Below are 72,089 nucleotides of genomic sequence, written 5' to 3'. Positions count from 1 at the left end.
CATCCTTTAAATCCAGGGAACATAGCCAATCGCTTTTCTGAATCATTGGCAGAAGGGTGCCCAAGGAAAGCATCCTGAACTTTTCTTTGACCAGGAATTTGTTCAGGGCCTCTCAGGTTTAGGATGGGGCGCATCCCCCCTGTTTTCTTTTCCACAAGGAAGTACCTGGAATAGAATCCCTGCCCTTCCTGCCCGGGTGGCACGGGCTCGACCACATTGGCGCTGAGAAGGGCGGAGAGTTCCTGTGCAAATACTCGCTTGTGCTGGGAGCTGAAGGACTGAGCTCCCGGAGGACAATTTGGTGGAGGGGAGACCAAATTCAGGGCGTATCCGCACCGCACTATTTGGAGAACCCACTGGTCGGAGGTTATAAGAGGCCACCTTTGGTGAAAAAGTTTTAACCTCCCTCCGACTGGCAGATCGTCCGGCACGGACACTTTGATGGCGGCTATGTTCCCATGGATCCAGTCAAAAGCCCGTCCCTGGCTTTTGCTGTGGAGGCGCAGGGGGCTGCTTAGGCGCACGCTGTTGACGGGAACGAGCGCGCTGGGACTGTCCCTGTGCCTGATGAGGCCTTCGGGCCGGCTGGGTGTACCTACGCTTGTTATAGGCGTAGGGCGCAGCCTGCCTGGCCCGAGAAAAACGTCCACCTGCTGAGGTGGATGCTGAAGGCGCCCGGTGGGAGAGCTTGTCGAGGACGGTTTCCCGCTGATGTAGTTGGTCCACCAACTGCTCGACCTTCTCACCAAAAATATTATTCCCCCGGCAAGGGACGTCGGCCAGTCTCTGCTGGGTGCGGTTGTCCAGGTCAGAGGCACGCAGCCATGAGAGCCTGCGCATCACTATACCTTGGGCCGCAGCACGAGATGCCACGTCACAGGTGTCATATATACCCCTGGACAGGAACTTTCTGCACGCCTTCAGCTGCCTGACCACCTCCTGAAAGGGCCTGGACTGCTCCGGGGGGAGCTTGTCGACCAGGTCCGCCAGTTGCTTCACATTATTCTGCATGTGGATGCTCGTGTAGAGCTGGTAAGACTGGATGTGGGTCACGAGCATGGAAGATTGGTAGGCCTTCCTCCCAAACGAGTCCAGAGTGCGAGACTCCCGCCCCGGGGGCGCCGAGGCGGTATCCCTCGAACTCCGTGCCCTCTTGAGAGCAGAGTCCACGACCGCCGAGTCATGAGGCAATTGGGGCCGCATTAACTCTGGGTCCGAGTGGATCCTGTATTGGGACTCTGCTTTCTTGGGGATGGTGGGGTTAGATAACGGTCTCAACCAGTTCCGAAGCAGTGTCTCCTTGAGGACATTGTGCAACGGCACCGTGGAGGACTCTCTAGGTGGTGATGGATAGTCGAGGACCTCGAGCATCTCAGCCCTCGGCTCATCCACAGAGACCACGGGGAAGGGAATGCAAATAGACATATCCCTGACGAAGGAGGCAAAGGAGAGGCTCTCAGGTGGCGAGAGCTTTCTCTCAGGTGAAGGAGTGGGGTCGGAGGGAAGGCCCACAGACTCCTCTGAGGAGAAATATCTGGGGTCCTCCTCCTCCCCCCACGAGGCCTCTTCCTCGGTGTCGGACATGAGCTCCTGCAGCTCAGTCCTCAACCGGGCCCAGCTTGACGTCGAGGCACCGAGACCTCGGTGGCGTCGTCGAGCGGTGGACTCCCGCGCCGGCAGGGATGAAGCTCCCTCCATCGACGTCGACGGGGATTCCACCTGCGTGGCGGTCGAGACCGGCGCTGCAAGCGGCGTCGGCGTCAAAGGCCTCGGCACCGGGCTAGAGCCCGCCGGCGCCTCCATCAACGGCGCCGAGGGTGCAAGCACCCCCGGCGCCGGCACGGTCTGGCGCATCAGCCCTTCCAGGATCCCCGGAAGGATGGCTCGGAGGCACTCGTCCAGGCCCGCTGTCGGGAAAGACGAAGGGGCCGGTAGAGGTGTCGGTGCCGGAAGCTGCTCGGGTCCAGGAGACTGCACCGAAGTGCTGGCACCCTGACGTGCGGATACCTCTACGACAGAGGGGGACCTCTCCTCTCCACGCTGCCGCTTCCTCGGCGTCAACTCATCCCTGGCGCCGGGAGCTGGATGCTTCGTGGGCGACCGATGACGGTGCTTCTTCGCCTTTTTACGGTGCCCGTCATCGGCGCTCGGTGGGACAGAGGAGGAAGAGGTGGATCCCCCTCGGCCTCGAGGAATCGGGTCCGACAGGGTTCGGTCCCGAGGGCCCTGAGTAGAGGGAGTGACCGGGGCTGATTGCCCACGCGGCCTCTCACCCCTGCCGTCGCCGGTGAGCCGACGGGACCTGTGCTCCTGGGGTCGATGCCGTCGGTGCCGATTTCATGGACATCGATACCGGTACCGAAGATGCGGCCGTCGATACCGATGCCGTCGAAGTCGACGTTGAGGGGCCGGCGCAAGTTCCAAAAAGACGGTCCCGAAGAACTTGCCTCGCTACTTGTGTCCGTTTCCGGAGACCGAGACACAAAGTGCACATCTTGGTATCGTGCTCCGGCCCGAGGCACTGGAGGCACCAAGCGTGAGTGTCAGTCTGCGAGATATGCCGGCCGCACCGACCACACTTTTTAAATCCACTCGGGACCTTCGAGGACATCGACGGAAAAATCGCGTCGGCAAAGTCAAAGTTGTCGATGGTGGCAGTAAAATCACACCTCGAAAATAAATCGACCGCGCGGCCACAAGGCCGCAACGAGACGCCCCCGCTAAAAGACGAGGGAAAAACAAAGTTCAGCGTTTTTGTTTTGTTTTTTACAGAAATGAAAAGAGAAAAACGGAGAACACGAAGCAAAAAAGTTCGCGGCGAAAGCGCGATCCGGTTTCCAGGGCTGACAGAGAGAGAGATGAACGCGGCTCTCTCCAGCGCGGAAAAGAAAAAACTGAGCGGGAACGGTCGCGCACGGGCGGGAAGGCAGCCGCGCATGCGCGGTGGGCGTGCCCTGCGTGCGGGACCGCCCGTGAAGTTTTCTTCCAGTTGGTGGGGGCTGCCGTGGACGTCAACCCAGTCGTGAGAACAAGCAGCCTGCTTGTCCTCGGAGAAAAAGAGTTAAGCTCCTTTACTCACTAAAGTTTATTCTTACCGCGATAAACATGTGCATCTTGCTATCTCACTTGATCTGTCCACTGCCTTTGGATCTGGTCAATCACTCTCTTTTACTATCCTGTCTTGGTTCTTTGGGTGTGTCCGGTACTATTCTTACATGGTTCACTTCCTTCTTAACTAACTGTTCTTTTCAGGTCAAAACCCCATCTCCTTCTTTACATTTCCTAGGCTGTGGGGGTCCTGCAAGTGTTGATTCTCACCTTCTCTTCAATCTTTTCCTGAGTCTTCTGGCAACTCTAATTCAATCTACAGGGGTCGCTTTTCACTTCTATGTTGATAGCCTCTTAATTTACCCCACTAGCCCAGTTACACCATCCATTCGGCCTCTACAAGATTGTCTCACCCTCATCTCAGGCTGGCTTACCACGCATAGATTAGTTCTTAATAGGGACAAAACAGTAGCATGTTGGTTTACTGGTGGTCTCTCTCCTCCTCATCTCAGGCTGGTTTACCATGCATAGATTAGTTCTTAATAGGAACAAAACAGTGGCATGTTGGTTTACTGGTGGTCTCTCATCTCAGGCTGGCTTACCTCACATAGATTAGTTCTTAATAGGGACAAAACAGTAGCATGTTGGTTTACTGGTGGTCTCTCTCCTCCTCATCTCAGGCTGGTTTACCATGCATAGATTAGTTCTTAATAGGGATGAAACAGTAGCATGTTGGTTTACTGCTGGTCTCTCACCTCCCTCTCTACCCTTGACTCTCTCTGGACATAAATCTCCCCTGTTGATTCTTTCCGCTATCTAGGTATTAAATTTGGTTCACAACTCACTTTCTCTCAAATAAATCGCAGGATTATATAAAACTGTTTTTTTTTTTAAATACTCTGTGTCAACTCCACTCGGTTCTAAGGTTTTTTGAACACGATACCTTTCATTCTCTGATACTTTTTCTACTTGTAACTAGGATTGACTACTGCAATATCACTTACCTTGGTTGTTCTCACTCTAACCTAGGGAGTCTCCAGACTTTACAAACCAATTATGTCTCTCCCCTCTTGGTCAAAACTCATTGTCTCCCAGTTGACAAGCAGATTATTTTAAAGGTCCTCACACTTACTTTCAAAGCATCCAGATTAGGCCATCCTTCATACTTCCCCAATGCATCTTCTCCGCTCACTCAATGACAACAGTCTGGTCTTCCCAGTCCCCATTTTGCCCAAATGGAATTCACCAAGCATCAATGCCTTCTTTTTTGCAGCCCCTTCTCTCTGGAACTCTCTACCACTCCCAATTCGTGCTGAACTGTCTTTCAAGTTTAAAGCAGCATTAAAAACTTGGCAGTTTCAAGATTTGACACCACGTGAGACTTCATCTTTTCATCATTGTTTCTACAAAACCTTTTTTCTTCACTACACCTCTTCCTTCATCCCCTCCAAGTCCTTAGTCCTGTTACCCACCTCTATTCTACTATAGCTGCATGACTGGATATTTTCTATGAATATTGTAGTTTTCTTCTGCCTTTACTTTGTTTTTAGAATTGTACACCCTGTGATCTGAAATTTTGTTAACGGCAGTATAACAAGCTTGAATAAACAACTATAACTATTCTTGTGTTTTGTTTTTTTAAATTAGAAGACCCACAACCTTATCTTCAGGAACACTGTCCCTGGCAGAACCACATATAAGGGGCATCCCCAGGGATCAAGAGGGTCAGGTGCTACCATCAGATCCAGAGCTGTCATCGTCTCGTGTGCTACTCAGCTTGTGGGCTCCACCAAGCTCCTCTATTCATCTCTGCACCATTGACACCCTTCAGAGCTCACCTGCCAGTATGATCACCTGTTGACCTGCACCTCCAGCGAAGGAAGAAGCAGCCTGCTTCATTATTAGGTTGCAGGGAGACAAGCTCTGTAGTGCTATTAGGCGAAAAGCAAGCGGTTGAATTTGGACCTAGTACAGTTTGAGTTTCCTATGAACCATTTCTCATAAGTGTTCACACAAAAACATTTAATGATCATTTGTTAAAGCGAATGCTACATACCTGTAGAAGGTATTCTCAGAGGACAGCAGGCTGATTGTTCTCACTGATGGGTGACGTCCACGGAACCCCCTCCAATCAGAATCTTCACTAGCAAAGACATTTGCTAGCCCTCGCGCACCGCGCCTGCGTGACCGTCTTCCCACCCGAACCGGCTCGTGTTCGTCAGTCCCGTATGTAGCAAGACAAAGACAAGGGAAGACATAACTCCAAAGGGGAGGCGGGCGGGTTTGTGAGAACAATCAGCCTGCTGTCCTCGGAGAATACCTTCTACAGGTATGTAGCATTCGCTTTCTCCGAGGACAAGCAGGCTGCTTGTTCTCACTGATGGAGTATCCCTAGCCCCCAGGCTCACTCAAAACAACAAACATGGTCAATTGGGCCTCGCAACGGCGAGGACATAACTGAGATTGCCCTAACAACTTATCCAACTAACTGAGAGTGTAGCCTGGAACAGAACAAAAAATGGGCCTAGGGGGGTGGAGTTGGATTCTAAACCCCAAACAGATTCTGAAGCACCGACTGCACGAACCGACTGTCGCGTCGGATAACCTGCTGCAGGCAGTAATGAGATGTGAATGTGTGGACAGATGACCACGTCGCAGCCTTGCAAATCTCTTCAATAGTGGCTGACTTCAAGTGGGCCACTGACGCTGCCATGGCTCTAACATTGTGAGCCGTGACATGACCCTCAAGAGCCAGCCCAGCCTGGGCATAAGTGAAGGAAATGCAGTCTGCTAGCCAATTTGATAAGGTGCGTTTCCCCACAGCCACTCCCCTCCTGTTGGGATCAAAAGAAACAAACATTTGGGCAGACTGTCTGTTGGGCTGTGTCCGCTCCAGATAGAAGGCCAATGCTCCTTTGCAGTCCAATGTGTGCAGCTGACATTCAGCAGGGCAGGAATACGGACGGGGAAAGAATGTTGGCAAGACAATTGACTGGTTCAGATGGAACTCCGACACCACCTTCGGCAAGAACTTAGGGTGAGTGCGGAGGACTACTCTATTATGATGAAATTTGGTGTAAGGAGCATGGGCTACCAGGGACTGAAGCTCACTGACTCTACGAGCTGAAGTTACTGCCACCAAGAAAATGACCTTCCAGGTCAAGTACTTCAGATGGCAGGAATTCAGTGGCTCAAAAGGAGCTTTCATCAGCTGGGTGAGAACGACGTTGAGATCCCATGACACTGCAGGAGGTTTGATGGGGGGCTTTGACAAAAGCAAACCTCTCATAAAGCGAACTAAAGGCTGTCCCAAGATCGGCTTACCTTCCACACGGTAATGGTATGCACTGATTGCGCTAAGGTGAACCCTTACAGAGTTGGTCTGGAGCCCAGACTCAGATAAGTGCAGAAGGTAGTCAAGCAGGGTCTGTGTAGGACTAGAGCGAGGATCTAAGGCCTTGCTGTCACACCAGACGGCAAACCTCCTCCATAAAAAGAAGTAACTCCTCTTAGTGGAATCCTTCCTGGAAGCAAGACACGGGAGACACCCTCCGACAGACCCAAAGAGGCAAAGTCTACGCTCTCAACATCCAGGCCGTGAGAGCCAGAGACTGGAGGCTGGGATGCAGAAGCGCCCCTTCGTTCTGGGTGATGAGGGTCGGAAAACACTCCAATCTCCACGGTTCTTCGGAGGACAACTCCAGAAGGAACCAGATCTGACGCGGCCAAAAAGGAGCAATCAGAATCATGGTGCCTCGGTCCTGCTTGAGTTTCAGCAAAGTCTTCCCCACCAGAGGTATGGGAGGATAAGCATACAGCAGGCCTTCCCCCCAATCCAGGAGGAAGGCATCTGATGCCAGGCGGCCGTGGGCCTGAAGTCTGGAACAGAACTGAGGGACCTTGTGGTTGGCTTGAGATGCGAAGAGCTCTACCAAGGGGGTGCCCCACACTTGGAAGATTCGGCGCACTATTCTGGAGTTGAGCGACCACTCGTGAGGTTGCATAATCCTGCTCAACCTGTCGGCCAGACTGTTGTTTACGCCTGCCAGATATGTGGCTTGGAGAAACATACCGTGACGACGAGCCCAGAGCCACATGGTGACGGCTTCCTGACACATGGGGCGAGATCCGGTGCCCCCCTGCTTGTTGATGTAATACATGGCAACCTGGTTGTCTGTCTAATTTGAATAATTTGATGGGACAGCCGATCTCTGAAAGCCTTCAGAGCGTTCCAGACCGCTCGCAACTCCAGGAGATTGATCTGTAGACCTTGTTCCTGGAGGGACCAGCTTCCCTGGGTGAGAAGCCCATCGACATGAGCTCCCCACCCCAGGAGAGACGCATCCGTAGTCAGCACTTTTTGCGGCTGAGGAATTTGGAAAGGGTGTCCCAGAGTCAAATTGGACCAAATCGTCCACCAGTGCAGGGATTTGAGAAAACTCGTGGACAGGTGGATCACATCCTCTAGATCCCCAGCAGCCTGAAACCACTGGGAAGCTAGGGTCCATTGAGCAGATCGCATGCGAAGACGAGCCATGGGAGTCACATGAACTGTGGAGGCCATGTGGCCCAGCAATCTCAACATCTGCCAAGCTGTGATCTGCTGGGACGCTCGCACCCAGGAGACGAGGGACAACAGATTGTTGGCCCTTGTCTCCGGAAGATAGGCACGAGCCGTCCAAGAATCCAGCAGAGCTCCTATGAATTTGAGTCTCTGTACTGGGAGAAGATGGGACTTTGGATAATTTATCACAAACCCCAGTAGTTCCAGGAGTCGAATAGTCATCTGCATGGACTGTAGAGCTCCTGCCTCGAATGTGTTCTTCACCAGCCAATCGTCGAGATAAGGGAACACGTGCACTCCAAGTCTGCGGAGCTCTGCTGCTACCACAGTCAGGCACTTCGTGAACACCCTGGGCGCGGAGGCGAGCCCAAAGGGTAGCACACAGTACTGGAAGTGACGTGTTCCCAGACGGAATCGAAGATACTGTCTGTGAGCTGGCAGTATCGGAATATGCGTGTAAGCATCCTTTAAGTCCAGAGAGCATAGCCAATCTTTTTCCTGAATCATGGGAAGAAGGGTGCCCAGGGAAAGCATCCTGAACTTTTCCTTGACCAGATATTTGTTCAGGGCCCTTAGGTCTAGGATGGGACGCATCCCCCCTGTTTTCTTTTCCACAAGGAAGTACCTGGAATAGAATCCCAGCCCCTCTTGCCCCGGTGGCACGGGCTCGACTGCATTGGCGCTGAGAAGGGCGGAGAGTTCCTCTGCAAGTACCTGCTTGTGCTGGAAGCTGAAAGACTGAGCTCCCGGTGGGCAATTTGGAGGCATGGAGGCCAAATTGAGGGCGTATCCTTGCCGGACTATTTGAAGAACCCAACGGTCGGAGGTTATAAGAGGCCACCTTTGGTGAAAAACTTTCAACCTCTCCCCGACCGGCAGGTCGTCAGGCTCGGACACTTTGATCTCGGCTATGCTCTGCTGGAGCCAGTCAAAAGCTCGCCCCCTGCTTTTGCTGGGGAGCTGTGGGGCCTTGCTGAGGCGCACGCTGCTGACGAGAGCGAGCGCGCTGGGGCTTAGCCTGGGCCGCAGGCTGTCGAGAAGGAGGATTGTACCTACGCTTACCAGAAGAGTAGGGAACAGCCCTCCTTCCCCCATAAAAACGTCTACCTGATGAGGTAGATGCTGAAGGCTGCCGGCGGGAGAATTTGTCGAAAGCGTTATCCTGCTGGTGGAGCTGTTCTACTACCTGTTCGACTTTTCCCCCAAAAATGTTATCTGCTCGGCAAGGGGAGTCCGCAATCCGCTGCTGGATCCTATTCTCCAGGTCGGAGGCACGCAGTCATGAGAGTCTGCGCATCACCACACCTTGAGCAGCGGCCCTGGACGCAACATCAAAGGTATCAAATACCCCTCTGGCCAGGAATTTCCTACATGCCTTCAGCTGCCTGATCACCTCCTGAAACGGCTTGGCTTGCTCAGAAGGGAGCTGATTCACCAAGTCCGCCAGCTTCCGCACATTGTTCTGCATATGGATGCTCGTGTAGAGCTGGTAAGATTGAATCTTGGCCACGAGCATGGAAGAATGATAGGCCTTCCTCCCAAAGGAGTCCAAGGTTCTGGGGTCTTTGCCCGGGGGCGCCAAAGCATGCTCCCTAGAACTCTTAGCCTTCTTCAGGGCCAGATCCACCACACCAGAGTCGTGAGGCAACTGAGTGCGCATCAGCTCTGGGTCCCCATGGATCCGATACTGGGATTCTATCTTTTTGGGAATGTGGGGATTAGTTAGTGGCTTGGTCCAGTTCGCCAGCAATGTCTTTTTCAGGACATGATGCATGGGTACTGTGGACGCTTCCTTAGGTGGAGAAGGATAGTCCAAGAGCTCGAACATCTCGGCCCTTGGCTCATCCTCCACAACCACCGGGAAGGGGATGGCCGTAGACATCTCCCGGACAGAGGCGGAGAAAGACAGACTCTCGGGAGGAGAAAGCTGCCTTTCAGGGGAGGGAGTGGGGTCAGAAGGAAGGCCATCAGACTCCTCGTCAGAGAAATATCTGATGTCCTCCTCTGCCTCCCATGAGGCCTCATCCTCGGTATCAGACACAAGTTCACGGACCTGTGTCTGAAGCCGTGCCCGTCCCGACTCCTTGGAACCACGGCGGGAGCGTCGAGAGGTGGACTCCGTGGCCGGCAGCGGCAAAGCTCCCTCCCCTGTCGTCGGGGAGTCCACCTGGGAAGCAGCCGAAACCGGGGGACCTCACCCCGAGCAAAGGGCCAGCTGTCGCTTCACTCGACGGCACGGGTGGCGCAGGCACCCCCGGTACCGGAGAAGGGCGCAACAGCTCTTCCAGGATGCCAGGAAGAATGGCCCGGAGACTCTCGTGCAGAGCGGCTGTGGAGAAAGACTGAGAAGCTGGTGCGGCCGTGGAGGTCAGAATCTGTTCCGGGCACGGAGGCGGTACCGGGCTGTCCGGGGTAGAGCGCACTGACACCTCCTGGATGGAAGGGTGAGTGGTCCTCCCGGTGCCGATGCCTGCTGGGTGCTGACTCCCTAGGCAACCCAGAGCTCCCGGTACCAAGACGGGAAAGGTGACTGGTGACGATGCTTCTTCGACTTCTTCGAGCGATGCATGTCACCGGAGCTCCCCGGTACCGATGAGGAGGACGTTGAATCCAGACGTCGCTTCCTCGGGGCTGGGGCCGAAGATGGTCGATCCCGGGGGGGCTGTTCCGCAGGAGCCCTCAGGGCAGGAGGAGACCTACCCGAAGGCTCACCGCCACCAGCAGGGGAATGGACAGCCCTCACTTGTACTCCAGACGAAGCACCACCGTCCGACGACATCAGCACCAGCGGTGGTCCCGGTACCGCTGACGCACTTTCGAAGCCTCGGTACCGACGACGCAGGAGGAAGATGCCTCGATGCCGTCGACGCGATCTCCGATGACTTCGGTGCTGCCGACGCCGATGCACCCGACGAATCTCGAGATGCTGTTGCTGTCGAAGCGCCGGAGAACAGAACGTTCCACTGGGCTAATCTCGCTACCCGAGTCCTCTTTTGCAAAAGTGCACACAGACTACAGGCCTGCGGGCGGTGCCCAGCCCCCAGACACTGAAGACACGAAGCGTGCCTATCAGTGAGTGAGATTATCTGGGCGCACTGGGTGCACTTCTTGAAGCCGCTGGAAGGCTTCGATGACATGGGCGGAAAAATCGCGCCGGAGAAATCAAAATTCGTGATGACAATAGGCACCGAGAAAAAAAAGGGAGAAAAACCCGTACGGGAAAGTGAAAGGATACTTACGTTGGGAAAAAGCTAGAAATACGGGAAAAAAGGGAACCTACTCTCTTTTTAAAAAAATTTTTTTGAACAAGCAGCCTGCTTGTCCTCGGAGAATTGATTCTCTGAGATACCTAGCATTTGTACATAATTCCTACATTCTAATAAACTCCACTTTATTTTTGGTTGTTTCAGTTGTTTGTACATACACCTTTTAGTTAACCAACAAGAATCATCTTCAACACAGTGCTAAACCAAGAACATTGACAGATCATTTTATTAGCCACGACTAGGAAAAAGTGCCATGAAATGGTGTCATGAATGGAAAAGGGTAATACTATTAGATTTAAAGATGTATAAAGACATACTACCCTTCTATAACATTAATGCAGTTCCAGTGCCAAATGGTGATTGTTCCCAAATATATACAGAAGTCATTCTTTCCAAAATAGTCTCTAGATATGCCCGGACAAAATAAAAAGGTGAAAAAGTATATAATAATGCAGATGTTTAAGAACTGAAGCTTGGTTTTTTTTTTCTTCTTTTAAACCACCTGATCCTTTTCTATATACAAATGCCAACTGAGTCAGTATCATGTTGACCATAATAGACCACCTTGGATTTAGGCTTCTCAAAACAATACAAGTAGTTCTGTGAAACTTCTAGTTTCTCAGAGCACTGCAAGTTGAAGCCCTCTGATACTCCCTTTTCAACTAACATAAAGGACAGGTAGCAGATCCTGTTGCCAGGGTACATGGTTTTCTAACTACAGCATCTCCTACAACTCATAGTGGCAGAAACAGATTCGTACTGATGCTGGTGCCGAGACTGCAGGCCAAAGTGCATAGCCAAGTTGTGCTCAAGCCCCATATCGATAAGTGGGAAGTCATAGTTCATCCACATTGGGCAAAGTGGCACATATAGAGAAGGAATTGGGCCCATACTGAGAGGACAGTTGTGGTACGGGGGATGCACAAAGGGATAAAGGGGCACTTGAGGCTGGTGTAAATTCTGAGGGACAGGTCATCAGATGACCAACTGTTGCAGCTTCCTAGCCTCTCTCTTCAATTGGAGGACCAATTTTCTTGAAACCCATTTTTCCTGTCTTTCCCCCCCCCCCCCCCCGGGCTAAAGTCTAAATGTGATTGGCCGATTTTGAACCTTATATTATTTTCCATTAACATCACATTGTTACCTAAAGAGGCATATTTTCAAAGCACTTAGCCTTCCAAAGTTCCATAGGTTTCTATGGAAGTTAAGTCTACCCAAATAGCACAAGATGGCGACTTGTATGAATGCAAATTGAATTTGTATAAATACAGAACAGTTGCAACAAAATGATGTATAACTAGCATATATTTCTTCAAACTATAGACATAAATGATAAATTACACCAAAGAGTGGTAATTTACACAGGCGATGCAGCACTTATGCACACCACACGGTATGTGCTTGGCATCTAAGAAAGCTCTCAAAATCAATGTTCAAAAATAATCTCTTATCCTGCTTTATACATCCTAATAGGAAAAAGAGATTTATAAAAAATTTACAAGTGAAACCCCAGTTTTCTGGAGCTTCTGCAACATAAAAGGAACCTGTTATAAGACTCAATGGAAAACAAATCATTAAAAGTGTTTTTTGAGGAGTCTGTTTATCCACCCCTCCCTAGACCTCCGCGGAACCCCTTTCCACGGTGAGATGAATTGGGGTCCAAAGGAGTGTCTTCGGACACGGAGGTGTAGGGGGGGTGGCAGAAGGCGCAGTTCAAATCTAATTCCCATGACCACAACTTTCTGTCTTCTAGGATCTAGGTGAATCTTTGGCCATTTATGTTCCCACATAAAGTCTACATGAGTGAAAGATAATTTACTTATGTGTATAGTATTTATGTGTGGCAGTTTAAAGAGAATGAAGAGATTGAAACTGAGACTGGAGAAGTTTAGTGATAGAAATAGTCTTTATTCTCACCAAATGAATCTGCCAGCTGTTACACACATCAGTCAAATTCTGGGTTCAACGGACCGTAGCTTCGCCTCCTGGGAGCGTTGGGGAAAGAATCTGATTTTAACTCAGATTCACACCCCTTATATAGTATTTGCAGTCCATACAACTCAATGGAGAAAGACTTTTTTTTTTCTAATTTGTTTTCATCTATGAATCATACTTAACTGCAGGTCAGGTGCACACCTGCCCCTCCTTTCTGAGATTACTTCTTAACGCCAATTTCCGGACTTGTAAACATCTTTCCTAATATAGAGAGATCAGTTTCTTTGTATCTTGTGACTCTGGGAGCCATCTTATAAGGACAGACTCCATCTTATGAACCAAACTTTTTACCATTTCTGCCATTTATTCCTTCATCGTAACTCTTACACTGAATTTGAAAGTTGTACCAGGTTTCAATAAGACTCACCAAGCAGTCCTGCTCTTGCAGGCTCTCAGCTATAAGGCCATCATCTGATTTTCAGGCCTAGTCAGTGCTTTTCAGCAGTTTAAGCTATGTAACTTGGCCCACCACTATTCCAGTGGATGGGTCTCAAGCTGGGGCACATATTAACAAAAGTCAGCACTATATTTGTCTTCTCTCTCATGTAAAGTGCTCTCAGCCACCAAACAGACATACCTTTTTCCAGTCTATTTTGGCCACTTGGTAACAGGAAAGATTAAGACAGATTTATTACAATTTTGATTTGATAGCCTATTTGTGTTTGGATCAGTAAGTGACTTTACAAGTACCTGTGCCAAATCACCAAATATATTGTGAAGAACAGTAAAGAGAAAGATTGAAAAAAAAAACCACACCAAAGCTCTTGCATTTTTACAAAGAATTTAAATATATCACCTATATACAAATCAAAACAAACTACAGTGTTAAATATATTTCACATAAATCGATTCTAATAAAGAATTGTCTACTCAACAAAAAATATTCTTAATCACAAAAGCTCTATCTGAACACATGCAATGTTACTTATTAAATTTATTCCAATGAGCAATATTTCACCCAAAATAATTATACACATATGTCCTTGTTAATTGAAAATTACCAAAGCTTCTCACCCCCTCCAGAAAATACATTCGGCATATGTGACACTCTAATAATAGTTATACAAGTGAAAAATGACATAAAGCCACCATTTAGTTCACTACAAAATATAGCCTTTTAGAGTAATACTTAAAACACCAGCCTGGAGCAGTAACTCCCTTATTTATAATACACTAGTTTCCACTAGTTATTGACTACTAGGTTCATATTTGTCCATTCATCTGTATTTCTGCAATTCTGTGCACCCCTGGTCATACTACACGACAGTAACAAATGTGTAGCAATCAAAAACTAAATTAAAATAAACATATATAAAAATTAAATATGGATACCTGATATACAAATATTTTAAAAGGAGACATTTATAAAAAGTAATTATACAGAATTTTATATATTCTTATATTTACAAGTTTTATTTTATATTCCATATATGGATCTTAACTCCAGTCTGTTTCATTGGTACCTTGGACATACTTCATTCTGTATCCTTTACAGTGTTCTCTACATATCTACACTATTTTAAGCTGAACTTTCACAAGCATGTCAATCTAATCAAATACTGTCAAATTCCAGAAAGTCTATCAACTGCCAAAATAAAGTATGCTCTTCAGTTACTCTTTCTGAACTGTATCAAATACCTTAAAACAGGTTATGAATACTCGACAAATATCAAGTTTACATTAAAAAAAAATCTGCATAGAAAACAAAAACAGTTTGGTAACTCCCCACTTATTAATCAACTCATATATGAACTATAAATTCATAGACAGGTGGATTTAAAAGCTGGATGGCAAGTTTAAGCAGCATTTTAGATAGTTCTACAACATTTTTTTTTTTTTTTAGGAAATTTACAATTTTAATACAAGAACAGATCTTGATACAGAAAAGATACTTATTACTATCCCAGAAATAACATTTAAGGAAAATATACACCTTTTATGAATCTTTAGTCCACAATAAGGGAGGCATCACAATATCTGTGGATATATAAAGAATAACTTTACCAAAAAGAAATATACAGCTAGAAAGGAGATTCCAGGATTACTAAATTATTGAATTACGGAGTCAATGCAATTACTACTCTTGGTTATGTTGAAGGAGTCACAGCTGACTTAGAATTCAAAAAAATCACTCAATTGTTTAGGATTAAAAAAAAAAACAACACATTTAACTGAGTTTAGTTTCAACACGCATTTGCAGGGGAAATTCAACCAGAAAAGACCGCTCAAATGTATTACTCTTGGGCGAAATTTAAAAAACTCTTGACGCCTCGTTTGGGTTCCTTTAGAGACATCTGGAAACATTCTGACTTTACAATTCAGAAAAGACTGACCTCTGTGAAGAAAAAATTGTTTCAAGATCAAATCTCTATCTGGTTGCAATACAAATGTCACTATAAGTGTTGCTGGGACTACACCCAGATTGTCATCTTCTAATATCTGTGTTAAATTCAGGTTCCATATCTCAAAAGGTACTTCAGTTCCTTCAACTAATTGGTCAGTTTCCTTTTTTTTTATAAGGTAACAAGTAATAAATTTTTGATACCGGGGAAAATGCTTGTTCTGGTATCTTCAGAATTTCCAACAAATATTTTTTAAAGGTTATAAGAGGAGCAATTGACTCCTGTTTAGGAAAATTTATTAATCTTAATGTTTTAGACCTTTGTTGATTTTCCAAGATTTCAATTTTATTCTGAAGAACCATATTTTCTTTTATCAAATTTAACTGAACTTGTTGGAGAGATTGTATTTCTTTTGTGTTGGTCCCCACCGTTTTGTCCATAATTGAAATTTTATTTTCTAATATTGGTAAGTTGTTCTAATGAAGTTTGCGATTGCTGAATTAAAGACAAAAGTTTTTGAAAAAAGGAAGTCTCTAGACCTATAAGGGCCTCCCAAATTGTGTCTGGTTTTTTTTTTTTTTTTTTGGTAAGAAAGACTTAAACCAAAATCAGTCGATGGTTCTTTTGAAGGCTGTGTCTCCGTTCTCAAGTTCTTTCCCGCAAGCGTTTTCTCTTCCTGTTGAACTGCCGCTTTCTGTGCAGCGGTAGTCAGCCGTGGGGAGAATGAAGAAATGAGATGAGCTCGAGCATGAATAAATCATTCTTCCCTACTCCAAAATGCACTCTTTTTCCATCGGCCCTCCATGATCTCTTCCTCTCCTCCTGCTTTAAGAGCTCCTCTTACTAAGCGGCAGTAAGTCCAATGCGGGCTTACTGCTCGCTATACATGAAGTACAGCCGGGCTACTGCAGCAGCCCGGCGGTACTTCCCACCGCTAGCGTGCCATCATTTCAGGCGCTATAAAAATTTATTTTTGTAGCACTGGAGTGTACCTGGCAGTAATCGGGCAGTGGGTGTATGGCCCCGCCCCCACCCCAGAAATGGTCACACGGCAAGTGCTTTACTTGCCGCTCGACCATTTCCTGTAGGAAAGTGAGACTTCTCTCTTACCAGCTGAAGTAAAAGGGGGCCTCGGCACACATGTAAAACTCACACCAACGCCAGCCCCCTTTTGTTGCAGCTTGGTAAAAAGGGCCCTATGATTCTTTTTACCCCACCCCCTCGCCATATCCCTTCTCTTTTCCCTATCACTTTCCCCATCCTTCCTAAGATTCCATCTCAATTTCTTTCCTCAGATCACCTTCTCAATCTCCCAAATCCCTTCCTTTACTCACTATCCCGGCAATCACTAAGATCCTTTTCTCTTTAAAATAATTCACAGAATTAGACATAAAAGTAATGCCAGAAAATAGTTTTATAAAATTAAAATGACCTAATATGCAAATAAATGAAAAAGTACTACAAAATTTGAAAGATTCATTGCATTAAGCCAAGGGCTGTAAATATACTCTTCAATGACAGTTTTTGAATATATATATCTGCAAAGTTATTTGCTTCTATTTCAACTTCTAGAAAAGTAACTAATTATATCTAATAGGCTATATGAGAAGAGTGGACATATATTTGGATTTTTTTGTCATGTGTATAAATTTACAAAATTGGTCCTTTAGTGCAGTGTTTCCCAAGTCCAGTCCTGGAGTACCCCCTGCCAGTCAGGTTTTCAGGATATCCACAATGAAACATAGGCATGAACTTGATTTGCATACAGTGTCTCCTTTAAATATAAAACTTTCAAGTATATTCACTGTAGATATCCTGAAAACCTGACTGGCAAGGGGTACTCCAGGACTAGACTGCTTTAGTGTATCTATTTTACTGAAGAAAGCAAATGAAAATATGACATACAATTTCTATTAACAAGGCTTTGAAATTATACTGAAAAGTAAAGTAAGTGGTTTTTTTTTTTTTTGTATGATAAGTTTTTATAGAGAGTGCTCCAATTTAAAGTGCTTTATCACATGCCATTCAGCATTAGGTCTATGAAATTTTTACCAAGTGGGCATCATGTCTGGGAACCAGACTCTACCAAGATACTTTGACACTTCCCAGTGAATTTGCTCCAAGCTGTATTTCTGGTCAGGAATCAACACTTCCTCCATAATAGACAGCTGAGACAGGCGGCCACCACACATCTTCACAAACTCAACAAAGGCACTACAGGAAACCTCACATTCCCCCAGCCCAATTGCAGTCAGATTCTTACAGCGCTCTGCAATGCGAATCAGTTCTTTATCCAGTGGCCGCAGTCCATTGGCACACACAACCAATTCGATTAACCGAGGGCAGGTCATTCCAACACGACCAAGTACTTCTTTGCTGACTGACCTTCCAAAGTACAGGTGTGTGACTGGTGTTTCATAGTTAAAAAAGGGGTCAAATTCCTCTTCGTACAAGAAGAAGTACATGACCAAGTTCACTTTTGGAGAATGCTTAATAAGGGCATCCCAGCTGCTTTTCTGAATTGTATTGAAATGGGTCTGTCCTGGATTTTCACTAACCACATCAATCCTAAGATGCTCCAACCTGACGTGTTTCTCAGATGACAAAGCAAGCAGCAGTTCATCACTTAACAGATAGTAGTTCAAAGCCAACTCTCTTAAGCCATGACATTGGTCTGCCACACAAAGGATTCCTTATAAAAAGAAACAAAAATGATTGATTACCATATTTTCAAATAAGATTATTTCACAGCTATAGGGCACAATTGTCTAAAACAGATTCTTTGTCTGAAGCAGAACTGCAGAAACAAATAGGGAAGGATGTTTTCCATACTTGCATCATTAATTTTTTTTCCCCAAATGTGTCAAGTTTATACACAAGCAATGAGATTAATCTACAATGGCTTGCCCAAATATGAATAATCACAAGACAGTTCCCTCTCAGAATAACCTCCAACATCAGGAGATACTTTTTAAGAAACCATTTTAAAAATATATGCAGGACTATGGACTCAATATTGTACAAAGGTGAAATTGTTAATGCTAGATATTTCATACACTGTTACTTGTTATATATGAGAAAAACTAAAGAAAACAGACATCAAGTACTATCATCCGTCTAACAAACACAGTAAAAGTTCTCCAACTGTTATCTTTTCAAAAGGCACAAAGCACTTGGTTCACAAAAAAACTTTAAGCAAAGATATGGGACACATCCACGAGATGATAACTAATTTCTGGCAACAGAGGATCGCAGTAAACGTTGTTTGTACATCCCAACGGCAAGCCGCAACATCATGATCTTGAAGGAGTATTATACATTTGTTGGGTGAATTAAGCACATAGAAATGGATTGCTGAACTGTCAATTTCACAAAAAAATGGATAAAAAAGGAGGAACAGTGAAATCCTCCTCTTATAAGCTTCTTCTTTTTAACCTCTTGTAAAACTTCTGCAAGCATCAATATTTAGCCTACCACTTCATTATGAAGTATACATTTTGTAAGTAAAATAATGAATTCCACTAGATCAGTGGTTTCCAACCCGGTCCTCAGAGGACCACCTGGCCAGTCAGGATTTCAGGATAGCCACAATGAATATGCATGGTAGAGATTTACATGTACTGCCTTCTTGGTATGCAGATCTCTCTCTTGCATATATTTATTCAGATATTCTGAAAACCTGACTGGTCAGCTGGTCCCCGAAGACTGGGTTGAAAACCACTGCATTAGATTTAGCCAAAAAGCTGCAAGCATGGTTCCTTTAAAATATTCAACTTTGTATTTCCAGCATGACTACACAGCTTTAATCACCTCACCACACTGGTTTTATTCCGTGCTTGTACTAACTTTTAGCGCCTTACCTTTTACTACATATTTGGCAAACAGCTGATGCACCTAACAAGTGTTTATAAATCTTCAGAGGTTTAATTAAAGGTTGTTTCATTTGTAACCCAAGAGTAAAAAAAAAAAAAAAAGTCAAGTCAAGCCAGTCTATTCTGGACTAAAACAAACAATGAAGACTACAGATTTATTATGATGTGTAAATGAAAATGTTCTTTACTGTTTATTTCTGCACTATTAAACTTTTAGAAAGCCAAGACCTTGGGCACCACTGGCTCAAATAGTATAGCAGACCACCAGCTGCAAATCAGGACCCACACTTTAAAATTCATTTAATCCTTCTTCCCTTTTGAGTTCTTACTCCTCCCTGCAACTCATGATCTAAAACTACTACTACTACTACTACTTATCATTTCTATAGCGCTACAAGGCATGCGCAGCGCTGTACACCATACACAAAAAGACAGTCCCTGCTCAAAGAGCTTACAATCTAGATAAGACAGGTAAACAGAACAATAAGGGTAAAGGAATAAGGCGAGAGGTGCAGCAAGATAAAAGGGACGGAATCTGGAATTAGCAGTAGAGGAGAAGGGGACAGATAAGAGAGATTTATCTACAGAACGGAGTATCCGCCAAAAGATAGTTGTTATTAGCGGTTATTAAGATAACTTGAAAACCAAATGAGAACTTTGTCATTGATGCCAATTGATGGGAGATGGTGAAGAAGGAGAGAATGATCAACAAGGTTGAATGCTGAGGATAGGTCAAAGGACATATGGATCACGGGGCAACATTGGTCAAGAGAAATGTGGATGAAGTTGTGAGGGGCAAGAAAGGTCTCACAGGTTTGTATTCTTCAGTACTATATATGAACATCGTATACAAACCAATGAGTTTTCTAGCACCAAGCAACATATCGAGAATATGTGGGAGGGACAGGCTGCACATGGAGGGAAAACAAGATAGATCTGAGAAGGAGGCAGAGAAATTAAAGGAAGATGAAAGTGAAAGATCAGAACCAAACAGACAAGTCAGGAGGATAGAAAAGAAATTGCAAACAGAAAGGAAGCCCTGGGTGATTGGAATAATAAAATCACCAGACTACAAAGGTAGGAAAAGTGATTTTATTTTCAGCTTAGTAATTCAATTATATTGAGTATTTATATCTGTCAGCTTTATTTCCAGAGTACAGGAGGTTATACTTTTCTTTCTATTTTTCTGGTGTTGCATGACATGCAGAGTCTGGTATCTCTGCTTTCAGTGTCTGCATATTTTTTGCAGGCGAGAGTCATGTTCTGCATCTGCAACTGAAGTGAAGGAGTCTGCTGGTATGTGGTGTCTGTGCAGAAATCTGTAACAATTCATCTTGTTCCAGTTTCCCAATAGCAGGTATTTCACTAGCATAATTAAATGAAATAACTACTTCTGAAGGTTACAGGTATAGGTGGAGATGGAATGGATCTTAGTGAGGACAGGCGGGTATGGATTAGATCCCAGTGGTGTGCCTTGACAATTTTTGTGCCATGTAAGTATGCCGTGAGATGAAAAAAAGTTGAAAATCACTGCCTTAGATGTATTTTCTTTTAAAATTTCCTTCTCATTGTTTAGTGATGTTCAAGGGTAAACCACATCTTTTGTGGATCCAAAGCAACTGTTGGGAATTGCTGAGGGTTTTGACTAGTTAGACTATCTCATTTTCTTTGCTAATCACTGTTAAATTAGCTAAATTATTTTCTCTAGACTCCCCCATAGTTTGTGGACAACCAAATTACTGCTTGTGGGTTCTGTGATTCTTTGGATATTATGTGTACTTACTTCTTTTGGATCATATGTTGTGATTCTTAGTTTGAAATTTTTATAAATAAAAATTTTTTAAAAATCAAATGTCATTTTTATGAGCACTAAATTTATTGTAATAACATTCCACTATACAAAGAAGAGTAATTTTTGTGTATGCTTTTAAACTTTTCTTCACTTTCTCCCTTGTACTCCCCAGAATGAAGCACTCAGCTGAGGAATGGGAAAGCAGGTCTTCCTCAATACAGAATCTTTTTGTACCATATCAGTTACCCAGAAACAGTAATCATCCTACCCAAAGGACCATGAAAATAATTTTGTCCAAATTCAGCTACTGTATACAGTAATTTTTCTAACTTAAAAGTCTATACATCCTATATAAAATGGCTTATTTTTTACAGCGGGCAAATTGCTTACTGCAGCACACTGGAAACAAAAACATGTACCAAAACTGGACAATATGTTGAAGAAACTCGATTTTGTCTTATGTCCAAACTGATGGCACTGAAAAATGGACACACATACAATTTTCACAAGACCTGGGACATTACCTACACTCGAGAGAGATCAACCATAAGTGACTGGTTCATCTGAGTCATTCGTAATTTTTCTTTTTTGCATTAAGTTAATATAGACTCTTATTGGAATTTGGCCTCTGTGAATGTCCTCATTATAGCTGTATTATACGACTAAAAGTGAACTATATTATTAGTTTGTATGGGGTTCTAGGGAATTTACTTGTTATTATACTTACATATTTTATCTGCTGATTTGTATATTGGATTTTCTATAATTCAAGATTAAAAAAAAGAATTGGGCAAAAAAGTCTGTACATCTAGATTTCTGTCATTTTATTTATCTTTAGCACATGTCTATTCAATGGAAGATCAAGGCAAGCCTCAGAGGGCTAACAATTTGTACCTGCCATATTACTACTGAATTTTTATGTTGCTTCTATTTGCTTTGGACAAAAAAAAATCCCAGGACGATAATTCATAGGCTGTTGAAAGAGCAGGAATATTGTTCAATATGTAATGGTACCCTGAATGGCAGAAAAATTAGAGATTTGTTTTTAATGTTTGAGTGCACTTAATAAAAGCCACCCTCATTAAATGCATCAGAGTGGTTTAAAACTCCAAATGCTGATTTTAAGGAAAGTGATGCAGTAAAAAGCAGGACTCAGAAAAGATCTGGCATCTTGGCTTTCTGGACCAGTTGTAGGATGACTGCACACAAAACAGGCGTTAACTTACCTGCTGGAGAAACATGAGGACAGCTACTCATTTTTAGCAGTCTGAGTGTGTCACTGTTGTTAGCCACCAGTACTTTCAAAGATGGATCATCCACAGGCGTATCATCTATCTTCAGCGAGGAGAGCGATTTTGAATTTACAAATACCACCGTCAGTGCAGAAATAAAATGTGACTGTAAAGAAAGGAAACAAAAACACAAGACAAATTGTATTTGATTACATATTTCTTCTGAATACAGGAAAAATAAATGATTTGCAATTCTTACATCTGTCATATATAACACCGAGGGGGAATGGGATGAAGATGAAAGAGAACAGAGTCAGGAGAAATCTAAGGAAAATACTTCTTTACAAAAACAGTAGCTGAATGCAAGGAACAGCCTTGCGGTGGAGATGAAGACTATCTGAATTGAAGAAAATTTGGAGACAAGCATACAGAATCTCTAAGGGAGAGGAAGGGATAGTAGAGATTAGTAGTTGGTATAGACAGGATAGGCCACACAGTCTTTATCTGTCATCATTTTCTCTGTTTCTATTCCTCCCATTACAATTTTCAGGGCAGGGCAAAGATGCAAATAAAAAAGGTAGTAATATATTTTTAGGACTCTTATAGTAACCAGAAGATAAATGTATTCCACCTCTCAAAAAAAAAAAAAAAAAAAAATATCACGCTTTGATTGACCAACAAAGCCTTGCTAGTGCCATACAATGTATCAAAACAGGCCAAACTGGGTCATCAATATTCATCAGTATCTACCTCTAGTTTCTTTAAAGTTTAATGGCACTGACTAGCTATATTATATAAAACCAGTTTTTACCATGGCTGCCATTTTTCTAAAGGGAATCAGGTGGTTTACTATGGAAAGTATTTGCAAGGTTCATATTCAGAGGGAATGAAAACACCTATATGGACAAATATGATGAAATTTGCTTAACAGAATGCAGAACAAAACTTAGTTGTATCATTCTTATCGTTATTTTACACCTTATGCTGTTTTTACATTTTAAAAAACTTTGTATTCCACCTCAGCCCAGATCACCAAAACACAGCAAATTTAAATTGAGTTACCCTTAATTCAACATGGTTAGCTATCACCATTCAAACTGCTTACAAAAGCTGCTACCCTTTATGCTGAAGCCACTTAGGTAAATGGGCTTAGAAAAACTATCCTCTTTATTTTCACATTACTTTCTATACAAATGTTCCTTCTGACACATCTCATATTCAGATGAATCAAAGTAATCTGCTAAGATCAATGATTTACCTATCACAAGCAAGAAAAACCTTTAATCTGTAACAGATGTTCTCTAAAACCAATATTTAATGCTGCATGGATGGATTGTATTTGATGGCCAAAAAAGGTTCCGTTCTATTTTCCAGGAAACCTTCCCTAGACATGCACGGGAATTCCTGTGCTCACACAAAGTGCCTCAGATCTGTAATTAAACTACGTTCAACTCCAGAAGAGGAAGATGATATACAACTTGTCTCCAGAATACATCTGTTACAGGTTAGGTATAAGCAATGCCATTTTCTCTGAAGACAAGCAGTTTAGCAGTTGCACAGATGAGACTCCATACTCCTAACAAATGGGCACTACAGTGAAACTTATTCATACCTGTTAATTTCCTCTTTGAATCCCACAACACCAGTCCAGACAATAGGGTTGTGTCCCCTCCCATCCAGCAGATGGAGGTAGAGAAACTGATTTCAACCAATGACATCACCAGTTTAAGGGCTGGTACAGGTTGGTGAACTTCAATATGCTATTGCCGAAGCAGATTCAGAGCAACAGATTCTCTCCCATTAGGAGCCACTGCAGCCTCCCAAATGAACTATCTACATACTACTTTTAGTCTTCCAGGGCAGGTTCTAGACTGGCGTTGCAGGATTCAAGGAAAGAAAATTAACAGGTACGAAACACTAGTCGAGCAATCGGATATACATGAGCAGTACCTCATTGGACAGGTCGAAAACTTTAAGTCCAAAGAGCGGGCAACACCCAGGATGTTCATACAAAGTAACTTTATTAGTAGCAACCAAAGCGCACTATGACAAAGGAACTCGAAGGACTTGACACGGCCATGTTGCAGCAACTGAGCCTGTGTCAGGTGTCAAACAAGTCTGTCCTAAACAAATCTGAGAGCAAAAGGTAATCAATTACATGTATAAAACCAATAGAATAATCACGAGTGGATAGTAGTCAGAGATCAGTCAGATTATATTTATTAGGTACTGTATGGAGAGTAATGATATTCTGAAGCATACACTGTAGAATACAAACGCTGTTGGAGTGCAGATCAAATCAGAGGGGACAGAAGTGAAGTGCAAGCACTGAATGACAGTCCTGTTTTCTTCTAATTCTCATGAACTACAAATATGTTACCTTTGGTAAATCCATAAAGCTTGGCCGAGCAGTTGAAATAAGTCCAAGTGTTTTTATAGAGCAATTCACAAGCTGTGACAAAATGTCACAGGCAGCTTCAGCAGATTCTTTGCTGCTGTCCACCTTAAAAATAAAGCAAATTATATACACCATTAGTCTAGAACCTGCTGTGCATTTAACTCAAGTATTAACTGGCCCTGTCTCACTGAGCTGATTAAGATTCTAATGTATGGGCTCCAAAATGTGTACTATTTATCTAGGTCTCTAAACTATTAAAATACTGACAAATACTGCTGAAACGTGATCTCTTTATAGACTATGCCTTTACCTTATGCTATTACTGTCAGTCATCAAAGGGAAACAGTAGTTCATCTTATGAAAGAAAATTCCCCAGTCCTCAGCTCTAAAGCAACTCAGAGCTTATCACTGATGAGTGAAAAACTTGCACAGTGGATAAAAATCTGCAATTTAAACAAAGCTAATGCAATTTTGCTGTCCCAGGCATAGTAGGCATGTTCACCTTCATGGACAGATTTTGGAAGGACAGCTGACTTGTATCTTACACAGGGGGATAGTTTTGGGGTTTGGGACAGTATGTGATATGGTGGGGTAGCTGAGGGGATATTTTGATAATTAAGGCAGCTGTGGAGTGTGGCAGTTGGAAAGAGGGAGGGTTTTACAGATAGGGCAGTGTATGGAGTGGTAGTGCAGTTGAAGGAGTTAATTTGGGGGCATAGGGCAATTTGCAAGGTATGGTAGTTATAGGGGGTGTAATTTTGGAGATGGGGCAAGTTGTGGGGTGCTGTAGCAGTTCCAGGGGGTAGTTTTTGGCCAATGGGGTCAGATTGAAGGAGGTGAGGCAGTTGTGAGGGGGCAGTTTGGGGGGTTGGAAGGAGTAGGGAATTCCACTATTTAAATTGCCTTGCAGTGTTCTCTAACTGTTACATTTCACTCTTATCCAAATTACTATGGCACAGAAACGTAAACTCCTTTTCCCATAGAAATGCATGGGGCCATATTTTAAAGGGCCTCATTTCTCTGGAACCCAAGGTCTGATTGTGCCCATTTTTGAACTTATTGCCTTTCTACTGGTTTTTCCCTCATACCAAATTTCACCCCATTATGTTAAATTATCAGAGAGCATTTTGCTCCAAACAGCTTTGGTCCCTTTGGTGTAATTTTTTCCAACTTCCACTGGGTTAGAAAGAACACACATTCCTAAAACCATAGCTGTAGGTCTGGGGAGAAGAAATTAGGTCTCACCTTATAATTTTCTTTCCATTAGTTCATCCTATTCTAGAACTTGTGGGATATTTGTTCCCATCAACCAGCAGGTGGAGACACTGAACTGAAAACTGAGCTAAGACATCTCAGTCCAGCTCCTCAGTATTTACTTAGACAAGCAGTAAGGATAAACTTGGAATAAACACGTCAACCTTAAACCACTTGCTAACCTAAGATTAACCAGATGAGCAAACGTGTGGACCTCTCTCACCTCACCATGTAAAGGTGACAGTCATTATTTGACCCATTACTTTGCACCGACTAAACATCTCCGAAAATTTTAGCGGGCCTCCACAATAGTAGGAAGGACTAATGGAAAGAAAATTATCAGGTTAAGACCTAATTTCTCTTTCCATTACGTAGCTTCCCACTAATCCAAAGTGGAGGATTGGCCTAATGGTTAGTGCAGCAGCAGTCTTTCATTCCGGTGACCTGGGTTTGACTCCCACTGTAGCTCCTTGTAACCTTGGGCAAGCCACTTAACCCTCCACTGCCTCAGGTACAAAACTTAGATTGTGTGAGCCCTCTAGGGACAGAGGAAGTGCCTGCATATGTGTGATTGTTCTTCGCCTTGAACTTGGTGGTTAAGTGGATTATAAAAGCCTAGATTAAATTAAATTAAACCTGTGGGATGTTTAAAAACAAATCACTAGAGTGGGTGGGATCATGGCACTGAGAGTGCCGTCCGAGGACCAAAGCCCCAAACCAGCTTCCAAGCATGCTGCAATGTCTACCCTGTAGTGCTTGGCAAAGGTATGCGGCGTCTACCACGTTGCCGCCTTGTAAATATACACTGGAGACAGTAAGGTAGTGCCGCAAGGTCTGAGGAACCTGCTTCCCCCACAAGCAAATAAGCTGACACTATATTCTCCTTCAGCCATCTAGCAATTGTGACCTTGGAAGCTATTAAGACCAAGCCTCTGCTTACCAAAAACACAAGCACTCTGTCCAATCTGCGAAACTCATTTGTGACTTCCAGATATTCTTCTTTGAAGCTTCTTGTTGTGCGTATAGCCCTCATTAGATTATACACACATCAAGAAGCTTCAAGGAAGAATACTGAGCCCCTTTGTCTTCTCTGCAAAAGGATGGAAGCGCCACAGATCGGTTGAGATGAAATGCTGATTCCACTGTCAGAAGGAAAAAAGAAACCGGGCACAGGGAGACCTCCGCCTCCGAAAAGTGGAGAAAAGGGATCCCACCAAACTCATCTACGGCGAAGCCCCGGGATACATGACAGACCTCATAGACCTACCAACCAGAAATACTTCCAAAATCAACAACAAACTAACCTGTTCAAAAAGGCATATCCTAACGATCCAATTTAAACATCTTAACTCTGCAACACAACGTAGCCAAAGCTTGTGCAGGACATAACTTAACTCTTCCTCCTTACGATTCCCCAATGTGTGTGTCACACATGAACTATACTCTACCACAACATCACTCTGTATTTGTTCATACCGATATTGGCGATCGCCTTTACGGTACCATGTAAGCCACATTGAGCCTGCAAATAGGTGGGAAAATGTGGGATACAAATGTAACAAATACAAAAATAAAAAAAGGGAGCCTGAAGCCCTGAAACCCTATATGCCGAAGCAACAGCCACCAAGAATGATGTCTTTAGCATAAGATCTTTCAACGAGACCTTCCACAGTGGCTCAAAAGGAGGCTTCCGCAGAGCCCAAAGAACTAAATTAAAGTTTCACTCTGGACACAGTTTACAAAAGGGAAGCCGCAAGCAGCCCACTTCCCACAAGATCGAGCGATATCCGGGTGAGCCATAAGAGACGTCTTCTGTAGTCAGTCCATGAAACAGGCCAAAGCAACAACCAGAAGCAGAGAACCCCTTCGGTCCACTATCAGCTGAAAACCCTGGATAGTTCCCATTCTCCCAGGTGCATGGAGTGCCTGCTGAGAAAGTTTGCCTCCACGTTGAAGGACCCAACGATGTGAGCTGCCGACAAGCAGAGAAGATTTTTTTTCCACCTAACTCATGAGGGAGGCTGCCTCCACCGCCTTTAGATGGCTGCAGGTCCTGCCGCCGCTGCCATCGCATTGCTGGAGAAAACTCAGAAAGGTGCCCTCGCCAGAAAGGGAGAGAAGTCGCGCAAGGCAATCTGCAATGCCCTGAGCTCCAAGCGATTTACCGACCACCGAGGCTCCTGTTCCATCCAGGTGCCCTGTGGCAGATGGAACTTGTAACGAGTTCCCCAATCCAACTTGCTGGATTCCACTGTCACTACCTCCTAAGGGGTTTAGTGACAGTGGATGCCACTGTCAAGGCGAAGAACAATCACACATTATTACATGCAGGTACTTCCTCTGTCCCTAGAGGGCTCATACAATCTAAGGAAGGAGGAGGGGAAAAAACAGCAGAAGGGGAGGTGACCTGGCACCACCAACTGTAACCCAAAAATAGGCACTGATTCAGCCTATACCACTAAACTCAATTGAATTGTGAAACCCTAAACAGAAACCTGCAAGCAGAAGTCAAAACCAGGAGCTTGTGATAGACCACCAACCTGCCTGATGGAGATAGAGATCACTGGCTAGCCAAGGAGCATACCGTCCTGTATCACAGTTCATTTCAGTGCTCTATCTCCACCTACTGGTAGATGGTCATAACCCACAAGTCTCTGGATTAGTCCGATGTTGCTGACAAGGAACTTGTGATTCACAAAACTTGACTTTTTGTGATCCGACTCACACAATCCCAGTAATTTTATGGCCAGGGAAGATATCAATATTATTCCACAGTTTAAAAGGAAAAAAAAAGAAGAATTCAGACACTAGTAAAGATAAGCCTTCAGATTTTCAAAAGCATGTTTACTGCTAGATCAGAGTGTAATAAACTGGATCTAATTAAGGATTTAGTTGGCAATTCAGAATTAGGTCTAGGGTTAATTACAGAGACTTAGTTAGCTGATCAGTAAAGTCCTAAACTGGATGCCTTGTACCCAACTGGATATAATATATTGTAATGAATTAGCTAAAGTATTTGTAAAGATCCAAAACTGCTCATTCCAAGTGTTATAGTTTCAAAAGTAAAATAATTATAGAACAGGGTACCTTGAAGCTGACATACTGTAGGTGATTTGAATGCCTCTTTATTATCTGTTTAATCAGTTCTGGATGCGTAGCCTTCAAATAAGATGTGGCAGGCTGATTCAGTTCAAACTCAAAGAATCTCCAAAGGTCAGGCATGTGGAACACCTGGTTCCAGTTTCGGCATACTTGTGATGCATAAGCACGATCAAGAAGAGGCAGGTATTTAAAAATCTGCAGGATAATGTCAGGAAGCAAATTACCCCAATCACAACTTTCAGAGTTTTGAGAGAACTCTTCTGTAGTCTTCTGCTTCTTTGAAACTTCTGCCTCTTCTGAAGAACTTCTGTCAGTATCACTAGTTTTCCTTCCCCTTTTCATCCTGTGAAAATAAGCAAATCCAAAGTTAAGTATTTTGAAAAACTGATAAACTCAATATAATTACAAATGTTTAATTGCAATCATTGTAACTTAAGACCAGCCCAAGGGTATCTGACTCCTTAGGCAAACCTTCAACCATCTCCCCCCCATTCCCCAACAAATCACCCCTCCAGGTGTTTGGCAACTCCCCTTCCTTTTCCCAGTTCAGCATTTCATTTCCCCTTCCCTCCCCCAGGCACATGTCCAGACCCCTTTCCCTTTCTCTTGCCTCCACCACCCCAAAGGTACTCAGTGCCAGCATAAGGACTTTTCAGTAGAGGCCCATACTCAAGTGCTGCCATATCTCACTTCTCCTGACAAGAGGTACATAGGGGAGGGCGAGATGCAACAGCACTCAAACCCAGGTCTTCACTGAAAGGTCCTGTGCCAGCACAGGGTACCTTTGGAGTGATGAGGAAGAAACAGCATGTTGGCAGAAGAAAGGAAACAGGAGAGAGATGAGATACCACTCTACTCCCATGGGTTGACATGCCTAGTCTGCCTGGTGGCAGGGCCTGCCCTGCCCTGCTGAATTCCGCTACATCTTGGTTGCACAGATGGTGTCATCAAGAGCATTTTGGCTTCCTGAAACATGGGATGCTTTTCCATGGGCTGCCGAGCAGAGATAGTGTCCCTCTATCAAAGGGAAGAAGTGTTTTCAGCAGCAGACTGGCTAACCTACTGAAGAGGGCATTAAACTAGAATCGTTGGGGCAGGGTGATCAAAACTCCCAGGTAAATGAAGCATTAAATAACTAGATACAAATGGGGAAAAAGGAGCAACTTCTGGGAAGCAGTATATACTAATGCCCGAATTGTGGGAAATAAGATTTTAGATCTTGACGCTGTGATGGAAGAGGCTGATTAGGATTTAGTGGTGATTACAGAGACATGGTTCACAGAGAACAATGCCTGGGATATAGTTATACCAGCCTATAATCTGTTCAGAAAAGGTAGGGTAGGAAGAAAGGGAGGGGCAGTGGCATTACATGTAAAAGATTAAGCATCAGACCAGACTTGAAACCCCACCCCTACCCTCATCTGCAAAAAGAACCCTCCCTGTCACTTCCCCCCCCTCCGACTGTGTAATCCAAGACACCGCAAGTACCCCCATATCTAGACCAGACAGACAGCCTCTAAAAAAGATTCAACCCCATATTTGGCAGATGGACTATGGTGCTAATTTTCAACACACACAGACTTACAAGGTCATACAGGTTACTATGGGGATCATTTTCAAAGCACTTAAACTTACAAAGTTACATAGGTTACTGTGTAATTTTGTAAGTCTATGTGCTTTGAAAATGAGCCTCCACATCATCAACTAACATCAAGGGCCCCGTTTACAAAGACGCACTACAAACAGAAAAAAAGCAAAATCTATTTAACACACCTCACAAGCTATTTTGCAAGCTTTATGTGAAAAAAAACCCCAAAATTTTGCAATTTGAACCAAATGAACAGGCAGTTAACAACAGATACATTTTATGTCATTTGCCATTTATATCCCACATTATCCCAAGAAAATTCAGATTCAATGTGGCTTACAGCAAAGATTAATTGAACAGAATATAATTGCACTCAAGTAGGCACAGTACAACTGTAAATAGAAAATAATCTAAGGAGTGAATAAAGCTACAATGAACAAGTTAAAGATTTGTAGTGTAAGAGGTAATATCAGTTAAGCAAACAGCAGAATTATTGGGCCCTAGAGTGCACAGCCATTAGCTGAGAGTTCGTAAAAAAAATAACATCTTGTGGAATTGCATATAGTTATTAAGAAGATTCCATCAATTGGTACCCAAATTTGTAAAGTCTGCTTAAAGTACTGATTTGTTAATTACATTCTTACAATTCGGAAGGCGAAGTCTAAGATATTCGCAATGTTCTTCCTAGCACTAGAGACTGGGAAAAACTATAAGATATTGCATACTAGTAAAAATGGCCCGTTTCTGGCGGCAATGAAATGGGAGCTAGCGGGCAGGGGACTCCCTTCCTCTCCCCTTACGCGTGTCTCCCTGGTGGTCTAGAGGTACCTGTTCGGTGGGGGGCGGGAAAGAAAGAGCCCCCTCTTTCCTGCCCGTAGCAGTGGTTGTAGCATCCTTGCTACATCGTGTGGGAGTCTGGCTCTCGGCGTTTCAAAATGGCCGCCGAGAGTTGAAGTCTCGGCGGCCATTTTGAAACGCCGAGAGCCGGACTCCCACACGATTTAGCAAGGATGCTACCACCACCGCTACGGGCAGGAAAGAGGGGGCTCTTTCTTTCCTGCCCCCACCGAACAGGTACCTCTAGACCACCAGGGAGACAGGCGGAAGGGGAGGGGAGGTGAAGGGGGGGAGGGACGGGGCTATGTGGGGAAAGGGGACGGGTTGATGTGGACGTCCTGGGCGGCTGGGATTTTTTGGAAGGGGAGGAGTACTGCTCCCCGTGCGTTAATTAGCCTTGTTTTCGTGTTGCGCCCTCGACGTCATCACGTGTGACGCGAGGGCGGGGCATGAAGATGTTGTGTGGCTTCACCACCATGAAACCACGAACCGGTGTGTGAGTGACTTCAGTGACGTCAGTGTCCTCAGAACGTTGAAGCTGCGTTTTATTATAGTAGATAATCAGGTGCTAACCCATGCAAATTTTTGAATATGAATACACAAAGCTTGAAAGAGACCCTGGTTTCTCATGGCAACTGAAGTACAGGCTCTGCTGATGGTACTTGTTTGCACCAAATGCCTCCTTCATTCACCCTGTAAATTTACAGACAGCATCAATCACCTCTGATTTGGGTCAAAATTGATTGGCAAAGCTAAATTTTCACCTAAATACATGGTAAGTGCTTTAGTGACAAAACATACTATACTATAACCCACAGTTCAATGAATAAAAAGGACACTTCATATATATTGTTACAGCTCACATCATCTCAAATTACTATATATATATAAAAAAAATAATTTTCCAAGGTTTCTAACTACTAAATTTAAAAAGTCTGGATACAGGCATGACACTTATCAAATACTCTAAAGCTCCCCTCTAACAAAAAAATCTCTCTCTCTTACTGGCACCATAACCAAAAATGATGATCATTCATCCAGAGGCCCATGCACAGCAAACATCCATGGGTGAGCATACTCCAGGTTTGCTTTCTCCACCAACCTCGCCACATGCTTCCCCCCACCCCCACAGTTACTGTGCACAAAGTATGAAAACAAATTTGATAGTGACTGAGAGGCTACAGAGTGCCAAAGCAAACATGCCTCACTCCTCCACCACAATTAAGGAATTATATGCAAAGGCAACAAATCCTGTGGTGTCCATGGAATAAAATAGCCCAGTTAACTGCTGAAAGCAGGGCTTTGGAGAGGGAGAGAGTTTGGAAGACAGGACTCTACATCAAAAAGCAGCATGGAAGGTAGTGCTTATATAGCCTGAGGAGGCCAAACGAGAGGTCACAGAGTTGATGGTGACCAAGTTAGAAGACAGGCTTGCTTATGTGTATGAAAAGCTTGATTCGGCAGAGGCTCAATTAAGTGAATTGGAAGAGAGAATGGATTGGCAAAGAACAGTGGAAGGAATTGTATGGTCAAATCATGGCATTAGTTTAAAAACATCTGAAGATCTGGAAAATCATAGTAGGAGATCTAAACTGCATATATTTGGATCTCCTGTGGGGGCCGAGGGGGGCAATGCAATAAGCTATGCCCGCAATTTGTTGCTGTGGTGTTTTCCAGACTCCTCCCACTGCGTCCAAATTTGAGGTTGAGTGTATGTATGAAGAGAGACCCCCATCCAGGCCCCTGTGTGCCATAATTGTTAAGCTACTCAGATACCAGGAGGTGGACTACATTTTGCCAGTGCCTTGGCAGTGCAAAGTCTGTAGCTATGAAAATCACAAACTTCAGCTCATTCCTAATCTGAACCATGAGGTGTCAGATGTACTTATTTAAATACAGGGCCGTACTAAAATCCAAGGGTTACCAGGTGTGGATGTGGTTCTGAAATAAACTTGTAATTAGGGCCAATGGAAAGAAAAAAAAAGTTTAAACATCTGAGAAAGAAGTGAAAGACTTTCTTGCCTCTTTAAATCTGTGATAAGAGTCCCATAAAGGGAACTATCAGATCCAATGTAAAAGTTGAGGCGCCACAGGAGGAAAAAGGGTGTAAGTGGAAAATTCGGATCAGGAAGTCTCCGGAACTGTAAGTTGGAACAACTCTGCAAGACACTGACCGAAGTCTATAGCAAGCTGGGCTCTGCATAAAGATCCAAGAGGTGGAGAACACGAGAAGGATCTAGTTTAGATGACCACCAATCGACAGGGTTACCAGACCAAATAAAGGAGGCGGCCCCTGTGAGCAATGGAAGAACCTGCTTCTGCGAGATATTTGAGAGCTCTTAGCATGTCCAACTGTTACACAAGATGTAAGCCATGATTTTGGACAGCGTGGACAGTCAGTGGGGAGGAGGGCAGGGAGTGTAAGAGTGAAGGGTGAATGGTAGGGGATTCAAATAACTACAATTAAAGGGATGGAATGGGATAGAGATACCCCCTCTCCACCATCCTCATGCTCTGTGTCCCCTATCCCTTTTCCTCTTCCCTCTCTCTACCCTAGTGGCCTCATTATCCTGTTACACACCTCTCACGGCTCCCCCTCCCATGGTGGAGAGGGGGTAACATGAAAAGGAACAGAGATGGAAGGGAGGGGGCTTGACAAGATTTAAAATGGGTACTAAAAGCTGTTTTGGGTCAAAGATTAAGTAATTACCACCACCATAATTCAAAAACAAAATCTACAAGGAAATTTAAGTATGACAGAGCGATGACCCTTAGCTTCATAGCCAAGAACTCCTTCCTCCTAAGCCGAGTACTTCTAGACAAATCAGGAAATACATGTAAGACCCAAAAAACTGCCAGTCCAGATCACAAGTCAAGATCCAGAACAGTAAAACAGATTTTATGCTGCTTATCCTAGAAATAAAACAGTGAATTTTCCCAAATCCATCCTAATAATGGCTTATGGACTTTTCTTTTAGGAAATTATCCAAACCTTTTTTAAATCTTGCTATGCTTTTGCCACATTCTCTGGTAACAAAGTCCAGAGTTTAATTACATGTTGAGTGAAGAAATATTGTCTCCGGTTTAAGTATACTACTTAGTAGCCTCACTGCGTGCCCCCTTAGTCCTAGTATTTTTGGAAAGAGTAAACAAGCAATTCACATCTGCCCATTCCACTCCACTCATTATTTTATAGACCTCTATCATATCTCCCCTCAGCCGTCTCTCCTCCAAGCTGAACCACTTCAGCCATTCCCCGTAGGGAAGTCATCCCATCCCCTTCATCATTTCCATCGCCCTTCTCTGTACCTTTTCTAATTCTATATTTTTTTGAGATGCGATGACCAGAACTGCACACAATATTCAAGGTGCAGTCGCACCATGGAGTGATATAAAGGCATAACATTCTCATTTTTGTTTTCCATTCCTTTCCTAATAATTCCTAACATTCTATTTGCTTTCTTAGATGACAATGCATTCTGTGCAGAGAGTTTCATCTTATTAGTGACTCCTAATGTAGAACCTTGCAACACGTAACTATAGTTTGGGTTCCTCTTTCCCATATGCATCACTTTGCACTTGCTCATATTAAATGCCATCTGCCTTTTGGATGCCTAATCTCCCAGTCTTGAAAGGTACTCTTGCAATTTTCACAACCCTCTTGCAATATAACTTTGAATAACTGTGTCATCAGCAAATTTAATGAACTCACTAGTTATTTCCATCTCTAGATCATTTATAAATTCCAAGGGCACCAAAGACATGGATCTGAAGACTTCCAAATATGATTCTGCAGACTCAAGCCACATTGTTTCAAGGTAAGTACTTTAATTGTCAAGAGGCTAGGGCTATTCAGCTTGGAGAAGAGACAGCTGAGGGGAGACATGATAGAGGTATATAAAATAATGAGTGGAGTGGAACAGGTGGATGTGAAGCGTCTGTTCACGCTTTCCAAAAATACTAGGACTAGGGGGCATGCGATGAAACTACAGTGTAGTAAATTTAAAACAAATCGGAGAAAATTTTTCTTCACCCAACGTATAATTAAACTCTGGAATTCGTTGCCGGAGAAAGTGGTGAAGGCGGTTAGCTTAGCAGAGTTTAAAAAGGGGTTGGCCGGTTTCCTAAAGGACAAGTCCATAAACCGCTACTAAATGGACTTGGGAAACATCCACAATTCCAGGAATAACATGTATAGAATGTTTGTACGTTTGGGAAGCTTGCCAGGTGCCCTTGGCCTGGATTGGCCGCTGTCGTGGACAGGATGCTGGGCTCGATGGACCCTTGGTCTTTTCCCAGTATGGCATTACTTATGTACTTATGATTATGAAAATGCACATTTTTGCACTTGTAAAGGTTTTCCTCTAATTAGTTTGGAGGGGGGGGGGGGTTGGCCAATGATTACTTGGCTACAAGAAGGCGGCTCAGTGAAAAAATTAGCCCAGATTGCCAAGGCCTTATTCCCCTAATTTTCACCAGTATATTGGTTCCACACAAAGTTCTCCACATTGATGTGTGTTTTGGGAATATATTAAGATACAGAGATTTTGGAGACAAGTGTGAAATATATTGTGGAAATAGATACGACTGGATTGTAGGAAGAGTCCAGAGGCATCGCTTGAGAGTATTGGCTAGAAGGAATGGAAATTGGAAGAGTGCACAGTTGGTGGAAAGGAGAATACTGACAGCAAAAACAGCCACTGTAAGACACTGGAGAGAGGTACATGGCCCTCTGAATCACTAGGAAAGAATCTGTGGAGTGATACAAAGATATGATAAAAACTACCCAAAATATTAAGGGAAACTACAAAAGTATAACAAAATATGAGCTCCAGTAGCTGCACAAAAAAATATAGAGAGAGGAGCAGAACATTAGATGTCAACCCTTACTGATAATAGAGACAAAACAGGAAACCTGAAAGGACTAACTTGGGGAAGAGGGAAGGAAGAAGCAAACAAGAGGCAAAACAGGAAAGATGAAAAGGAGAATAGGGGATGGGAGATTAAACTAACTTGAAAACTAAAAGGATTTTTAGTGACTTGGCAGAATGTTGTACAGTAGATGGGTGTCATAGTAAATGCTGTTGGTGTTAAATTTAAAAAAATAATAACTTAATGGTTCTGGAAAGTCAAATGTCCTATAAGAAAAATAATTAAAAATAAGTTCAAAAAACAGTTACCATTCTTTCCTTGCTACCAAAAACATAAGTCAGTAAAAGAATGAATGCCAAGATGTCTCTTGTCTGAAAGATACTCTTAACTAGAGAATGACATGGGGACAAAGTTTGTCCCCATCCCCACAGATTATGTCTCCATGGGCCTCTGTCCTCATCTGCAGAAGCTTCGAACACTTATGATCTTATAGTTAAAATCTTTTTATTAAAGTATAAAAAGGAATATGCTGTGCAACTGTTGTTTATAAATCACAAATAGAAAACAATAACAACGAGCAACTTTAATAACCCCACCACCACCTGACTTCTATCACCACAAGGAATCCTAATCTACCTTGTTAAAATGTCCAGGGGTACAAAATACAAACCATTCTGTATGCCCTAGTGGGGGAGAAACATGCCCTATGAAGCATTATGATTTTTTTCATCTGTAGATGAATAATAAGTCATCAACAATCTCAGGATTCAGTCTAGCTCTCCTGTCTTCCACAGTACTTCCTGCAACAGAAGATGTCTTCTTAGAAGATGTGCTGGTAGCAGGATGTACAGGATCCCCCATGCAAATTTTGCTAGTCCAGCACGTTTGCTTGTTTTTCCAAAAAAAAAAAAATCAAAATATCGTCATCTGTACCACTCAGACATAAACAACAGTCGAGTTCATTAACAGGGTTCAAGGCAGAAAATGACACGGAGACAAAGATTATCCTCATCCCCTCCCCACAGGCTCTGTCCCTGTATCATTCTCTACTCTTAACTCACATCTGAAAAAAAAAAATAATAAAAGCCAAGGGTATAAAACATGCAATTCTGCATTTTCTTTTGCCACATGCATTTTTGGGTCCTCCCATTTCTCATCATTCTAACCTTCCCACTGTTGCATGTAGAGAATGACATGGGGATTGGGATCGGGACAGAGACAGAGCCCATGAGGTTGGGGACAAACTTTGCCCCCATGTCACTTTTGAGCCTGTTAATGAACTGGAGTGTTATTTATGTTTGACTGATGTAGACGACAATATTTTTATTTTTTGAAAAAACAAGCAAACATGCTGGCCACAGCTAGCAAAATTTGCATGGGGGATCTTGTACATCCTGCTACCAGCACATCTTCTAAGAAGAATCTTCTATTGCAGGAAGGGCTGTGGAAGACAGCAGAGCTAGACTGAATCCTGAGATTATTGATGACTTCTTATTCATCCACAGATTTAAAAATCATAACAGCGCTTCATAAGGCATATTTCTCCCCTCTAGGGCATAGAGAACGGGTTGTATTTTGAACCCCTGGACATTTTAAGAGGGTAGATTAGGATTCCTTGGGGTAGTAGAAGTCAGCTATTGTTGGGGTTGGAAGGGTAGAGGGTGGTGGTAGTGGGAGGGTTATTATAACTGCTCATTGTTATTATTGTTTTCTATTTGTAATTTATACACAACAGTTGCACAGCATATTGTTCCTTTTTATACTTTAATAAAAAGATTTAAATATAAAATCAATAAGTGTTCGAGGCTTCTGCAGATGAGAACAGAGCCCATGGGGGTGGGGGCGGGGACAGAACCCATGGGGACAAATTCTGCCCCCCCGTGTCATTTTCTAGTTGCATGTTCTCCATGCAAGCCCCCAAGCCCCCTCCCCCACTTTCTTGCACCCTTTCCATCAATGCCACCAGCTCTCTCCTACACTTTCACATTCCCTACTGCTAGCCCCACCTGTGATAGTGTGAAAGATGGCCAAACCAAAATACATATTTATGTTTCATAGCATAAAACAGGCTAAAAGTCATGCTTGCCTACCACTGCCTTCCAATACAGACCTCAAGGAAAAAAAAAGACAAAAACCTGCGCAGATCATAGATAAAGACCTACATAATGCATCCATTTACTCTATTTTAAACTGAAAACACAATATAGCTGAAATCTCAGTTTTTCCAAGTATTTGGATGCCTACTATCTATGCCCAGAATAAAGGCATTCAAATACACTGGGAAAATACATTTCTCATTCTTAGGACTGTATTTCATTTATAGAACATTGCTCTTACAGGGGCATTTTTCTTTCTGCCCTTTCATCTCTCTGTTCAAGCACTAGCTATCACACAGCAGATTCCTCCCAAAGTTTTCGCCACAATCTTTTCCATCGCTGCTTACTTCCTTCAATCCCCCCAACTATATGTATGTATCCATCACTAAGGGGTCCTCTTACAAAGGTGCGCTAGCGGTTTTAGGGCACGCAAATCATTACCGTGCACTAAATGCTAGAAACGCCTATAGAAATACATGGGTGACTAACTTTTAGTGCATGCTTAATTTTAGCGTGCATTAAAAAAGCTAGAATACCTTTGTAAAAGGACCCCTAGCTCTCTAAAAAGACCTGCAAATTAATCAGCTTCTGTCCCACATATCACAGAAAAATTGATGCTCTTTAACTTCACCACTTGCCTTTTGAACCCCTAAAACACACACACAATTTATGCAGCTAAAAGAGTGGAAAAGCATCAAAAAAGCATCTACAATCACAAACAAAACAGCCAGTAAAGACTCTGCCCATTAGTACATTATGAGGCTCATTTTCAAAGCACATACATGTTACTATGGAACTTTGTAAGTCTATGTACTTTAAAAATGAGCACCAATATTGATTTGTACAGAACATATACCAATTTTTACGCTCCTAAAGACCAGATACAAGTGCACATATGTCACCACAGTAGTTCTCAAGCTATGGATCCTAGGAGAATAGCAAGTGGAACTTACTAAGGTACGCTAAAAAATGGCCTGCAGTAGTGTAGGCATGGGTTTTGGGTGTGCGCAGATCCATTTTTCAGGGCGCCTGCAAAAAAATGCCTTTTTAAATTTTTTGCTGAAAATGGACGTGCGTCAAAATAAAAATTGCCGCACGTTCATTTTGGGTCTGAGACCTTAGCGCCAGCCATTGACTTAGCAGCTGTGCAGTAATCACCTACACGCGTCAAGTTGAAGTTACCGATCGATTTTCGCCACACGCCACAAAATAAAAATATATATTTCGGGCACACGTAAAAAATGAAATTACCGCACGGGCCATGCGGTAGCCTGCAGTAACTCCAAACTGGCGAGCGTTGGGCGCGCATAGGCGCCTATGCGGCTTAGTAAAAGGGCCTCAAAGTAAACAATGTTTATTTATTGAGATTTACTAACTACCTTTATGAAGAGATTCAGAAGATACAGTTAACATAATTTGTAAATTTTATGTTAACTGCATAACGATAGTAAAATGGCCAAATATAACTATAAACACAATCAATGAGGTAAACCTGGAAATGAGAAACTGAAACCTAGTAATAGGTCAATCGACATGGTAAGCCAGCCATGTTCATTTGAGGCTGACATTAGAGCAGACACAAAATCATGGAAGTCTGAATCTCTTACTCTCTTCCTTACCATAAAATGGTAAAGTTAACACACCTCCGGTCTGCCATTTACACAATCAAAAATAAATGTACATATATCTCACTCAAGTCTCCCTTCTCCCCATATCCCACATCTACCTATTAAAATACAAAGAAAAACTCCAAAAGGAGGACATACCCCAGAAGACAAACGTCCTTCTACGTACGAAATTAAAGGAAACTATTTTGAATTGCTCTGCCCTTCGGAAATATCATTCTTCGGTAGTCAGATGCAAATGATGTGATGAAGTAACACCTAAACTCTTTTTAACAACAGGAAGGGCTGAGATTTTTGTACAGGACACAAATATGATCACCTAGAAATCCCAACAAGGGGGCGCTACAGAAGCCCCAAGAACAAAGTAGTACGGCCAGTCTTGGGATTATTTAGGGGGATCTCATTGGTACAGTACCTAGGTACAGTTGATCAGTCGGTGAATAAAATAAAAAATAAAATCAGAAGCTTTAAAAAAAAGTCAACGACTGTATTAACCTGTCGAAAAAGCCATTTAAAAAGCCACGGTGCTTAGGTGGAAGTGAGAACTCTAAGGAACACAAGAAGATCAAAACAAAAAAAGTCTAGGATAGATTTGCAAGAAGGGGGAAGAAGGGAAGCGCTTTTCAAAAGGCGTGGAACAAATACTCAGGCACCAGAGACAATCACAGCGGCCTTCTACGCCAGTATTTTCGATCAGAAGAAGGGCCGACAGGGGGGGGGGGGGGGGGGGGCGGGGACCTCCGAATATAGCACCTGCCTCCTATCTGGGGAATAGGGCCGGGTCCACAGGATCCAAGTTTTACCTGAACCCGAGAAACAAGAGCCACAGGCCACCTGGCTGAGTAATGCGCTGCCCGTCTCTAGAAGATGGCGCGTCTCCCTTTTTTCGTTCTCTTTCTTTCTTCCTCCCTCTGTGGTATCTCGGCCGCTACACCCGGAAAGCGCCTCTTCGCTCGGGCAATCACATTGGCCCGCGCGCCGCACACTCTCTCCTGCTGTAACCGCCACTCGCCCGCAGCAGCCCTCATCAGCGACGCAGACGGGAGAAAGGCGGTGGGTCGTTCCCTGCCGCCACCGCCAGGTATCCCCCTCCCCTCTCTCTCTTTCTGCGGCGCTGACGACCTCGGCAATCCCTCGGTTCTCCCGAGAATCCTTGACTTGGAAATGGCGAAAAACAAGAGCCAGTTATAGGCTTCCCCTAGGTCTGTATTCTTGTCACTCCACTCGCTCTCAACGATAGCGCGCAGCGCAGGCGCGATGGACAGGAAGGTGGTGGAAGAGATGCGAGCGAGCTCCCCCTACTGCGAGTTCCAAAATCAAGGTTTTAACTGTTGTCAAAGAGACGGATTTTTCCGAAAAAATTGAGCTGCTTTTGAAAGGCAGCTGTGAGTTTTACGGTTGCGAGTTTTTTGGGATACTTTCTCGCAGTGCGTGCGAGTTTTGGGTTGTGGTTAGCATTCGCTATTTAATCAATTAGCGTTCCAGCTTCAGTCTGGTCTTCCAGGCGCCGCTATGTACGTTCCAAGCCTGGATCTCGTGTCCCTACGGCCTCTCTCCCAGAGTGTTTAATGTCTACTCTGAAACCTCTTTGCCAGAGGGAAAGGATAGCGACATTAGAGCGAGGCTTAGAACGCAGACAGTATGATGATCACTTCAATGTTACTACTGAGAAAGAGTATTGGAGGCGGAGCCAACAGGAGGTTGAAGAAAACAGGAGACGGGTTGTTCCTATCTAATCCATTATACGGGCTGAAGCCAGTGGGCGGAGCTTTAGTTCACCCAAAACAATTGCCAAACTCTATTGAAAACAATAGCAAAAGATTATTAAAAATAATTGCGTGGCCCATCTGTAAAAAGTCTAAAGCTGTTTCAGTTGGATAGGCAGTGCCTTAAAAGGTGGAGGATAAAAGGTTTTGTTTTTTTTTACTTAGTTGACAGCTTTTTAATGTATTTGAAAGCTTCCCATAGCTAGATATAAATGTTATGAAATAAAAATTGAATATCACTAAAACAGCTTGATTTTTTTTAGCTGGTAGAAACAACAGTTATATATAACAGTTGTATTTTGTGCTCATTTTCTACTCTAGTCTATACAATACAGATGGCCCGATTTGAGTGACGATAGCCGCTCTCCTTTCATTGGGGCACATGGAATCAAATCTTCACCTCATCTCTTTTGTACAAATGGATTATTCTGTTCTGAACATGTTTCAGGAGCAAGTGTTTTTCATAATTCAAAATAATAAAAATAAACATTTTCTTTCGTGCAGATCTCTCATTTGTTTAAACATACCTAAATGGGTTATAAGCCCCTAATGCAGTCCATTGGTTTTCTTCTATTTTGTCCTTGTGATGACTTATGCTGTGCCAACATTGGAAATACAGTGAGACAGAATAATAGAATTCAGTAACATCCAGAACTTATTAATTAACATAATTGTGTTTGCATTTGGGTAATAACTGAGAAAATTTTGTTGAAAATGACTTGATGAAGAAATAAGTATATATTACAGAACTGGAAAATGTTGCCCACATTTAGACTGACTCTGGACTTCTGCATGAAGGTAGCTCTGCTCTCATTATTGAATATTTCTTTTTTAAACAGTAGTAATAAATAATATTAAGTGCATTTGTATAATATACCACTGCATTCCACCAAACAAAAGGAGAAAGTTCCCACAAATCATCTCTCTCTTTTGATCTAGGCACAGAAAAAAAAGATTTTAAATGTTCCCAAGTTTAAACCCAATTCATGTTTAATGTGGGATATAAATGCCATAAATAAATAGATAGAAATTCTAAATGTTGAGCACCTGCTTCTCATAACATAGTGTCTGTTTTAGTGGCCCTCTACCAGGAGAAAAAAAAATTCTGCACAAATATAATAAATGCTAGGGTGTCTCTATAATCAGCCCCTTCAAATGACACACATTACGATTTATAACAAACTAGTAAAAAAGGCCCGTTTCTGGAACGAATGAAACGGGCGCTAGCAAGGTTTTCCTGGGAGTGTGTATGTTTGAGAGAGAGAGCCAGAGTGAGACTGTCTGTGTGACAGTGTGTTTGTGAGAATGAGAGTGTGTGACGGGCCCTGTCACACACTCTCATTCTCACAAACACACTGTCACACCCCTGTTCCTCCCCTCCCCTGTTCCTAATACCCCTCACCCCGTTCCCTCCCCTCCTTTTCCTCCTCCTTCCCACACTTTGGGTTCCTTAAGGTTTTCAAATGTCTATGTACCCCCGTGGCCCTAACGCCCAGTATCCGGATACCCCACCGCTTTCCTCCTCACCCCTCCCCCAAGATGTAATACTTTCACATCCTTCATTTTTTTTAGTGTTCTATCTACCCTGTGCACAAATGCCCGGCATTCAGATTGTGTTCCTCTCGTAAATTTTCATTTCTTTCATTCATTCAGAACTTGCCCCCCCCCCCCCCCTCCCCGAACACTTTTGGTTCCTTCAGTCTTTTAAAACTCTCCTATGTACCCTGTGTGCTAATGGCCAGCATTGAGATTGTTTTCCTGTCCCAAATTTGCATGTGTTTCAGTCATTCACAACTCCCCCCCCCCCCCCCCCCCCCCTTCTCCAGTTTAACACTTTCGTTTCCTTCAGTCTTTTAAAACTCTCCTATCTACCCTGTGTCCTAATGGCCAGCATTCAGATTGTTTTCCTTTCCCAAATGTTCATGTCTTTCAGTCGTTCAGAACTCCCCCCCTCCCCCCATTTAACACTTTCGGTTCCTTCAGTCTTTTAAAAGTCTCCTATCAACCCTGTGTCCTAATGGCCAGCACTCAGATTGTTTTGCTTTGCCAAATTGTCTGTCACTGAGGTCAGTGCGTGCCTGCCTAGCAGACCACTTCCGGCAGGCACGGTCCCAGGCACATCCTGTTGGAGGTGAGAATTATTATATAGGAAGGATTACTACTCTTCCTATGAAAAGTTATTCCGTTCTTATACTTCCTCTGTGTACATCCATATGCTGCACAAGCTGGTATGTTTGAAAATATAATTAAGATTAAATAAAAAGATACCAACAATAAAGAACGACAACGTGGATGCAGTAGCTCATAGGTTTGTTTGCTTTGTTTTGAGTGAATGCAGAATGATGGCTATTTGGGGAAGGGGAAACAAACTAAGCTAAGTGGCTTCAACTTTTTGATGTCATGTCGTCTCCTGTTCTCAATCAAACCTCCTTGTTTCTGATGCTCCAATTATACTTCCTTGGCTGTGGCTCCAATCAAGGAGGTTGAAGAAAACAGGAGGCAGGCTGACTTCAAAAGGTTGAAGCCATTTAGTCTAACCATTGTTTCCTCTTTCCCGCACAGCAGTCATCTAGTACACCCAAAATAAAGCAAGTAAACTTATGAGCTGATGCATCCTCGTTTTTATTGTCGGTGGCATTTTTATTTAATCTCACTTATATTTTCAAACATGCGGGCTTGTGCAGCATATGGATGTGCACAGAGGAAGTATTGGTTTCATCGGTTAGAATACTAATTTGTTCTTTTTTTTTTTTTTTTTAATATCTTTATTGAAGTGCAGGACAACAAAATCCAAAGGATGGAAATAAACATCCAAAACATAACAAGAATACACAGTATAACTACATACAATATTTCAACTCTACAGCACGGCATGCAACCCTGCCATTATCAACAGACTACATAACATCCTGCCCACTTTTAGTTACCCCATGACCAGACTCCCTACCCCACACCAAACCCCCCCCCCCCCCTTACCCCTCCCTCCCACCCATTCCTGGAGTACCCTGAGGACCCGAAGATGACGACAGGTGTTCCCTACCTATTGCATACCATGCTGCCAATTTATTCGCCTGCACAGGAAGATGGCACAAGAGTTTATCCAAAAGTGTGAAAACAGGGCCTCAATTTTCCGAGGGGATCAACGACGCACAGTAGTGTCTCCATTGCAAAAAGGGCAAAAAATCTGCGTGAGTCAATCACCACTGCTCCCGCCTTGTTCAAAGGAAGGAAAAGTGCCCCCCCACCCCCCCGATATTGTGAAATGCCCCACGTTTCGGCAACCTCCTCGAGCCCAAGCTTTAAAACGTGTTACACCCTGCCCAGCAGGAAAATGTGGGTTATCAGTCGCCGCTAAGAAAGGGGAAGGTCCCGAAGCCTCCCCAAGGCCACCATGCCACCACACCCAAGCTCGCCTCAGCAGACGAAGCAGGGGGTGCAACCTCCTCCTCCCCTTCCCGGCTGGGAACTGTAAAAGATTAAAAAGCGAGTAAGGGGAGGGGGCATGACAAGATGGCGGCCTGAGAACGTTAGCTATGCGGTCTTGGTTGTTCTCTGGCGTTTCTACTTACAAATTCTTCTGCCCAATGCCTCATACTAAAAGGAAGGGGATGGTTAAAGGCCAACTGCCGCCGGCCAGAACTTTATCTCCGGTCCAGCAGCCGCTAGACCAATATACGATGAGCTGGCCACCAATTACCCGAACCCTGCCTTGAGGGCCAACGGAGGAGTGTTGACCCTCCTGGGGCCAGAAACATCTTTATCCTCTCCTGAGCTTAATCCTCCACTATGTCCTGCATTTTTTAGGAGGGAAGCAGGAGGCCCAGCTGAATCGGAATCCGGAAACAGCAGGGCCCTGGTCAGCAGTTTACCACCCAAATGCGCAGAGGAAGTGAACTTGGAGCCGGGTGCCCCCATGCTGGCTACATTGGAGTCTATTTAGAAAACAATTCAAGAGTTAACTGCAGCTGTTACAAAATCTGCCCAAGGTACATCTCTTCTTGTGAGTAAAGTAGATAATCTAACTGAATCGTTGGAAAAAGTTAAACTTGACTCAACGAACCAAGTTTTGCAGATGCAAACAGAGGTTAAAATATAAAATCTATTACGGATGTTTTGGTAAAAGATAAGATTGTGACATATCAGAAAATAGAGCAAACAGAGAATTACAACAGACATTTAAACCTCAGAGTATTGAACTTTCCTAAAGCTACAGGTATAAACTTGATGGATTTCTTTAAACAATACCTTGTTGAAATTTTACAATTTCCTTCTTCTGCTATTCCTTCATTTAACAAGATTTACTATCTTCTATTATCTCCTCGGAGCGGAGTGGAGCCTGTGGGTTCTGGGAATTTGCCCCAAATTCAGGAAACTGAACCTGGAATTCAGGATTTATTTGATTTATTGGAAGATTCTTTGACAGAAGTAACTTAGCGAGGGACATTAATTGTATCGTTTGTATTTGAGCAAGACCTAAATTCAGTAATGAGATTATACTTTAAGAACTCCCTAAAACATTTTGTGGTCATAGAATATGGATATTCCCAGATGTGACAAAAACTACGCAAGATAGAAGGAAGTTGTTTCTTGCTCTTAGAGAACAGACGAGGACTCTCGGAGCATCTTCTGGCATATCCATGCAAATGCCTAATTTGATTCTTGGGAAATAAATATATCTTCTTTGAGCCAGAACAACTTCGAACATTTTTGGTCATGAAGAAGCTATCTAATAGGCTGAAGGAATGATTGCAGGAACAACTGATTACGTTAAAATAGGGTGGGATTATTCAGGCTAGGCTGTTTACTAATAATTTCTGTTTTTCTTATTGTATTTTGGATCTCCTCATCTGTAAATCACTCTCCCCCTCTAGGAATTTTGTGGTCTAAGAAAGAGACTAGTTGTATATTCCTCAAAATTTTTTCTTACCTAATTTTTCTCTGTATTTCATTTTGCAAGTTACACTTGTAAGAATATAAATGCTATAAATAAAAGCCAGTAAGGGTAGGAGCCATCCTTCCAGATAGAGCATGGCACAAATTAGGAAGCCCCTGTGTGCAACTCATGAACCCAATAATGCAAAGCTGCCACATTATACATGCGGAGGTCTGGTTAATTAAGACCCCCTTTAGCCCGAGGCTGAATCAATTTGGCATAGCCAATCCATGCCCTTCGGCCGGCCCATAGAAAGGTTCCAATAAACCCTTTATAAAAATCTTCATCCCATTTTGTGAACCAGAGAGGCAACATCTGCAAGGGGTACAGTATCTTAGGTAGCATAATCATTTTAACTAACGCTACTTTACCAAGCAGAGAGTGGTAGATCGCGCCAGCGGTGACACAAAGACTTAATGGTATCCAATTTATCCTGAATGTTTCTGCGATACACCACCGCTAAGTCCCTATGCAGGTACACTCCCAAGTACTTTAAAGTGCCCTTAGACCATACAAGAGGGAAAACAGGCAGCTGCTGACATCTACAAGGAGAGGAGACAGGCAAAGCCTCAGACTTCTCAAAATAGATTTTTAACCCCAAGAAAGACCCAAAGTGCAAGAGTAAGGCTACCAATTTAGGAACAGACTCTGTAGCCCAATCTAGATAAATGAGTATATCATCAGCAAACAGATTGATTCTATATTCCTGAGAGCCAACCTTAAGGCCTCTAACTTCATCAGTTTGTCTCATTTTTATGGCAAAGGGTTCGAGCGATAGCACAAAATGCATAGGGGATAGTGGGCAACCCTGTCTTGTACTGTGCTCTAAAGTAAATGCCAGGGTCAGGGCTACGTTAATCAAAATTTGAGCAGTCGGACTGCTATATAGAGACTGAACTCCACCCAGAAATTCCCCCATAATCCCAAATTGAGGAAGCACCCAAAATAAGTAATCCTACAAAATTTTATCAAAGGCCTTCTCTGCATCTAAACTTGTGATGATAGCGTCTCCTGGGATATCTCCTAACTTCTGTAAGACTGTCAGGACCTGCAGAACATTTGATGATGCGTATCTAACTGGCACAAAGCCCACTTGATCCGCATGGATCAGCTCAAGTAAAAACTTTCCCAATCTGTGAGCTAGGATATTTGCAAAAAGTTTGAGAAGTGATATCAAGTCAACCAAGTCCGTCAATGAGGCTGTCTCTTCCTATAATACTATTCTGTCATTTGCTCTGGACACTTTTGCTCCTCCCGTGTCTCGTCCTGTTAAACGTACCAAACCTCAACCTTGGCTGACCCCTACAATCTGTCACCTACGCTCTTGTGCCCACTCTGCTGAATGCCTCTGGTTTAAATCTCGTGCCCATGCTGACTTCATACACTTCAAGTTCTTGCTGACCTCCTTCCAGTCTGCTCTCCAACTTGCCAAGCAGGACTACTACATCCAATTGACTAACTCTATTGGTTCAAACCCTAAACGTCTCTTTGCCACGCTTAACTCTCTCCTCAAAGCGCCTTCTCCTCCAACTCCCCCTTCACTTTCTCCCCAGACTTTGGCTGATTACTTTCATGATAAGGTTCACAAGATAAAACTTGAATTCACAACCAGCTCTCCTCCACCCCTTCTTCCCTTAGTCCACTCTCCCAACTCTCTTACCCCTACCTCCTTTTCTTCCTTTTCCGAAATCACTGAAGAAGAAACTTTACTTCTTCTTCAATCCTCAAAACTAACCACCTGCTCCTCTGACCATATTCCCACTCACCTACTCAACACTATCTCTCCTGCTGTCTCCCCTTTCATCTGTCATATCCTCAATCTGTCACTTTCCACTACCACTGTCCCTGATGCCCTTAAGCATGCCGTAGTCACCCCACTCCTCAAAAAAACCTTCTCTGGATCCTACCTCTCCTTCAAACCATCGCCCCATCTCCCTCCTTCCTTTCTTATCCAAGTTACTAGAACTTGCTGTCCACCGTCACTGCCTCGACTTTCTTTCTTCTCAACCTATTCTTGATCCACTCCAATCTGGCTTTCGTCCCCTTCATACAACTGAAACAGCACTTACTAAAGTCTCCAATGATCTATTCCTGGCTAAATCCAAAGGGCTCTATTCTATCCTCCTCCTTCTCGATCTTTCTGCTGCCTTTGATACTGTTGATCACAGCCTACTCCTTGACACGCTGTCCTCACTTGGATTTCGGAATTCTGCTCTCTCCTGGTTCTCTTCTTATCTCTCACAGCGTACTTTTAGTGTATACTCTGGTGGTTCCTCCTCTTCCTCTATCCCGCTGTCAGTGGGTGTACCTCAAGGATCTGTTCTAGGACCTCTCCTTTTCTCCATCTATACTTCCTCCCTTGGTGCTTTGATCTCATCACACGGCTTTCAGTATCACCTTTATGCTGATGACTCCCAGATCTACCTCTCCACACCAGTAATCTCGGCAGAAATCCAGTCCAAGGTATCTGCCTGCCTCTCTGACATTGCTTCCTGGATGTTTCACCGCCACCTGAAACTCAATATGTCCAAAACTGAACTCCTTATCTTCCCTCCTAAACCAACCTCTCCCCTTCCCCCATTCAGTGGCATTCCTAGGGGGACTGACACCCTGGGCGGATCGCCGATGCGCCCCACTCCCCAGGTGCAGCGCCCCCTCTGGATGCAGCGTGATCCCCCCCATGAAAGCACCCCCCCAGGTGCACGCTGCTGGGGGGGAGGGTGCCGCGCGCGCCTGTCCTTCGTTCGTTCCATGCTCCCTCTGCCCCGGAACAGGAAGTAACCTGTTCCGGGGCAGAGGGAGCATGGAACAAACAAAGGACGCGGCACCCCCCCCCCCCCCCAGCAGCATGCACCCGGGGCGGACCCCCCCCCCCCTTGGTACGCCACTGCCACCATTTTCTATTTCTGTTGACAACACGCTCATTCTTCCTGTCTCATCTGCTCGCAACCTTGGGGTCATCTTCGACTCCTCCCTCTCCTTCTCTGCCCAAATTCAACAGATTACTAAAACCTGTCGTTTCTTCCTTTATAACATCGCCAGAATTTGCCCTTTCCTTTCTGAACACGCTATCAGAACCCTCATCCACACTCTCATCACCTCTCGCTTAGACTACTGCAGCTTGCTTCTGTCAGGTCTTCCACTCAGCCATCTCTCTCCTCTTCAATCTGTTCAAAACTCTGCCGCACAACTAATATTTCGCCAAAGTCGTTATGCCCATATCAGCCTTCTCCTGAAATCACTTCACTGGCTCCCTATCTGTTTCCGTATACAATTCAAGCTCCTCTTGTTGACCTATAAGTGTTTATGTTTATGACATTTGTACCCCGCGCTTTCACACTCATAGCAGGTTCACTCTGCAGCCCCTCACTACCTCTCCACCCTCATCTCTCCCTACACTCCTTCCCTAGAACTCCGTTCACTAGGCAAATCTCTCCTAATTGCACCCTTCTCCTCCATCGCTAACTCCAGACTCTGCTGCTTCTATCTCGCCGCACCTTATGTCTGGAATAGGCTTCCTGAGCCATTACGTCTAGCTCCATCCCTGGCTGCCTTCAAATTCAGGCTAAAGGCCTACCTGTTTGATGCTGCTTTCGACTCCTGACGTGTAACTTTTATCTTAACCTTATGTGTCCTTCTGTCTGTCCTTCCCTCATCCTTTTGGTCCTGTCTGTTTGTCCTGATTTAGATTGTAAGCTCTTTTGAGCAGGGACTGTCTTCTTCATGTTCAATTGTAAAGTGCTGCGTACGACTGGTAGCGCTATAGAAGTGATTTATAATAGTAGTAGTAGATATGAGCCAAGCAGCTCTGCATCTCTCCCCGGTTTAGGAAGTACTACAATATGAGCGTAAGTCAAACTTCCTCCCGACTCCCCCAGTAGTACCTAAATGATGACATAATTCCTGGAAGGGAGGCCCAATTTTCTCACCCCAAATTTTGTAAAATTCAGGGCCTAAGTCATCAGACCCACGCACTTTTGCCAGCTTCAGATGCCGGATAACATGACCTATCTCCAACCCCATTACTTGGGCGTTCAAAACGTCCCGTTGATCCTGCGATAACTAGGGCAATTTGAGATCCTTGAAAAACAACTCCCTTTGCCCCCGATCAATCTCCCCTTTATTGTATTGTGCCTTATAAGGCATTCTGAACATCTTCTGCTGCTGTTACCACTCTACCCTCCTGCGATCGTATTTTAACTATAGCCTGCTTTGCCCCCCTCCCCCCATGTCTAATCAATGTAGCCAGCAATTTCCTCGCCTTATTTCCCCATCTAAAAAGATTGTACTTATACATATGAATATCCTGAGACGCCCTGGCATTCAAAAGGTCATTAATTTGCCTGCGTACAGCATAGTATTCCCACCTTACTACCTCATTCCTTGTGAGAATGTGTTTGCCTCTCAGCTGCTGCAGCTGGTCAGACAGAGCCACCAATCGACAGTCCGATCTTTGCTTGTTTTTGCTGTATAGGCCAAGATGTGCCCCCTTAACATTGCCTTTCCCGCCTCCCAATATGTAATGGGGTCAACTGACTCAGGATCGTTTTCCAGAAGATAATTATCCCACGCCTGAAGCAAAAAAGCTCAAAAATTCAGATCTAAATATAAGGTAGGATTCATGCACCATAGCCTTGACCCCTCTCCCCGGTGCCAGTGAATATCTACCCAGACCAAGCAGTGATCTGAGACCGCCCTATCCACAATGTCAGCAGCTGCTGTCTGAGAGAGAAAGGAAGTGTCTAGAAGCAAGTAGTCAAGTCAGGCGTGCACCTGTGGAAAAAAAAAGTATAGTCGTGGGCTTTTGGGTGCACCAACCTCCAAATATCTAAAAGCCCTAGTTCACACAAAAGAAAGTTCACCCCCCTATCCTTCCAAGCAAAAGGTCTGGGTCTTTCTGGGCAACAGTCTATAAGGGGGTCTACCGTTATATTATAATCTCCTCCCACTATCAACTGATATCCGTTGACCGATACCAGCTGCGCAAGTAAGTGAGAGAAGAAAGAATGAGAGTAAACATTGGGAGCATATACTGAGCACAGGTCCACTTTCTTACCCACTACCTCTCCCACCCATAGTACAAAATGACCCTCTGGCTATTAGAATAGCATGCAGCTCCTTGGAGTAGTCTAGTAGTGGTGCAGTGCACTGCAGACAGGTGGACCCAGGCTCTACCTCCCCCTCTTGTTACAGTCCAAAGCACGTATAGGAAATGCACATAAGGAAATCAAGTAAAATATTTTAGTATATAAGTAAGTGCTTAGAACCAGGAAAATGGGCATTGCATGTCTGGATTCCTTGATTAGTGAGTAGCAAATGTGATGCTCCCTCAAGAACCTTCACATATTTGCTTCTTGAGCCTTTATTAATTCCTTCTTCATTTTCTGTAACCTTTGAAAACACTGAATAAATCTTGCTTGATTTGATCATATTTTTTGTAGATCCTATTTATTTCAGGTTTGCGAGCCTAGGGTCTCAGAAGGCTTTGTCTGCCTTAGACCCTCAACACTCAGCAGACAAGGTAAGGGAGCAATGGTGAGATGTGTACCTGGAGGCATTTTATAAAGTCCACTGCAGTGCCCCCAAGGATGCTCTATTGCTTTCCTATGATGTCATTTTCCATTATTCTACCTGATGCCAAGCTTTCTATTTTTTTTTTTTATAACATCTGAGTCTTGTGTCTATTGTTTATCAATAGATTTGGGCTTTGAATTCAGATCTATAGATAAAAAGGAGGTCTCATTATATATATCTTAATACCAGAGTGCTATTTTTCCATACTTCATAGCAAGAGTGTACATTCCCTAATTACATGTCCCAATACAACTGAAGCTTTTACCTCCTCAGCGCATGTAAATGGTTTCATCCCTATGTGGATTCTCTGATGCCGTGTGAGGCTTTCTTTCCAACCAAAGCTTTTACCACACTCAGGATATGTAAATGGTTTCACTCCTGTGTGTATTCTCTGGTGCATTGTGAGGTTTAACTTTTGAGGAGTGGCCTAGTGGTTAGCGTGGTGAACTTTGGTCCTGGGGAACTGGGTTTGATTCCCACTGCAGGCACAGGCAGCTCCTTGTGACTCTGGGCAAGTCACTTAACCCTCCATTGCCCCAGGTACAAATAAGTACCTGTATATAATATGTAAGCCGCATCAAACCTGCTATGAGTGGGAAAGCGCGGGGTACAAATGTAACAAACAACTCTATACATGCAAATGGTTTCTCTCCCATGTGGACTTTCTGATGCGCTTTGAGATTTACATTACAACCAAAGCTTTTACCACACTTAGAACATGTGAATGGTTTCACTCTATTGTAGATTTTCTTGTGTATTTTGTACGTTTTGCATTTGGACATTTTTTTAAAATGGACCAAACAATAAAATTTCCAAATCACAAAATGGTTTTCCAAACAGCATTTTCAAAAGGAAAAGATGGATTTTTTTTTTGTAGAAAATGACCTTTCCTGTTCTGATTTTGGACGTTTTACAAAGCCCGCAGCACTAACCATTAAGTCACTCTTCCTCTGTTTTGGACGTTTTTTATTTGAAAATGGACCAAAAAAAAACCCCATCCAAAGCACAAGATGTCCATAGTATTTTCGAACACAAAAGATAGACGTCTATCTTTTTCGAAAATGACCTTTCTTGATTTAGACATTCTATCTAAAATGCCCCTCCATGTTACTTAAAAAGCAGGATCTACCTGAATCCAGCGTTATTTCTACCCAGAAGGGCTGTATCTACCTGTATCCAGCACTAATTCATAACAGAAGGGCTGTACACATTCCCAACAGAAGAGCTTGAAATGGCAACACCAATTTTCCCCACAGAAGAGCTGAATCTAGCAATAATTTTCTCCAGACGCTGGATCCACCTGGATTCAGCAGTAATTCTCTCCAGAAGTGTTGGATTCATCTGGATCTATCAGTATTTCTCTCCATAAGAGCAGGAGTTTTTCAACAAGGGCTGGATGGATCCACCCTGATCTAGCTCTAGTTTAACCCAGAAGGGCTGGATCACCTGGATCCTGCAGAATTCCTCTCAAGAAGGGCTGGATTATTTATGTATTTATTTATTGGGATTTATTAACTGCCTTTATGAACAGATTCATCGAAAGCGGTGTACAGCAGGTCCAGTTTAAGATAAAACTTATTATTTTGTTAACATCGTAACAATAGTAAAATGACCAAATATAAACATAAATACAATAAATGAAGTAAACATGGAAATATGATGTCAGTACAATAAAAACGATACCATAATATACAGCATGGAAGAATATTCAAATAACATAGATATAATACGATGTCAGCATAATACCAATGAAACACATAACAAGCACTTATTAGATCATTCAAATAGCATAGATATGAAGTTAATGCTTTTCAATCTAGCCAAGCGGCCAAATGCAAATATATATATGGGGATAAGATGGGTAATAAAGAGTCAATTGGGATAAATAGATAGGTGGCTAAACTCAAGCCAAAATCTTTGTACAGATAACAAGATATGAGGAACTGGTTTAAGTTACAGGGTGTGCAGCAAGCTAGTCCAGAATTAGCCCTGATCCTGCACCAATTACTTCTCGAAGGGCAGGATGTAACTGTATCCAGCATTAATAACCTCAAGAAGGTTCCTGCATGCGCAACGCGAGGGGAAAAGCAGCCTCAGGCAATGCAGCAAACACTGCTGGAGGAAGGCTTCTCTGGCGGGGCTTGAGGACCCCCGCCAGACAAGGTATGTGGAGTTCTGGCAGGGACAGGGAGGTGGGGCAAAATGTGCCCACCCACTTTGGGCTCCAGCCCCCTCCCCCAATTTTTTTTTTAATTTTTAATTTATAACCATTTAAATTTTTACAAGCGATAAAACAACTTGCCGGAAATACAGAGAAAGTAATATATAGGAATTATTTCAGTCAGGTAATTCTATTCTCTTCCTTAGACCACTAAATAGGGCAGTGATGGGCAACCTTTTGAGCTTGGTGTGTCAAAATTCACCAAAAAACCGAGCATAACTCGGGTGGTGTGTCACTTCAAGAAAAATCACTGCTACTAGGACCGCCCCCGGGCCCTCCCTACCCGAGATTGCTGCCCACCTGAGGTCGCCGGGCCCCCCTCCACCCACTACCGGGCCTGGAACTAACCTTAAAGCCTCCTTTCATGTTGCAGCAAGCAGCAGCAGGGCAGACCTCTCCTCCTTCCTTCTGTGCTCCGCCCTCGCGGACGTTACGTCAGGCAAGGTCAGGACACGGAAGGAAGGAGTGGCCTGCCCTGCTGCTGCTTGCTGCGACGTGAAAGGAGGCTTTAAGGTTAGTTTCTGGGAGCGAGGGCGGACCACACTGCCGCGGTGCCGCGTGTCATCGAAAATGGCTACACGTGTCATAGGTTCACCATCAGGGAAATAGGGAGTGTGAAACAAGACAAGGAGATCAATTAAACAGTAAACAGAAAAAAAGAGATATTAACCTGATTATAGCCAGATATTACTCGTCTAATTCATTATTCCACATTGATCATCTGGTTGGCTTCTTCAAGGCCAATACGGTGTATAGTCTAATCATTTCATTGAAAACATACTTATTGTCCAATATTAGTTAGAAATAATACATCTGATGACATTCTTTCTCTTTTAAAAACCAGAAGTTATTTAACAATACATATGCTTAAGTCTCTAATTCAATTCCGTCACACAGGAGATCTGCAGATTTTCCAGTAAGTTCTGCTACCTGGACGCCTGCCCAAACTATCTACTTAAAAGTGCTCCTGCTTGCTTCATAGCTGATCTAACACAGCACCTGAACTTCATGCTAGGCAACGGATTCTTCCCTGACACTCATGGGAATATACTAGTCACCCCAGTCCCAAAAGATACCAGAAAAGATAGTGCCGATCTAACTAACTATCGCCCCATTGCATCAATACCACTATTTGTAAAACGTATGGAGAGCATGGTGAACAAACAGCTCACTGAGTATCTGAATGGGTTCTCCATATTCCATGAATCGCAATTTGGCTTTCGTGCCCTTCACAGCACAGAAACAGTGCTTGTTACGCTTCTAACAAGCTTCAAGCAAGAAATAGCAATAGGGAGAAGCATTCTATTACTGCAATTTGACTTATCAAGTGCTTTTGACATGGTAGACCACACCATCCTGCTGAGACTTCTTGATTACTTTGGAGTCGGTGGGAATGTCTTAGCCTGGCTAGCCAGCTTCTTAACCACCAGGACCTACCAGGTGAAGTCTGGCTCACAGTTATCCTCTCCGTGGCACCAAATTTGTTGAGTACCCCAAGGCTTGCCGCTCTCTCCTACTCTTTTCAATGTAATGCTGATTCCCCTGGCTGCAGCCCTTTCAAAACTTGGCCTTCACCCGTTTATCTATGCAGACGACGTCACCATTTACATCCCATTTCATACGAGCTTTGCAGAGATTGCTGATGAAATCAGGCTTGGAATAAATATTATGCTTGCGTGGGCCAACGCCTTCAAGTTGAAACTTAACACCGAAAAAACTCCTTGCCTCGTTCTTGCCTCTCCCTTCAATAAGTTCGGGCCCACCAACTTATCCGTGCCAGGCATCACCTTGCCCATCTCTGACAGCCTTCGAATACTGGGTGTTATAGTAGATCGGAACTTAACGCTGCTGGATCATACCATCTCAACCACCAAGAAAGCATTCTCCTCCCTCTGGAAGCTAAAGCGAGTGAAACCATATTTCCCAAGGGGAGTTTTTTGCAATCTAGTCAGATTGTTAGTCTTGAGCAGACTAGATTACTGCAATGGCATCTACGCAGGGTGCACTGGTGTACTCTTAAAGAAACTACAAACCGTCCAAAACACAGCAGCTCGGCTCATCTTTGGAGTGTCAAAGTTCACCAGTTCCAGTCCACTTCGTGAGAAATTACATTGGCTTACATAAGTACATAAGTAGTGCCATACTGGGAACGACCAAAGGTCCATCTAGCCCAGCATCCTGTCACCGACAGTGGCCAATCCAGGTCAAGGGCACCTGGCACGCTCCCCAAACGTAAAAACATTCCAGACAAGTTATACCTAAAAATGCGGAATTTTTCCAAGTCCATTTAATAGCGGTCTATGGACTTGTCCTTTAGGAATCTATCTAACCCCTTTTTAAACTCCGTCAAGCTAACCGCCCGTACCACGTTCTCCGGCAACGAATTCCAGAGTCTAATTACACGTTGGGTGAAGAAAAATTTTCTCCGATTCGTTTTAAATTTACCACACTGTAGCTTTAACTCATGCCCTCTAGTCCTAGTATTTTTGGATAGCGTGAACAGTCGCTTCACATCCACCCGATCCATTCCACTCATTATTTTATACACTTCTATCATATCTCCCCTCAGCCGTCTCTTCTCCAAGCTGAAAAGCCCTAGCCTTCTCAGCCTCTCTTCATAGGAAAGTCGTCCCATCCCCACTATCATTTTCGTCGCCCTTCGCTGTACCTTTTCCAATTCTACTATATCTTTTTTGAGATACGGAGACCAGTACTGAACACAATACTCCAGGTGCGGTCGCACCATGGAGCGATACAACAGCATTATAACATCCGCACACCTGGACTCCATACCCTTCCTAATAACACCCAACATTCTATTCGCTTTCCTAGCCGCAGCAGCACACTGAGCAGAAGGTTTCAGCGTATCATCGACGACGACACCCAGATCCCTTTCTTGATCCGTAACTCCTAACGCGGAACCTTGCAAGACGTAGCTATAATTCGGGTTCCTCTTACCCACATGCATCACTTTGCACTTGTCAACATTGAACTTCATCTGCCACTTGCACGCCCATTCTCCCAGTCTCGCAAGGTCCTCCTGTAATCGTTCACATTCCTCCTGCGACTTGACGACCCTGAATAATTTTGTGTCATTGGCGAATTTAATTACCTCACTAGTTATTCCCATCTCTAGGTCATTTATAAATACATTAAAAAGCAACGGACCCAGCACAGACCCCTGCGGGACCCCACTAACTACCCTCCTCCACTGAGAATACTGGCCACGCAATCCTACTCTCTGCTTCCTATCTTTCAACCAGTTCTTAATCCATAATAATACCCTACCTCCGATTCCATGACTCTGCAATTTCTTCAGGAGTCTTTCGTGCGGCACTTTGTCAAACGCCTTCTGAAAATCCAGATATACAATATCAACCGGCTCCCCATTGTCCACATGTTTGCTTACCCCCTCAAAAAAATGCATTAGATTGGTGAGGCAAGACTTCCCTTCACTAAATCCGTGCTGACTTTGTCTCATCAGTCCATGTTTTTGTATATGCTCTGCAATTTTATTCTTAATAATAGCCTCCACCATCTTGCCCGGCACCGACGTCAGACTCACCGGTCTATAATTTCCCGGATCTCCTCTGGAACCCTTCTTAAAAATCGGAGTAACATTGGCTACCCTCCAGTCTTCCGGTACTACACTCGATTTTAGGGACAGATTGCATATTTCTAACAGTAGCTCCGCAAGTTCATTTTTTAGTTCTATTAATACTCTGGGATGAATACCATCAGGTCCCAGTGATTTACTACTCTTCAGCTTGCTGAACTGACCCATTACATCCTCCAAGGTTACAGAGAATTTGTTTAGTTTCTCCGACTCCCCCGCTTCAAATATTCTTTCCGGCACCGGTGTCCCCCCCAAATCCTCCTCGGTGAAGACCGAAGCAAAGAATTCATTTAATTTCTCCGCTACGGCTTTGTCCTCCTTGATCGCCTGTACAAGAGCGTATAACTTTTAAAATCTGTGCCCTAGTCCACAAGATTCTCTATGGAGCAGCCCCTGCGTACATGGACGCCCTTGTCCACCTACCACCAACAAACTCACTCAGAACTGCCCGTTCCTACTTAACCCTCCACTACCCTGCGTGTTCTAGGCTGAAGTATAAAACCATGTATGCTTCCACCTTTGCCTACGTCAGTACTCACTTGTGAAATGCCCTACCAAAATCAGTGAAAACGGTTCAGGATCATCTGACTTTTAGGAAGTCGCTCAAGACCTGCTTATTTGAGCAAGCGTACTCCAAAGATCCAGTCCAGCCTCACTAACCTCAGGACGCTGCCATTATGGTCTGACGCTACTATTATGGACTGACCCATTTCTTTATCCTTACCTCTCTGCCCTGCTTACCCCTTTCCATTTATTTGTACCCTGTCTATTTGTTATTCAAATGTTGTTAGCCACATTGAACCTGCCAGAGGTGGGAAATTATGTGATATAAGCGCTGTAAAATAAATAAATAAATCCCACTGATTAAAGTAATCCCAGTCTTCACAGGCTTCACTCCTTTTAAAATAATAATTGAGGAAATATTTCTGAGGAAAACTTTAGGAGTCATACCCGGAACTCTGGGAAAAACAATAATCTTGATATCATCTATAATAATATTCATTTTATTATTCAAAGTTTCTGGTCTATTATCATTTTCAAAATCATAACCACTTCTTGCTCGTGCATATTCATTTGTTATATCAATTTTTCACTCTCAAAGGGTTCAGTTAAATTGTCCATGTAACTCTCTAATAAAATTATATCTGAAACAAAATTATTTACTGCCACTGTTAGGTCCCGAAATGCCTTCCAGATGGTATTAAATGTAACCTCCACGGGAGCCAAAAACTCCAAGTTGATATCTCTTAGGTGTTTAGGAGTGGTTCCGCCGATTCAGGTTCTCCTGTAAACGTCCTCCGTTTCAGCATATGCCTCTAACTCACTCCGCCACTCCTTTGGACATGGTGGTTGAATAATTCGGGAGCGATGGAGTTGTTTTTTCCAGGTCCAAGAGCATCAACGCTCCTTCACCAGCGCTAATCAAAGGACAAAGGACATATTGTTTCCAGCAATGATTCAATACTTGAGCCTCTATCTATTTATGTTGACACTTTTTTGCGCCCTTTTGTGCAACAGTCTAAATCCTATATTAAGGACACCACAGATTTTTTGGTACATCTTAAAGCAATTGAAAATCTAGAAGAACAACTGTTTCTAGTGACCATGGATGTTACTAGTCTTTATACTGTGATTCCACAAGAGGAAGCGCTGAATGTGTTAGAGGAAGTACTAAATCGTAGGGTGGATTGCGGAACACCTACAGCATTCATACTGGAACTAGCGACGCTGGCATTAAAAAATAATTTCTTTCAATTCGAAGGTAGACTTTTTAAGCAGATAACAGGAGTTGCGATGGGAGTAACTATCGCACCCTCTGTTGCGAATCTGTTTGTAGCAGATTTTGAGGAGAAACATGTCTATGTGTCCACAGGTTTTGATAAAGTCAAGTTATGGCTTAGATTCATTGACAATATTTTTTGTTTATGGACAGGAACAAGAGAAGAACTGGAGGATTTTGAAGCAATGTCATCCATCTTTAAAATTCACTATGCAATGTGATAAAAAGACTATTTCTTTCTTGGATGTTTTGGTCACCAGAATGGATAATGGATTTCAGACCACCATTTTTCGAAAAGAAACAGATAGAAATACCTTACTGTATTGTGATAGCTGTCATCCAAGCAAATTAAAAGATAGTTTACCTTTTTTTCAATTCTTGCACTATAGGCGCATATGTTCAGACCTTTCAGAGTACAAATGTAAAGCTAAAGATCTTAGCATCAGATTGAAGGATAGGGGTTACCCTAAAAAAGTGATACAGCAAGCCTACAGGAGGGCAAAATATAACAATCGAGAGTATCTCCTTAAACCTAGACAAGCTCAAAATGAAGATGAACAAGACACTGTAACTTGTGTCATACGTTGGTCTACGAGAGTCAATGAAGTAGCTAAAGCTATAAGATCTAACTGGCATGTTATTCAGACTCTACCGGGGTTTGAGAACAGCAAATTGAGATTGGCATTTAGTAGAGGCCGTAATTTGAAAGAAATTCTTGTACCTTCAGCTTTAAGGCGAGTGCCAAATATACAAGAGCGAAGCGAGACCGGACACAGAAGATGCGGACAATGTAGGATGTGTAATATCATGTTAGATATACAAGAATTTATTGACCCCCAATCTAAGAAGAGATATACTTTACAACAAAACACGTCGTGTTTATCAGATTGGGTAGTCTATTGTATAATCTGTAGTTGTAATAAATTATACATAGGCCAGACATCCCGGAAACTCTCTACGAGATTAATAGAACATAAGAGTGATATTAATATTCAGAAAACTACAGCACCTTTGGCAGCCCATTGTAATAAAGAAGGACATCTTTTTGAGAGCCTAAAATGCTTTGTGCTTCAGCGTCCTACATGGCATATAGGAGGAGGTGATAGGAAACTTCTCCTATTAAGACAAGAACAGCACTGGATTTTTAGATTAAATACATTACACCCTTTTGGTATTAATACTAGAATTGAATGGAATCAATTTTTTTGATTAGGGTAGGAGATTGTAGATGAGATCTTAACATCATTTGATAGACACCTTGGAGGGAGGAGTTTAATTGATGGCGTCTGACGTCAATATAGATAAAGCGCAGGCCATGTTTTGAGCAATACTGAACAGCAGTGAAGAGATCACTGAGCACCCTGTAAGAGTTATATAGTTGAGGAATTTTTGTAATTTCTGAAGTTATGTTCTAAAAATTAGCTGATGTTGTGTGTGTTTTCTCATCAGATCTTCAAAGTCAGACACCATGGACCCTGATGAAGGATTCGAAACTTAGGCCAAAGTCGGGCCGTGGAGGGTGTCTAAATAGACTGTTGAGCGAAAAAGGTAAGTGCATAATCCGTTGATTAAATATATAGACAGTTTATTCGTTGAAGTATTTTGAGCAGTAGCCATACTTTCAGAATAAAAAGGAGGTTTTTGCCCATGATGATTTAGGAGACCTCCCTAATATTGGTTTACCAATGACGGAGTGTTCTCTTATATAATGTGAGGCTTTTTCTCCTCCTTTTAATAATTATTTAGCCATATCAGGAATGTGTAAGGATATTCTATAAAGTGTATATGACTTTTTTGTACACTCCCAGAATTGTGCCTATGGCTTCTTCATATGAAATCCGCCTTGAACTTAATTTTTTAAATTTATTTATTTTATTTGTTGCATTTGTACCCCACATTTTCCCACCTATTTGCAGGCTCAATGTGGCTTACATAGTACCGTAAGGCATTAGCCACCTCCGGTAATAAAACAAATAAAAAGGCCTCTAAATAAATTTTCCCCTATACGAACCACAAAGTCCTCATACATGAAAAATGGTAATAACCACAGACCATAGCAGGCATGTTAGGTCTGTTAGGTATTATTAGGAAAGGAATGTAAAACAAAAATGAGGATGTTATAATGCCTTTGTATCGTTCCATGGTGTGACCACATCTCAAATATTGTGTTCAATTCTGGTCGCCGCATCTCAAAAAAGATATAGTAGAATTAGAAAAGGTGCAGAGAAGGGCAATGAAAATGATAAAGGGGATGGGACGACTTCCCTATAAGGAAAGGCTAAAGCGGCTAGGGCTCTTCAGCTTTGAGAAAAGGCGGCTGAGGGGAGATATGATAGAGATCTATAAAATAATGAGTGGAGTTGAATGGGTAGATGTGAAGCGTCTGTTCACGCTTTCCAAAAATACTAGGACTAGGGGGCATGCGATGAAGCTACAATGTAGTAAATTTAAAACGAATCAGAGAAAATGTTTCTTCACTCAATATGTAATTAAACTCTGGAATTCGTTGCTAGAGAATGTGGTAAAGGCGGTTAGCTTAGAGGAGTTTAAAAAAGGTTTGGACGGCTTCCTAAAGGAAAAGTCCATAGACTGTTATTAAATGGACTTGGGGAAAAGCCACTATTTCTGGGATAAGCAGTATAAAATGTTTTGTACATTTTGGGGATCTTGCCAGGTATTTGTGACCTGGATTGGCCACTGTTGGAAACAGGATGCTGGGCTCGATGGACCTTTGGTCTTTCCCAGTATGGCAATACTTATGTACTTATGTACATTCTTCATCCTCTCCACTCCCAGATCTCAAAAATTACTTTACCACTCCCCCCCACCCAAAAAAAAAAAGTAATGTAACATGTTTTTCGTAGACATCAGGACTGATAATGCACACGTGAGGGTGATTTCATTTGATGGCACAGATATGAGTCATGTCTTCAAAAGCTCAGAACTCTAGTGTACAGTTCTGAGCACGTGCAGCCCTTCCCATGCAGCTGTCTCCTTTAGTTTCTTATTTAGTTCCAAAGCTCAAAAGATTCAGACAACTCCCTGAGGGGAGGGAGGGACTATATACCTTATCATTCCTGCTGTCTATGAAAAACACTTACAGGCCAGCAACATTGCTTTGTCCATCAACAAGAAGGCTTGTGTCAGGGCACACAAGTGTGTGACTCCCAAGCTTAGGGCTGCTCAGTCTTAAATTGTCTTCGGCTTTTGAGCAGCCCAGTCAGTTAAATGGGAGACTTGTTTGTTCATAGTAACATAGTAAATGTTGCCAGAAAAAGACCTGCATGGTTCATCCAGTCTGCCCAACAAGGTGTACAGGGAAAGTATAAAGAGAGGACCATGTATCTTGCTGCACCATATGCCTGGAATAGACTTCCTGAGCTGGTACGTCAAGCTCCATCTCTGGCCATCTTCAAATCTAAGCTAAAAGCCCACCTTTTTGGCGCTGATTTTAACTCCTAACTCTTATTCACTTTGTTCAGAACCCTTATTTTATCATCCTCAGTTTAATATTCCCTTATCTCTTGTTTGTTCTGTCTGTCCTAATTACATTGTAAGCTCTGTCGAGCAGGGACTGTCTCTTCATGTTCAAGTGTACAGCGCTGCGTACGTCTAGTAGCACTTTAGAAATGATAATTAGTAGTAGTATGTAGCTGCTTTTCAGATGCAGGGCCGCTAAGAAATGAGCCGGGCCCGGGGCAGGGCCGCTGCTGCTGGCCTCCACTGAACTGCCACTGCTAGCACCCACTGGACTGCCGCTGCTGCCAGCCCCCCGGCCCCCCGCTGCCACCCCTCCCCCTGGATAGCCACTGCCACCCCCAGGACTGTCGCATAGCCAGACTATAAAAATTGGGGGAGGCCCCTCCGAAGGGACACCACCTTGTAGTGGTGGAGGAGCTTCTGTGTTTCAATGACTCAGAGGGCTATGCTGAAGGGTTACCCATATCAGACAGGCCTCTGAGGAGAAACCAGACAAAGAGTGTCCCAAACTTGGAGAGTGGTAAGATGGTGACCTGAAGTTCGTATGCCCAAAGGCCCAGCTGCCCTCTGAAGTTTCGTATTCTTTATGTAAATTTCCTCTCTGCAATTGCAGTTACCTTAACTGAGAGGAAGGGGACAACCGGCGGTCAGCCGCTGATGGCCAGTGTTTTGTCCCCTGAGCAGCAAGTGTGGGACCGCTGCACGATGAACTGTCCACAGATGAAAGGGTTGGCGAGTCCTTTGATTAGCGCTGGTGAAGGAGCATTGATGCTCTTGGACCTGGAAAAAACAACTCCATCGCTCCCGAATTATTCAACCACCATGTCCAAAGGAGTGGAGGAGTGAGTTAGAGGCATATGCTGAAATGGAGGACGTTTACAGGAGAACCTGAATCGGCGGAACCACTCCTAAACACCTAAGAGATATCAACTTGGAGTTTTTGGCTCCCGTAGAGGTTACATTGAATACCATCTGGAAGGCGTTTCGGGACCTAACGGTGGCAGTAAATAATTTTGTTTCAGATATAATTTTATTAGAGAGTTACATGGACAATTTAACTGAACCCTTTGAGAGTGAAAAATTGATATAACAAATGAATATGCACGAGCAAGAAGTGGTTATGATTTTGAAAATGATAATAGACCAGAAACTTTGAATAATAAAATGAATATTATTATAGATGATATCAAGATTATTGTTTTTCCCAGAGTTCCGGGTATGACTCCTAAAGTTTTCCTCAGAAATATTTCCTCAATTATTATTTTAAAAGGAGTGAAGCCTGTGAAGACTGGGATTACTTTAATCAGTGGGATTTATTTATTTATTTTACAGCGCTTATATCCCACAATTTCCCACCTCTGGCAGGTTCAATGTGGCTAACAACATTTGATAACAAATAGACAGGGTACAAATAAATGGAAAGGGGTAAGCAGGGCAGAGAGGTAAGGATAAAGAAATGGGTCAGTCCATAATAGTAGCGTCAGACCATAATGGCAGCGTCCTGAGGTTAGTGAGGCTGGACTAGATCTTTGGGGTACGCTTGCTCAAATAAGCAGGTCTTGAGTGACTTCCTAAAAGTCAGATGATCCTGAACCGTTTTCACTGATTTTGGTAGGGCATTTCACAAGTGAGTACTGACGTAGGCAAAGGTGGAAGCATACATGGTTTTATACTTCAGCCTAGAACACGCAGGATAGTGGAGGGTTAAGTAGGAACGGGCAGTTCTGAGTGAGTTTGTTGGTGGTAGGTGGACAAGGGCGTCCATGTACGCAGGGGCTGCTCCATAGAAAATCTTGTGGACAAGGGCACAGATTTTAAAAGTTATACGCTCTTGTACAGGAAGCCAATGTAATTTCTCACGAAGTGGACTGGAACTGGTGAACTTAATATAGGATTTAGACTGTTGCACAAAAGGGCGCAAAAAAGTGTCAACATAAATAGATAGAGGCTCAAGTATTGAATCATTGCTGGAAACAATAGGACAACCTGGCGGATTATTCAATCTCTTATGAACCTTTGAGCAGGAGTGAAGAGATCACGGAGCACCCTGCAAGAGTTATATAGTTGAGGAAGTTTTGTAATTTCTGAAGTTATGTTCTAAAAATTAGCTGATGTTGTGTGTGTTTTCTCATCAGATCTTCAAAGTCAGACACCATGGACCCTGATGAAGGATTCGAAACTTAGGCCAAAGTCGGGCCGTGGAGGGTGTCTAAATAGACTGTTGAGCGAAAAAGATAAGTGCATAATCCGGTGATTAAATATATAGACGGTTTATTCGCTGAAGTATTTTGAGCAGTAGCCATACTTTCAGAATAAAAAGGAGGTTTTTGCCCATGATGATTTAGGAGACCTCCCTAATATTGGTTTACCAATGACGGAATGTTCTCTTATATAATGTGAGGCTTTTTCTCCTCCTTTTAATAATTATTTAGCCACATCAGGAATGTGTAAGGATATTCTATAAAGTGTATATGAGTTGATTATCATACAAATATCCTTTTAAGCTCTTTTTTGAGATTTAGATTAGTGTACAAAAAAGCACATCAGCCTTAAGATCTAAACAATATTAAAATAATCCTAGCATCAACTTTTGCTTCCACTTAGTAGAGATTACATATTTTCTGAATAACAATGTCTTAACAGATTTCCTAAAAAGTCTTAATTTGTTAACCGTCATAGATATAGGCAATATATTCCACATTTTTGTTGCCTGATAAGAAAATGACAAAGAGAAAATTCTTTTATATTTCATACCCTTCCATGTAGGAAATATTAATTTCAACTGATCACACATTTCAAAACTTTTGGTAGAATTAATCAATCTATATATATAAGGTCAGTGCAATTCCCTCAACAATTTTGAATATAAGACAGTATAGTTTATATTAAATTCTGGCTTCTACTGCTAACCAGTGAATGCACCTATAACCTTCGAATGTTGAGTATTCCTTCTTTTAAAGGGATTAAACTTAAAATATTCAGGAAAGGTCTATTGTGATCCAAATGGTGAGATGTTGGAATCTACTTCCAATAGATAGTAGGATAATCAAATCTTATACTGTTTTTCAGAAATGTCTGAAAACTTACTTATTTTCAGAATGTTTGTTATAAACAGTTTCTGTTTCTGGTGTATGTGATTCTGTATTACATTTCCATTTTTGTTAACCTGCTCGGAACCTAACTTTAGGGAGAGTGCTGGACTAAAAGAACCCATCATCATCATCATCAAGTTGAATATACCATGGGGGTCACTCTATCAGATTTGTTCAGCGAACAAATCAGATGAATAGAGGTTATTTGTAGAGTTTGTAGCCTCCCTAGAAGGTACTTTGAGCAGCCCAAATAAACCAAATTACAGAAATCTAATTTTGATAACAACAAGACCCATACAACCAATCTGAACTTTTCATGATGTAGATATTTCTGAATCCTTCTTACATTTCGTAGGATCTAAAAACAACTATTGACTGAAGAGTTCACTTGATGTTCCATTGTTATTTTTATAAGCCTCATTTTAATGTGGCTTAATTAGATGCTAACATATTCTTTTGTAAACTTTTTATTTTATTTCACATCTGTAAGAACATAACATATCCATCCATAATATATGGATCTTTTGAACTGTTTAGATCATGCAACAACAAACAACCAATATTTCAATTGAACAGCATCTATAATGTTTATCAGTACCAGGAACACTATCCTGGATGCTAACATACTGATGTTCACACATTCCAAGGGTTTAGATGGCAACTCCAGAAATTGGGAAGCAAAGCCAGTGTTGGGCAGACTTCTATGGTCTGTACCCTGATCGTAGCTGGACACATTTGAATGGGCTGGAGTGGGGCTTCAATGATAGCTTCAGTAGTTGGCGAAAAAGGCCAGTGCCATGCAGACTTCTATGGTCTGTGCCCTGAAATGGCAAGAACAAATCAAGATCAAGTATGCATATGTAGTATCACATCATACCTTATGCTATGAGTTAATCTTGTTGGGCAGACCGGCTGGACCATACAGGTCTTTATCTACTGTCATCTACCATGTTACTATGTTTAATAGTGTATTTGTATGATGGGGATGGGGATGCCAACTCACATGTTTGCTTAGGTTCCACCAAAGGATTAATCCTGCCCTAACTACATATCCCTCTCTCCATTTCTGCCTTGCCAATCATTTCTCACACACTTGGGAGTCATCACAAGACCCAGTCCCAGTGGGGCTGGTGGCAGCAGAAGCTCAGAGATGCAAGTCTTGTTCATTAAGAGTGTGTTACACTTATTTGAAGGCTTTCTCATTCTCACACCCTTTGAGCCCCTTTCTAACTCATTGATGCCAATGAACTGATCCTGATCACTGCTTTATGAGAGACAAGCCTAAGAAAAGAAATTCCAAGTGGCCAGACCAGTAGCAAGAAATCTGAGCATACCTTTCTGCCAGGGGCAAAGCCAGCACTGGATGTTTAGGAGAACCCAGGAGTGGACTGGTAGGGGGGTGCAACACATTTCCTCCCCCACCCCTGCATTCCTTACCTTTGCTGGCAGGGATACTCAATGAGGAGTGAAGGGAAGGGGAGGGGATGGAGAGAAAGATACTGGATAATGGGAGGGAGGGAGGAAATGAAGCAAGATGGAGATATGTTGGACCCAGGGGTCGAGGAGAAGGAGGAGGGAGGAAGAGTTACTGGACAACTGGAGGGTGGGAAGGAAAAGAGATGGAGAAATGTTGGATAGTGGCTTAGTGGGAGGGAGGGAGGGGAAACTGATGGAGAGATGTTGGAGCCAGAGGTAGAGGAGTGCGATTGTATCAGAAACACCCCCACCCTCTTAAGTTTACCTTAAAATGCTTTTCTGTAGGTCACTGGCAGTAATTCACACAGGCCATCTGCCACTGAGCCTGGAGAATGCTCTCTGCTGCATCCTGTACCCTTCTGACCAAAGGTCTGTGAGGGTCATGTATGCAGTGTGTCACATATGTGGGCATCATCCATTAGGTGTGTCCGAATTGGAAAAAGGTTGAGAACCACTGTCCTAGAGCCTCAGCAGCATTTAGAAAACAAAACACGTAGATCTTTCAAAATGTATACCCTGGATGCACCACTAGCATGATTTAATAACTCTGTATATTTCTAGATTAGGTTATTTATCTAGTGTGAGTTTTAGAAATATTACAACAGATACAGAACCAGAAATTTCTGTTGGATAGGAGGTTGGAGGTGAGGGGGTGGGACATAACCCTTATTGCCTAGAGGCCCAGATCCCTGTCAGTCTGCCCTTTTCCAAGATACAACCTCACTTTGAATATTGTAGGCAATTCTAGTCACCGTATCAACATACCAGCGACCATAAGATCAATTTCAGAGTACAGAATCTAAACAGGTGAAGACTTATCTATTAAAAAAACATGTGTTAGGGAATGAGGAACAATGAGTACAGCATTCAAAGTCATTTTTTTCTTGAAATACTTCTAGCCTAAAATGTCTTTTTCTCTTGAAATGTCTCGAGCCTAAAATGTAACAATGTACTTCATCTCTTGATGTAAGTCGAGCGGAACTCAGTATGGGAATGCTTGCAACTAATAAGAAATAAAGCAAAGTAGAAAGAACAGCAACCAAAATGGTTAAGATTTTATTTATTTATTTATTTACTTATTATGATTTATTTACCACTTTTATGAAAGAATTCACTCAAGGCAGTGTACAGTAGAAATAATTTTGCACATATTTAAGGCATGCTAAAAATGCAGCCTTTCTCATATCAGGAAAGGCTAAAGAGGAATGTGAGGAAGAAGGGATTTGGGAGGTCAGTCATAGCTATTCCTGCATACTGTCCCTGCATGGCAGGTTTGTCACATAATTTTAATTACACCTCTCAAGCTTCTACTAAATTTACCTGGGCAGTGAGCTTCTGGTAAATTTAGTGCAAGCTGGTAAACAGCATGTTAATTGGTAAGCAGCTCATTATCTCCTTATAATTTATATGCATGGCCCCACTTAAATTAATATGTCTGTTTAGCGCTAAGAGGGAGGAAGGCTAAGAGGGACTTCGAAAAAAAGATTGCGTTGGAGGCAAAAACACATAGTAAAAAATTATTTTAGGTATATTAAAAGCAGGAAGCTGGCAAAAGAATCGGTTAGACCGCTAGATGACCGAGGAGTAAAAAGGGGCAATCAGGGAAGATAAAGCCGTAGCGGAGAGATTAAATGAATTCTTTGCTTTGGTCTTCACCAAGGAAGATTTGGGTGGGATACCGGTGCCAGAAATGGTATTAGAAGCTGACGAGTTGGAGAAACTGAATGAATTCTCTGTAAACCTGGAGGATGTAATGGGGCAGTTCTGCTCCTGGACTGGATGGTATTCATCCCTGAGTACTGATAGAACTGAAAAATGAACTTGCGGAGCTATTGTTAGAAATATGTAATTTATCCTTAAAATCGAGCATGGTACCAGAAGATTGGAGGGTGGCCAACATAACGCCGAGTTTTTAAAAAGGTTCCAGAGGAGATCCAGGAAATTATAGACCGGTGAGTCTGAGGTCGGTGCAGGGCAAAATGGTAGAGACTATTATAAAGAACAAAATTACAGAGCATATTCAAAAGCATGGATTCATGAAACAAAGTCAACATGGGAAATCTTGCCTCACCGATCTACTACATTTCTTTGAAGGGGTGAACAAACATGTGAATAAAGGTGAGCCGGTTGATATTGTGTATCTGGATTTTCAGAAGGCGTTTGACAAAGTACCTCATGAAAGACTCCAGAGGAAATTGGAGAGTCATGGGATAGGAGGTAGTATTCTATTGTGGATTAAAAACTTGTTAAAAGATAGAAAACAGAGAGTAGGGTTAAATGGTCAGTATTCTCAATGGGCCATAGAGAATCCGCATCTGTGGATTTTGTTGGAATAATTAGTCTAATGAAGCCACAGAAGAGGAAGACGGAATAACCTTACAGATGAATGTACAGTACAAAAAAGTAGGAATGGATAAGTAGCCTTCCAAAAAGGGACCCAAAGGACACACTTGAAGGTAGATATAAGGTCAGCTTCATTGATATCATTAATTATATCAGGATTCTGCATGCAAACAGAGATGGAAGCACTTAGGCACCGAAACACAGATCCATGTGAAGTCTGTGTCCTTTGAGTCCTTTATTTGTAAGGCTACTTGTCCACCTCTACTTTTTTGTGCTGATTATTCTAATGAAATACATGCATAATTGGTGCATAACGGTTATTTACAGAATTACACTCCACTGGGCAATGAGAGCCCTTGAACCTTATAATGAAGAACACTAAATTAAAACAATGAACTGTAAAACCAGGAAAACCAGGGTTCAAATTCTTCTTCCACTGACAGTTTTGTGACCCTGGGCAAGTCATTTTATCTTCCATTGCTGTAGGTACCTAAAGATTGTAAACTGTTTGGGTCAGGGCCGACCCAATGACAGTATGAGCAGTGAGACCACACAAGGCACATGGGAGATGGTGGCAGAAAAATCACTCCACGTCCATTTGTCTCCCCTGCGGCTGCCTTGGCACAGTAGGCAGGGAGGGAGCACAAGGAAGCATGTTGCACAAGACGCAGTTCCAGCTCAGGATACTCCTGCTTTGGGTGAAGAACTTATCACACCTTAAAGAAATGTTGAAAACTGCTTTGAACAAAAATTGTAAAAGTGGTGTAGAAATTCAAAACACAATATAATTAGTCTTGTGGCTCTGAGTCATGTCCATCTATAATCTAACAATAAGAGATGACACCACACCTAGGAGAGTGTAGGATTCTACCCAGGTGTGGTAATATCAGCAACACATACTCACGTGCCTTGCTGCTGTTGTAATATGTTTTCTAAGTAAACAAAAAATATTTATTTCAAACAAACCCGAAACAAGATTTTTATTTTTTTTAAATATATTATGCAGTGCTTTTTCAGCTTAGGCTGGCTGACATGAACCCTTAGTTTCAGCCTATTTTCCAGTGAGTATTTATCTTCATGATATTAATGCTGGCACCCTCAGTAGAGAGAGATCAGAGAATAAACTAGCTTTCTTAGGAATTGGCTTTCTGTTAGAGGACTTAATCACACTGGGAGAGGCAGTTCAGGGAAATATGCAGTGTTCTACCTTGCTCTACCTGTTGGATGGGTGACTTGAAATCCTTGGTAAGCTTCCAGCACTGTCATCCTAGCACTTTCTTTTATGCATAAAAATTCTCATTTGGAAAGTAGCAGAACTACTTTGCGGCATGAGATTTAAGTATAGGCTTAGTATCCACAGCTACTTAGGATTCCAACCTATGACAACGGGGAAGAAGTTATCAACATGGGCTACTGTTTAAGATGGGTTATTTTACCACTTACCACAAACTAACAAAGATAGTGGGAAGTAGACCAGGCTGCCCAGGAACAATAAGGAGAATTCTAATACTGTTAAAACATTTATTTCGGAGACTTGGCACAGACCTGTGTTTCAGTAGTTAGCCTGCTTCAGGAGTCTTCATATAATATTTGTAAAGCACAGATAGGCGAATGGTAGTTGGTAACAGTGGATAAAACAATGGTCTTGAAAAAGACCTTTCTAGGGAAAACGAGATTGGAGCAAACAATTAGCTGTCCGTGCTCTCAGTCATGATAAAATAACCCACCTTTAGAGTTAGCTTATGTTGATAACTTCCCCCCAATATCTCCAAGCAAAGTTTCAATTTAGCCCAAAATTGATTAGAATTAGCTCATTTCAGCTAGTTAACTAAGGGGTCCTTTTAACTAAGGTGCGTAGGCTCCTACGCACACGTCCAATGTGTGTCAAATTGGAACTACTACCCGGCTACAACATGCGCGGGCGG

At 43.1% G+C, this 72,089-nt stretch overlaps 1 protein-coding gene across 4 annotated transcripts; it reads right to left on the bottom strand.

Annotated features, from left to right (window-relative positions):
* Positions 1-14,285: 14,285 nt before the first annotated feature.
* FBXL3 (F-box and leucine rich repeat protein 3) lies at positions 14,286-41,535 on the bottom strand. Of its 4 annotated transcripts, XM_030200591.1 has the most exons (6): positions 40,718-41,535; positions 28,851-29,208; positions 24,492-24,614; positions 22,106-22,277; positions 17,479-17,907; positions 14,286-15,909 (listed from the first exon to the last, which is right to left on the bottom strand). In XM_030200591.1, coding segments are annotated over exons 2-6 (1,083 nt in total). In that variant the 5' UTR covers position 29,208; positions 40,718-41,535; the 3' UTR covers positions 14,286-15,907. The 4 variants fall into 4 exon arrangements, with proteins under 4 accessions (XP_030056451.1, XP_030056449.1, XP_030056448.1 ...); XM_030200589.1 differs by lacking the exon at positions 14,286-15,909 and having other exon boundaries at positions 17,171-17,907; positions 40,687-41,535; XM_030200588.1 differs by lacking the exon at positions 14,286-15,909 and having other exon boundaries at positions 17,171-17,907; positions 40,718-41,534.
* Positions 41,536-72,089: the final 30,554 nt, after the last annotated feature.

The sequence above is a fragment of the Microcaecilia unicolor genome, chromosome 4, assembly GCF_901765095.1.
Source record: "Microcaecilia unicolor chromosome 4, aMicUni1.1, whole genome shotgun sequence".
Lineage (NCBI taxonomy): Eukaryota > Metazoa > Chordata > Amphibia > Gymnophiona > Siphonopidae > Microcaecilia > Microcaecilia unicolor.
The sequence above is the reverse complement of the archived record's forward strand: the minus strand, read 5'-3'. Positions and strand labels throughout refer to the sequence as shown.

Coding starts and splice junctions, on each gene's coding strand:
- FBXL3 (XM_030200589.1), bottom strand. CDS start 29,207: ATGAAAAGGGGAAGGAAAACTAGTGATACTGACAGAAGTTCTTCAGAA. Junction 24,615..28,850: donor TACAGTATGTCAGCTTCAAG/GTACCCTGTTCT, acceptor TTTATTTTTAAG/GTGGACAGCAGCAAAGAATC. Junction 17,908..22,105: donor TCCTCATGTTTCTCCAGCAG/GTAAGTTAACGC, acceptor TCTTTTTATAAG/GAATCCTTTGTGTGGCAGAC.